Below are 70,702 nucleotides of genomic sequence, written 5' to 3' on the forward strand. Positions count from 1 at the left end.
TCAGATGCCGCACTCCCTCTGATAGAGATGTGAATTTATCACAATGTCTAACAACTAACTGACGAAGAGAAGATAAGCCACACAGCCCATTCATTGGCAGACAATTTAATCTTCCACAACCATTTATGTTTAAAACCTCCAGGGAATTGAGGTTACGAAGACCTTCCTCTGGCAAGCTTTCAAGTTTCCCGCAACCCCAAATACTCAAGCTTTTAAGAGCAGAAAGGTTATCTAATACCCTATTTGACAAAGACTCCAGATCTGGCATCCCCCAAATGTCTAAGCTTTCAAGGAGGGTATGATTTTGCAAAAACCCATCGGGAAGCTCCCTCACATCGTCAATCCCATCAATATGAAGAGAAGTGATAGAAGTGAGATTCCTAACTGACCTCAGTAATGAATCCTTACCTCCCCTAATGTGTACTGATTTGACGGAGGGTATAATTGGTATTTCGTTCAACACAGGGCAATCGATTATCTTCAATTCTTGAAGGCGAGGAAAAGTACACGCAGCCCATTGCTCTAATCCCTCCATCTTCTCAAAAGTCAGCGTCTCCAAAGATGGGAATGGATTTTGCCCATCTCCATACACATTGCTGTCAATACTCTTCACACCATCCATTCCACGCAATATAAGACTCTTGAGGAACTGCAATTTCCCCAATGGTGGAAGTTGTTCACAGTGGTCGCAGGCTGATAGCTCCATCTCTACCAGATTTGGTAGCGTCATGTTCAATTTCATCATCCAATTAGGAAATCTTGAACCTCCATATCCACATATCCTCAACTTCTTCAGATTTGAATGAGGTTGAAGCCCTTCAAGGACCTCCTCGTTATTTGCCTGTATAACACTCTTTCTTTGTTGTGATGGCGGAAATGACCAAGAGCCAAAAAGATAATCTCCATTCTCATGCCAAGATAAAGCCAGTGATAAAAGAGTTGTCTTCAACTTCAAATTGGCACTTTTAGCATCTTCTAAATTCTTAACATTCACAAGATCTGCGATACTTAATTCACCAGCAAGATTATTCAGCCCTTCCAGCTCACTTATGCGACGACCATTCTCCCCACCCACAATGAACAGGGTAAGTTTTCGCAGGCATATCAATTGCCCCATTCCAGCAGGCATAAATCGAAGTGAACGGCAATATGTGATGTCAAGATAGACAAGACTTTTCATGTGCTTCATACCTTTTGGTAATTGGATGAGTTGTCTGCAATATCTCAAATCTAGTGTCTGGAGGTTTTGGAGTGAGGTTATACTTTCAGGCAGTGTTTTGAACCTGGAGCCTGATACATCTAGATACCTTAGATGTTTCAAATCACAAATTGACTTCGGAAAATTCTCCACCCGGACATTTATTAATCTCAAGGCTCGATGTTTTCGACTAGGAAACTTTCCCCATTCATTCCGAAGAGCATCATTCCTCAAAAGAAGTGAGCGAAGTGATAGGACCTTGAGAACTTCAGAAGACGAAGCTCCTGATTTGTTATAAAAAGCTACATGACGGACAGTTTTAGGAATTTCCAACTTCCCATCGCCTTCTGTACTCATATAGCATTCTTGTACTGCAATGGATTGTGCAAGATCATGCATAAGATCATGCATTTTACATGTTATGTTGCCAAATCCATCATCCTCCACCTCTTGCAGAAATGACCTTCCCACTAGTTCATTGAATTTCTCAATACCCATTTCTCCACTGCAAGAAATAAAGCCATTTGCCATCCACAAAGCAATCAGCTCCTCCCTCTCCATCACGTGATCTTTTGGAAATATAGCGCAATACGCAAAGCATTGCTTCAAATGTGGTGATAGATTAGTGTAACTCAACCTCAAAGCAGGTAAAATCTTGCTTGCTTCTTCTCTTAGATCCCAAATCTCACTTTCTTTGACAGCTATCCACTGATCTTCATTATCTTTTAGCCGCATTAGGTTCCCGAGTGCCTTTATAGCTAAAGGAACACCACCACACTTCTTCACTATTGATACTCCAATGGCTTCCAGGTGTGCCCGCTCCTCTTTCCTTCTCATCCCGAATGCAAGCCGTTGAAAGAAATGCCAGGAATCTTCTTCAGACAATATCCCCAAGTGCTTGACAAAAGCTGGTGTCATTCTAAGAGCAACCATCTCAATACGCGTAGTTACTATGACAGCACTACCTTTAGATCCACACCTTAATACCTCCTTCAATTGACTCCACCAATCAGTATAATCTTCCCACACATCATCCAATACAAGCAAAAACTTATTTCCAGTTAACTTCTGTTGGAGGCATCGTTGCAAGGGATCCAATTCTTGAATATCACATGAAGCACCATCAATGGACTCTATGATGGCTCTTGTTAATCTTCTGAGATCGAAATCAGTAGATACACACACCCAGATCCTCAAACTGAATTGCTGTTTAACACTTTCTTCATTGAAGACCAGTTGAACAAGTGTTGTTTTACCCAGCCCCCCCATCCCCCATATAGCATAAATAGGGAGATCACCTGAAGTAGTGAGCAGCATGTTGATTAGTTCCTCTTTCTCCTTGCCTCTTCCATAAATTTCTGATTCATTCACCGAAGACCAAGTCTGACGCTGAACAAAACTATCTGTTTCCATCTCCACAGCCCCCTCTGTTAGGTGGAAATTCTGTCTCTCCTTGGCAATGGCATCTAGTTTTTCTCTAACATTCTTCAATTTATGAGCCATCCTTTGTCGAAAAACAAGTGGATTATGACCAAAAGAAAAGAAGGATCTTACTCGATTTTTGAGATCTCTTCGCTGCAGAAGCCACTGAGCTTCAATTGCAAACTCATCCAGTACATCATCAACAACATAAGCTGCATCCTTGAGGTCGCTGAGCCACACCTTGATAGGCTCACTCTTCCACTGCTTCTCCTCTGCATCTTGCAGCACAGCTTGAATGGTTCTGAACGTGCGCTTGAGATTTTCAAGCTCGGTCGTTAGGCCCCCAGCAAGTCCAAGCTCTTGAAGAATTGGGGAATTCAAGTTCCCCATGATTGTACTCGCGAGAGCAGAAAGAATTGCATCAGCCATAGCTTGTTTTGGAATGGAAAAGAAGAAGTAGAAAAGGTGCAAGGAAAACTAAAAGCAGGGGAGGTGAGAAAGAAATGGCAAGTAAATATTGAGAAGACAGAGCAGTATGAGATGAAAAATGGAAAAGGCAAACAGCAGTCTCTGATTATATTGATTAGGCTCCACACGGTGCAGGCTTGACTTGGCTATGCCTATAATAGTATAATAAAGCAATTGAAGTTTCAGAGAAGGAACATAGCTGTGATTTCAAGCAACTTTTGTCAATTATTGCATGCCTTTTCCTGTTTGAAACCTGGACCTACTGAGAATCCTTCCTATATCTGTAACAGAAACGTGATCAACGCTTTTGGCTGTGAATTCTCAAGGGTATTTTTCTTTTCAATATATTCTCCATTAGCTAGACACAGTGCAAAAAGTTTTTGATAAATGTGTTTTAATCTTAATGACAGTAGAATGACATCATAATCACAAGTAACAGCTAATCTCAAAAACTTATTCAAAACAAACATTAAAAAAAATCATTAAATTTATTTCTCAATTAATCCAATATTAAATAATAAAAGTAAAAAAATAGATCGAGTCAATCCAGGTTAACATGCAAAAACTTAGTTATAAAACTGAAATAACCATATATAAAAAAATTTGAAATAAATTATGAAGCTCAATTCTCAATCAATCCAATTTTAAAAGATGAAATTGAAAAAAATCAATTAAAAAAAGAGCACAAAAAAACCACTCGAGTCAACTTGAGTTACCTACCAAACTTGTTACTTGAGTCATGAGACTGGCATAACTTCATGTAAGCAAACCGAAATAAATTATAAAATCTAATGCTTAATCAACTCAATATTAAAGGATAAAATTAAAAAAAAATAATTAAAAAAAAAACTCGAGGCAATCAGGTAACCCGCGACTTGGGTCATGAAACCATGATAACCCATAGAAAACAAATGAAAATAAATTATAAAGCACAATTCTCAATCAACTCAATGTTGAAGGATTAATTTGAAAAAAAATCAATAAAAAAAAAATCTTGATTCAAACCCGGTTAACCTGTCAAACCTGAATCATGAGACCGGGATAACTCTATAGAAATAAAAAAAAATTATGAAGTCAAATTTTCAATTTGAATAATGAAATTGAAAAAAAATCAATTAAAAAGAACAAAGGACCTAAAAAAATTTGAATCAAATTGGTTAACCCGTAAAACTTGTGATTCAGGTCACGAGATCATGATAATCCTATAGAAAAAAAATCAAAAAAATCAAATTAAATTCCCATTCAACTATGAAGTTGAAATTTTAAAAAATAATAGGATAAAATACAAAAATCATTTTAAATAAAGATATTTTTTTCAGCAATAATATGTATATACACAACTTTTCTAACATGTTTTTATATTTAAAAAAATTATAAATAAAAACATCTTTTAATAGTTCCAGGTAATTTTTTGATGCACAGTGGACGTTAGGTATGTAATAATAGGATCAAATATAAAAATCATTTTAAATAAAGATATTTTTATGCACAGGCACACTGGCCATTCTCTTCAGCCCAGTCGCTCCTATTTTTTTAACATTATATAGTAGGATTTACTTTCAATAAATGTATTCAAGTGATATTTAAATACTTATCCGATAATAACATTGTTTCTAATAACATTCTAGCCTTTATGATAATATTAACTATTATTTTTTAAAATAATTATATATGAACCTAATATGCTTAATTAAAAAAAAAAACTCTTCATGAAGATTTAATGTAGATAAAATATCTATTTAATTATTTTTATTGTTAATTATTTTTTATATTTTTATATTTCATATAGAAATGATTTTTTTAATTTTTTATTAAAATATTTCCTGATTCTCCACGAATACAATTGCTTAACTTTCTGATGTCATAGAAAACCTTCACAAAAATTAACCAAAACACATAACTTAAAAAATTAAAAGAAAGATATTGAAATATGAGAAATAATTTTTTTGAAATCCTAATATAAAAAATTATTGTGCGATGGAATTCATTATTTTTTAGGGCAATCACCCAGATAAAAAAAAAAAGCAGCAAAAGCACTGAGATCAAATTAAAATATAAATTCCATACACGATAATTTTTGTGCTGCTTTTTTTTTTAGAGAGAATAAAAAGGGAATATAAAAGACAAAAGGAAAGTCCTCTTTGAATATAAATTTTGAGAGAGAAAAGAAATAATGCTTGTTATGAGTTTTTTTAATTAAAAAAAATACTTTTTTACCTTTTTTTTTAATAACAAACCATTTAATTTAAAAAAGGTTGGATAGGCTGTAACTAAGGATTCAAATAGATTTTCAAGAGGAAGTTTCAGGTTTAAACTCAAAAAATAAATATTTTCTGAATTAAATCTATAAATTTAATAATTAAAAAAATACCCATTTAATGTCATTGTTTTATTTCTATAAATAATGATATCGGTATTATTGAAAGAAAAGGATTACCGCTATTGCTGAAATAATTTTTTTATATATAAAAAAAAGAGAAAAAGTTAAAAGGGCAATGAGCAATTTAACTATTTCATATAGAATTTTATCAATCAGGTATTTTTGTCAAATCTTCTCAAAACCGATGTCTGTTTTAGAGCATAAAAATACATATTGGATATAAAAAATGTGAATACTCAGAAAAAACAGTTCCTCTATTTTTAAAAGATAAATTAATTAATTTTTTTTAAAAAAATAAAATACCTAGTTCATTGACCAGGTTACTTTTTTTATAATATTTATTCATTCATTTCCTTTCTTCTATTTTTTAAAAAATAAAAAACGTAAATGAACAGAAAGGACTAAATAATTTATTTTTTAAAAAACATAACTAATTAATTCATTTCTCAAAACTAAAAGGACTTAGTTTTATAATTTAGACCACAGGGATGCATTGGAAACCTTGGGTGAGTCATCTCCGCGTGACTATTGAGGATTAGGACGGGATTGAGGATGAGGATGAATATTGAAAGTGACCTTACCTGCAACACGTGGTCCTATGGTCTTTCAATTTCAGTGGACACATGGGTCCCACAAAACCACATCATTTTAATTCATTTTCCCCTGTGCCTTGTGGAAAGAGAGAGAAAACCAACCAAGTCTTCTTCCCCCCCTCTCCAGGACAGGAAGCGGGACCCATTCTCAAATACCCAACCAACATCAGTTGGGCATGATTTCAAGCCCAGCCCGAATATGAAAAAAACCTAGATTCTTTTTAGATATATATTTTTTTATTTTTATGTATATTTTATATATATTTTTTTCTATTCTTTTTTTTATTGTGCAAATATTTTCTATATTTCTATATGCACAATCTCATTAATTCTACTTGTTTTCATGCCAACTCTTTTATTGGTGGAGAAACGTGATGAATCAAGCATATTTTTCTAAACCAACCAAAGTTTACCATAAGAATTTTTTCAGCATAATCGTGTCATATTGCCTTTGATTGTATTTTTGAAAAAACACAACCACTTGTCTTGTCACCTCAGACTATAATCTTGGAAATTGGGAGCCACAGAAATTTTTTATAATAATCAATCATAAAAGACAAGTGAGGCAGAGCTTAAGATATTAAAAACTACTCAAAAGAGAAAGAAAACTTTTTTTTCATGATTTTTACTTGTTTATCCTTAAATAAACAAACATTCAAAATTGACTTAAACACCATGTGCAACGACAACTCCAATTCCAAGAAAAAACATAACAGAATAATATGAAAATAAGTAACACTCACATTTATATATTCTAAAAGAGCTACACCCATTGCTCTTGCATGAGCTGCTACAAATGATCTAGCCACCATCAACCTCCAACATCTCACTCAAGCATTAGAAAAAGAACTAGGCATAAAACAAGCTCCATGACTCATAAAAAATAATTTCATCTTCCATTGCACAGAAACCTCCCTCCCTCCCTCTTTTTTTATGGTTTAATTCTATAATAAACTTGAAGCTGTTAGGACAATATTGAATTTATATTTAAACTATTTTTATATCAATTTCATGTTAGGGATTCCATCTTCCCCATGCATGGACCGGTGGTGTTCTGATAGTTGCCAAAAGAAGACTAAGCATACTGAGACACAATATTTAACATGGTTCGGCAAAATCATCTACATCCACGAGAGAGAGTCTATATTGTTAGAGATTAGAGAAAAGATACAAAACAAATACATGGAGGAGGAAGATCACTTCACTCAAACTCAACTCTCAACTCTCTTTGCTGCACTTGCAGTTGCTGCAATGACAGCAAGGCTGCTGCCATTGCAGCTCTCTATTTCTCTCTACTATCTTCACATTCTCACAGCCCTCTGCTCATTTTACTCTCTAAAATCATGCCTCTTTTATAGACATCCATGGCAGCTCCTCTTGTTCTTTTGTCAACAATGATGGCCATCAACTCAAGCTCATTTTCAACAATGGTTGAAAATACTGAAGGATGAAGTTCAAAGTAAAAAAAACAAAAAAAAGTTGAGGAAATTCATGTTAACTTGTCAGAACTTAGATCATAAGACTAAGATAACTTCATAGAAAATAAATTAAAATAAATTATGAAGTTTAATACCTATTAAACTTAATATTAGAGGATAAAAAAATAAAAAAAATAAAAAACCTTGAGAACCAAATTGTAAAAAATCAAAGCATTTCAACGTTCATTGCAATAGTAAAATGCTAAAACCTTTTAGTAAACCTTGAGGTCCAAATTATAAAAGGGTAAGACATTTCACATTTCAATGTTTATTGCTATAATAAAATATCAAAGTTTTTTAATATATGTTAATAATAATTATTAAATGGGTGTAGCGCAAATTTATCCCTTGTATTTTAAACAAAATTATAACTCAAAGCCTTTATTTTTATAATCAACACTATAATTTATTGGCTTCTTTTATTGTATGATGTTCTTAGTTTACTAACAAATATTAAATGGCTTCTTTTAAAATGTTTTCTAACATGTTTTTATATTTAAAAAAATATAAATAAAAACATCTTTTAATAGTTCCAGGTAATTTTTTGATGCACAGTGGACGTTAGGTATGTAATAATAGGATCAAATATAAAAATCATTTTAAATAAAGATATTTTTATGCACAGTGGACGTCAGGTATGTAAACTGGTAATTTGAACCTATATTTGCCGATGTTAGCTGGTTTTTTTTGTCATTCTAACTGTTGAAACAATTCGTGGACTTTCTCAGGCTTCTTATTGGTTTGATCCATCTTAAGAAATTATTTGAAAGTGTGGTTAAGATTGCATTTTAAATAATTTTTTGTATTAAAATTTTTATATTAAAATATATATTAATAATATTTTTTATTTTTTAAAATTTATTTTTAATATTAGTACATTAAAATAATTTGAAAATACTAAAAATATATTAATTTGAAGTTAAAAAAAAATTTAAAATTTTTTAAAAACACTTTTAAAATGCAGAAACAAACAAGCCCGCATGATCTAATTATACATATTTTATTTGTTAAAAAATCAAACGATGAAATTAAAATTTAAAAATTATATGTATATATAATTTAAAGCATGCTATTATAGGAAAACCCTCATGTTACTCTCCAACTTGTATATCCATTCTCAATTACATTTAAAACCTATGAATTATATCAATTAGGTTCCAAACATTTCAAAATATTCTCAATTAGTGTTTTTTTTTTTTATCAACGTTGTCGGTATTTTTGTCAAATCTTCTCAAAACCGATGTCTGTTTTAGAGCATAAATATACATATTGGATATAAAAAATGTGAATACTCATAAAAAACAGTTCCTCTATTTTTAAAAGATAAATTAATTAATTTTTTTTTAAAATTAAATACCTAGTTCATTGACCAGGTTACTTTTTTTATAATATTTATTTATTCATTTCCTTTCTTCTATTTTTTTTTAAAATAAAAAACGTAAATGAACAGAAAGGACTAAATAATTTATTTTTTAAAAAAAATAACTAATTAATTCATTTCTCAAAACTAAAAAGACTTAGTTTTATAATTTGGACCACAGGGATGCATTGGAAACCTTGGACTCCAAGGGTGAGTCATCTCCACGTGACTATTGAGGATTAGGACAGGATTGAGGATGAGGATGAATATTGAAAGTGACCTTACCTGCAACACGTGGTCGTATGGTCTTTCAATTTCAGTGGACACATGGGTCCCACAAAACCACCATCATTTTATTTCACTTTCCACTGTGCCTTGTGGAGAGAGAAAGAAAACCAACCAAGTCTTCATCCCCCCGCTCTCCAGGACAGGAAGCGGGACCCATTCTCAAATACCCAACCCAATCCTAGCCGTTGATTGTTTGTTTTCTGGATTCCTACTCTATCTATCTAGCTATCTACCAGATGTAGCTGGATTTAGCTGTTACAAACTGTAACAGTCATATTCCACCCGCTTGAGTTGAGCTTGAGCTATCTACCTAGCTAAGCCGTCGAGCAGTAATATTCAAGCCGACTTGAAATATTAGCCGCCATTACGATTTCCGTCACCAGTCTAACATCTAATTAATAACTTTAATAGTCATTCATTTCATATAATAACATCAATAATAATGTACTCAAAACTTAGAAGTTATAAAATAAAGATTTTAAATTTTTAAATCTTATATAAAATAATAATTCTTATTAAACAATTTCCTACAATTATAATTATCATATCAGCCACAATAAAAACTATCGTATTCAGCAATTGAGCATGATCTCGAGCCCAGCCCAATTATGTAAAAAACCTAGATTCTGTTAAATATTTTTTTATTTTTTTTGTATATTTTTTATATATATATATTTATTTTTTTTATTATGCAAATATTTTTCATTACACGATCCCATAAATTCTACTTGTTTTTATTGGTGGAGAAACGTGGTGAATAAGTATATTTTTCTAAACTAACCAAAGCTTGCCATAAGAATTTTTTCAGCATAAACGTGTCTTACTAGTATTTTTGAAAAAACACAGCCACTTGCATTGTCGCCTTAGACTATAATCTTGGAAATTGTAAGCCATATAAAATTTTTATAATAAATAATCATCAGAGACAAGTGAGGCATAGCTCAAGATATTAAAAACCACTCAAAAGAGGAAGAAAACTTCTTTTCATGATTTTTACTTGTTTATCCTTAAATAAACAAACATTCAAAATTGACTTAAACATTAGGATGCAACGAACAATTCCAATTTCAAAAAAAAAAAATTAATATGAAAGCAAGTAACGCTCATATTTATACATTCTAAAAAAGCTATATCAGCTGCTCCAAGTGATCTAGTCACAATCAACCTCCAACATCTCACTCAAGCATTAGAAGAAAAAAACTAGGCATGAGACAAGCTCCATAACTCACATAAAAAAAAAAAAAAAGCTTTCATCGCCGAGAAACCTCCCTCATTTTTTATGGTTTAATTCTATAATAAACTTCAAGCTATTAGGACAATATTGAATTTATATTTAAACTATTTTTATATCAATTTCATTCCTCAACTACTTTAATTATAATCATTTTTAAATTAGAGTCATTAGATCATATGTTGCTACAATGCAATTTTTCTATGGACAAAATTTATTTTATGGTGCCAGTGGGGTGTTTTTTGGAGTGTTTCTGTAGAAATTTGAAGCAGAGTAATAAAAAGACATGAGACAGTGCAGTAGCGAAACAGAATTATTCATTCATACCTCTTTCTTATGATGTACATCTGTATGTATAAAGTGAAAAAAACTTGCAAAAGACAATCTTATGTATATTTTCTCCCATGATTATTGCTAAGATTGTATGCTAATAATAAATACACAATCACATCTAAACTACATAACAAATAAGCTATACTTGATGAGTTGCTGTCAATGGCTAGGTTTCAGAGAAAGACATGGCAGCTCCTTCTTTATGGGTATTGCTTGGAGTATCCGGTTAACCGGAAATAATTTGGTTTTCAATGATATAAAACGAAATATGAAGTCATGCTTCTCTTTAACCCTCCACTGGCTGTCCGCATGGTTACAAAATTACTGTGAAGAGCATTTCAATCGCTGCATTCACCAAGTAATTAATTGATTGATTCTCATTTTTTCCTTTGTAGTGGTAGAAGACATATATAGACGAAGGCAGCCATTTCTCTCCATGGATGCTATATACTTCATCCAACCACCAAAAGAGAAGTAATATATTTTTCTCTGCAGACATATACAGACAAAGTTCTTCGCTGCAGTGAAGCCAATGTATGGGAGACCTATAACCCTGACTTTCTCTTAAAAATTTCTTTTTTTTAAAGTTAATACGGGTTTTTGGATCGGTTTATATATATTTTAATTAATTTTATTTTATAAACTTTAAAGTAAATAATCATATGAATTCAACTCATAATTATTAAAAAAACAAATTTAAAATTTGGTTAAGTTATCACGATATTTCTGATACCCCCGACTCTTGTTTACACAATGCCGGCGGTGGCAGATACATCGTATGTTTTTTTTTTTATAGTAAAGAAGGCCGGTGTTCTTACTATTAGTTTTTTTTATTATTATAAATTAAAGATCATTAATGGAATCTGCTAGTTTTTTTTACAGTAAAGATGGCTCGAATTTTTTAGATTATTTTTATTCCGACAACAATTTTTAATGCTAGCAAAATATATATTTCATTGATACTTTTATAGGTATTAGAAATCATTAACGGGATAAAAAAAAAATTAAATGAGCAACTTTTTAAAGATAATATTTCATTAGTAATTCCATTGATATTTTTATTGGTATTAGAAATCACCAACAGAACAAAAAAAGCCAATGAGCAACTTTCGAAAGATGATTTTCCATTAGCAATTCCATCAATAATTTCTAATAATAACAAAATTCTCTCTAAATACTCTTTTAGCATTCCTTAATTTTCTGCTAGTGTTTAACGTAAATAACTTCCTTTTGTTTTTCAATTAAACAAAGTTCTCTCTATATTTTTTTACTTGCTTTAAAAATTAACTTAAAAACTTATAACAAGAGTTATTGCACCAATGAGAACTAAATACCATTATCTTGTACAAAATAAAATTACAAAAAAATAAAATTATTAAATTTAATTAGATTCATGACTTGGATCGCTAGTTTAGTATGTTAATCATGGTTAGATAGTTCCGATCTGAGATGTCCTCGACTCAATATTAAAAAAAAAAAGATATCATTTTGAAATTTTTATTGAAGTCAAACTAAGTTTTACGGTTGATTGTCTGACCCTCCTTTAATCCCATCAAGTCATCTAAGTTATATCATATCAACCTACACATAATTATATTAGAAATTTTAGATAGATAAAAACTTAGATTAGAAGATTTTTAAATTGAATTGTATGGGCCGAATTTAATAATATTATCAAAGAGTTCTTTGTGAGAATATCTAAACACTGCCTTATTGTTATATTTTTTTAATACATTCGTTTCTAAGTTATCAAAATATTTTTTATATATATATAATTCAAACTTGCTTTTAGAATAATAATAAAGTGTTGCCTAAAAACTAAATATTCTGATAAAGACTTTTATTTTTTTTAAATGAGCGTGTCAGCTAGGCAAAGAGATTCTAATTAGAGATATTTTTTTCTTTATTTTAAATCATTCAAATTCTTTTGGATATGTATTCTAATTTCTTTTAACTTTTATTAAATGAAAGACATGCAACAAAAAGTTAATGTTTTTTTACTGAAATTATAAATATTAATAAAATAAGGAAATATAATAGAAAATTAGTTTGTTTAAACAAAATTTAAATTATTATTTCTTATAATTAAAATATTGTTATATAATTAAATATAAATAATTAAAGAGTTCTTTGTAATGTAAAATCGAATATCTTAATTTGTATTTGTTTCCAGCTTGACAACTTATTTTTTAATATTTATTAGCACTTATAATTTTTAATTTATTTTATTAAATATATACATTAAATTTTAAATTTTCAAATAAATTTTTCTTTCTAACTAAAAAATATATTATCAATCCTTATACAATTTTTTTTAAATATAAATTTTTTAGTATAGCATGTAGGAGCTCGGGTACTATTTCATAAAGCACCGGCCACTAATATTTTTTTATTATCATAAAGACAGTGTATACATACTGTATCGGATCGGTTGCACAATCATTATAGTCTCCTACCACCTTAAAGTCAACCTGTTAAACTACTTGTTGTGCTCCCACAAACTCAGACACACTAACTTCAGTGCTAGCCATGTCATCAACAGTGACGTCTGATAACGACAAGAAATAAGCATCTGGGGTGGTCTTTATCAGTTTGGTTAGCATTGCTCATCTTGTTCTTACCTGTAAAGGAGAGCGCTGAGAGAATCAACAGAAGGTGAGCTCCTGGAGAGATGAGAATTTCAAGGTCCAATATTAAGAATTGTTTCTTGGTATTTTGTGCAAGCCTTCTGGTTGCAAGAAGCTGCCATGGTTCTAAGCATGTTGCCTTATTTATCTTTGGAGATTCATTATATGATGCTGGAAACAATAAGTACATCGAAGATGCTCCTATCTTTTCAGATTTCTGGCCATATGGAGAAACCTTCTTTAAGCATCCCACAGGAAGGCCTTGTGATGGTCGATTAATTCCAGATTTTATTGGTAAGTTCATTACAGTTAAGAGCACCTTAATTCATTCTTTTTTGTTCTTTCTTTTCTTATTTTTATGAAATGTTTTGTGACAGCTCAATCTGCAAATCTACCTTTAATTCCGCCATATCTACAACCTGGTGACCATCAATTTATGGATGGAGAAAACTTTGAGTCAAAAGGGGATCTTGTTCTCGCTGAAAATCTCCAAGGAATGGTATGTCTGTCATCATGTTGTTTTTTTCTTGGTGGGGTCTTCAATGTTATTGATCCCCACCACTTTTCGTCTTTTTATAAATTAATTAAACTCGAGGTCTCTCTTAAATCTTCTAATGGAATAATGAGATTCAATGATTTTTTCAAGGTGATAAACTCTGAAATACGACAACATCTACAATCCAGTAATCATCGATTTATAAATGGAGTGAACTTTGCATCATCTGGAGCTGGTGCTCTTGTTGAAACTCATCATGGATGGGTATGTCAAGAATACAAAGTTATACTGTCTTAGATATGTTCCGTAACTGTTTTTTTTTTTTTTTTTTTTCATTTTTTTTCCCTTTTCTTTGAAGGTGATAAACCTTAGCACTCAACTAAGCTATTTCAAGCATATGAAAAGGCAGTTAAGGCTTCAACTAGGTGAAGCAGAAGCTAAAAAATTGCTGTCCACAGCGGTTTACATTTTCAGCATTGGAGGCAATGACTACTTTGCAGCTCTAACACCAACGCACAGTTTGCTTCAATTCTATTCAAGAGAAGAGTATGTTGGAATGGTTATTGGAAATATAACAACAGTGATCCAAGTAATTTAGCATGCTAAAGAACCATTCTTTCTCTTCTATCCAAGTTGATCATGGATTATGATTGCGTAATTGTACTGTTCCAGGAAATATACAAGATAGGAGGAAGGAGATTTGGATTGTCAACGTTGATTGCTTTGGGTTGTCTACCATCCTTGAGAGCAGCTAAACAGGAAAGAACAGGTGTATCAGGCTGCTTGGATGAAGCTACAATGGTCGCAAAGCTACACAACAGAGCACTCCCTAAAGCACTCAAAGAGCTTGAGGGACAGCTAGAAGGATTTAGATACTCAATTTTTGATGCCTACGTTGCTGGAAGGGAGAGAATTAATAACCCTTCAAAATATGGTAATTCCTGTCTATAAGCATTAAATAATTAAAAATCAAGGTCCCTATATAGATTTCCTATCCTTGTTATGAATTTAAATGTGATTTCTCCATATATGAAGGTTTCAAGGAGGTTCAAGAGGCATGTTGTGGCAGTGGTCCTTACAGAAGCTTCCCTACTTGTGGTCAGAAAGGATATCAATTATGCGACAATGCAAGTGAATATTTCTTCTTTGATTCGGCTCATCCAACTGAGAGTGCCAACAATCAATTTGCGAAGCTAATGTGGAGTGGAAGTCTTGACATCGCGAAGCCTTACAATCTTAAAACACTGTTTGAGGAATAGCCGAAAATAGAGTTTATTTTTAACGAAATGCTACGTTAGTTTTCCTGCTGATCTATCAATTTTCCTTTTGATTTATGGAGAAGTCCAACTAGCTTTGGACTTGTGTTTTTCTGGGACCTGTTTCACGGTTGTAGATCATGCATGGCCAAAATTTCTAAATAAAAAATTTAAAATTCCGAGGAATTTTATGGTATTGTGTGAGTAATATTATTACTTACTTTATTTTAATAATTGAAATATCAAAATGAAGAAAGAGAGAAAATGATGTGGGAAATACCTTGTTTTCCACCTCTCGCAAAGAACCTTCATTGCTGAAACAAACCACTTACTGATTTAGGAAGGGTCCAAGTTGATCCTCGCCAACTGAACACATGCATGATTCCAAATCGTCCAAACTTGCTGGCAGTGTTGTAGTTGATGGTGGAGTGATTCTTCCTCAGTTTGACAGCAGCAACATACATTTTCTACTGGTGTAATTATTCCATGGTGCTGCAAAAAACTCTTTAGTGTTCAGTCTATCAAGAACAGCCAGCCAAGTGAAGAATTCTACCTTTGGGAGAGCGGTAGGTTTCCATACATTGGGGATGTTCATGGTCTGACATGGAAGCAAAAACCCAGCCACAGCTGCGCTACAAGATTTCACAGTATAACCACCCCTACTGTCAAGCATCCATATTAGTTTATCATCCCTATCTTGGTGTAAATATGGTGCTGAAAGCATTGACTGAGGACGAGTTTCATCCTCTTTCTCTCATGGATAAAGCCCTGGTCCGCTCTGAAGCTTGTCAAGCTCCCATTTTCGAAATCATTGCTAGCTGATGCAGAGCTGATTGGTCCAAATTTGGAAAAGCAATCACCCCAAGACCGAAACCTTCTGCGAGAACCCAAACCAGTTCCATCCATCTGTCTTGGCTTTGAAAGAGCATTCCACGCTACCTTGTAGAGTTTTCTTTCATAAGACACTCCAGTTCCACCCCTCTGTTTTGGCTTTAAACCTATGTGATTGGGCTTTATTTGATTTAACAGTTTATAGATGAATTAAAGAAAAATTGTAGTGTTCAATTCTCCTCTTCCCTTCCCTTCTCTCCTCTCCTCTTCTTCTTCCCAGCTTCTTCTTCTTCCCCCTTCTTCCCAGCTTCTTCTTCTTCCCCCTTCTTCCCTAGCTTTTCTTTCTTTTTCTTTTTCTTCTTCTTCTCTTCGTTCTTTCTCTCCCTTCTCGCCTTCTCCTCAAATCTCTCTTTGTCCGGCATCAAGAACTCTCTTAATATATGCAACACAAACAAAGATTTCCTTCAAGCCTTTTAATCTACGATATCATTCAAACAAAAGTTTATCAATTTGCAAGACCGGCGATTTATGAACATAAACTATTAAAAAAAAATTAACAATCCAAATAGTTACAATCACAGACAAAATTAGTGGACTTCATGCTGCCATAAGATTTAGCAGAAAACATCGATATCTAGAGAATTGATTATGTTTGACAGCAGCTCATCCTGTCATAACACCTGTCCAAGTCAAAATAGGGTGCCAATCTTTATCCCTTGCTGTATTTCTCTTCCATTATCAGGGTCTTCATCAATTTTCCCTTTGAGAAATCACAGTCACCGAATCTAACTTCTTTGGAGAAATCACCACTCCATCAGATTCTTGAACCTTCGGAACCCAACTGTTCCCTTGTGCCGTCATCCTGCTAGTCTTCAACCGTTTCATTACAAACTGCTATATATACGAAAATAGTACCGTATGGATAATCCTTCCACTAAGCAAGTTCCCAGGAAAGATTGGAGGGGTCACACTGGTCCCGCTTAAAACCCAATCTCCTAGACAGAACTTCTTAGGCCATATCTATCCATCGTACTGTCTTTCCGTATATACAACCATTTGCTAGCTTTGTTACGGCTTTCCTTTACAAGTGATCTGGAATATACTGGTTTAATACATGATTTCTCAACATCTGGCGAGACTACCAGTTCTTAGATTCGTCAAGATTGATCTTCGTCAATTTTCACTCTTCACCTCAAATTGTCCACATAACCGGGTGTCCACAGTGTCCCAATTTTGCCTTCCCTCAAGGCAATTAAAATTCTCACCACTTAACAGTTCAGCACATGTAATTGGGTAAACATGTGCACATTTTTCTTGTTCATCTCCATCGACCACCATGATGACCTTCAGATGCCTCCTGATCGGGCAATCTCTTTTGTTAATTCACCACCACCACTTTTGGTCTCAAATCTCAACAATCGGACCGGCATCCGGAACGATCAAATTAGCAGGAAACAAGTCTGAAATCGTCCAAATCGCACTTCAGACGGCTAAGATTTGATCAAAACAATTCTGGCCTGATCAACGGCTCAGATTCAATATCAGATCCGGTTGCACATAGGATCAGCCACACTGGATCTTGTCCCTCGGCTCGGCTCGGCTCCAATTCGGCTCGGCTTGGCTCGAGGCTGATGATGTGGTCGGTGGGTCCCACTTTGTTGACGTGTCTGCTGACTGGTCGATGACGTGGTTGCTGACATGGCATGCCTACTGTGCATGATGACGTCACCATCACATCAGGCTGTTGTCATCATGGCCATGCTACTGTACATGATGATGTCACACTTACATCATGCTAATGTCATCCCTGGCATGTCTACTGTGCATGCTGACGTCACTTTTACGTCATGCTGATGTCATCCTTATCCGAGTCAGTCACATGGGTCGGGTCAACTGGTATTCGGGTCGAGTCAACTCATCCGGGTGAAGAAGACGCGTGGGGCGCGTCTGCGCACGTGGGCAGACGCCTTGCCGGAGAGTGATGGAGAGTGCGGCCATGTCCGACGTCCGATTTTGACGCCATTTTCACCAGTGGCTTCGTCTCGGCCTCCTCTACACAGTGGTATGGTCAAAACACCATTTTGAGAACTTTCATTTTTGAGCAAAAATCAAACACCACTTAAACCATCAGCTCTGATACCAGTTGTTGGGGAATTCCGGCAACCCATGCGCGGACCGGTGGTGTACTGATGGTTGCTCATCGGAGGGGTAAGCACACTGAGACACAATATTTTAACGTGGTTCGGCAAATCTACCTACATCCACGGGAGAGGTTCATTTTATTAGATATAGAGATACATGGAGGAGGAGGATTACATCCACTCTAACTCAACTCTCAGCTCACTTTGGTGCTCTTGCAGCTGCTACAATGGCAGCAAGGCTGCTGCCATTGCAGCTCACTCTTCCTCTCTATTCTCACGTTCACTTCACTCTCTCAATCCTCTCATTTTGCTCTCACATAATGCCTCTATTTATAGGCATTTCATGGCAGCTCTTCTTGCTTTGTTGTCATCATTGGTGGCTGCCAAACTCCAGCTCATTCAACAATGGTGGCTGCCAATAGTCAATGGTTGGTGCCAACCATTTGCTGCACATGCAATGGCAACAACCCAACAGTTTTCCAGTTGCCAAAACTTTGTGTTTCGGACGCATTTCCAATCTCCTCCACGTACCTATGCTTCCATAAATCATTGTTCGAACACAGACTCTGCATCTTAGAACTAGCGCATTCCATTCTGGTAATACAGGTGGTAGGAATAAACCGAGTATCAGACCTTGGAGGTATAAGGATCTTTTCATTCTAGTTGAGAGATTTTCATCTCAACCGGTTAATGTATCCTTTGTTCATTTCAAATGGACTTTTGAGATTTCTTGAATGGATTTGGAAGTAGCAGAATGATGAATCCGTTAGGTGGAAGTTAAGGAACAAAATCCAATAATTATGGGAGGGTTTCAATAATTACTCTAACTTATAATTATATCATCAGCTGGTGCGTAAAAAGTTCTTGGATTTATATAAAACCTTGAAATCTGTTTGCAACACAACAATATATTTGTTACAGTTCACGTCTTCGATTTTATGCATGCAAGATGATCTCTCTCTCCCTTTAACATTGTGTTCTGCTGGGAACAAGTGTGTTTTAATAACTTGGTATTTAATCAGGCCTTAAAATTAAATTACAGTAGATCATTTGTGACGTTGAGGTTTAATATTGCAACGTTCTGAAATCTTGGGTTAATTTTGAAAACGAATTAAACGTAAAAGGAAAAAATATAAAACCTGGTGTAACATGGAAAGGAAAGATTAATGTCGGTCATGGAAGAAGTGACTTTTCGAAACATCATTAATTTTCCTAATTAATCAAAGCATCATGTCTCTTCACAATTCACTTTATATATATATAAATACATATCCTCTTAATACCACCACCACCCCCAACCCCACCCGGTGATCATTCACAAACAAGTATGTATGATCTCTCTCTCTCTCTCTCTCTCATTCATGGATTTTCTTTTCTTCGTTTTTTACGTATAATTCAGGTTTAGGCTCCAAGGATAATCGTGTCAAAACTCTAAACATGAACATGGCCCGGTTTTTTGCTTTTTTAAAGGATAAAAAAGGCAGCAGAAGCTTTGTATATGAGAAAAGGAGGGAGGGGTAGCTGGAGAAGAAGTTAAGAAAAGAAATCAAGTGATAGAAGATAAAGAGAGGATCCCTTTTTGCTACTTATGGTTTCTTTCTTTCCATTTGTTTAATCCATCATATAAGTAATTAATTGTAAAAGGAAATTAGAAAAAGAGAAAAAACAAAGAAACGGTTAATTGAAACGGTTATGATTTTAAAGAATTTTCTTAATTTTGACTTAATTTTCTTAAAATAGTTGATATGTTGCTAATTTTAATGGGAAGATGAAACTATGTCCTGTTTTGATTTCCTTAGAATTCTTGAAGTTATCTCATCTTTGATTTATTGGAATATCGTAGAATGTTTTAAGAGACAATTTGACCATTTCTACCTTTTCTTCTCTTTTCTTTTTTTAATCTTCGGAAGTCTCTGTCTCTTTTCTATTTTCTTCTCTTTTAATTTCACTTTCAAACAGTCCTTTTCATGCTAAAAATCATGCCCTTTTCCTTTTCTTGCACTCCAAGTTTCTCCACCTCTTTGTTTATACATAAATATAAGGCTTGTGTGTATGCTCTTTAGCATCGGAAGCATCTGCTAATTTTGTTGAACTGTGTACTGCAGGTTTCAGTCTTCTGGTGGAAGATACAGAAAGTAGAGTAACAAAATCAGGAAGAAAAGAAAATATAATTAATGGCTTCTTATAGTCAGATTTTGTTTCTCGTAATTTTAATCTCACTTACATTAAGATGTCAATCATGGGGTTGGTTCTCTTCTTCAACAGAGACTCTCTCCACTGATAATTCACAGACAAACGGTTTGCCCCGTGGTTCTGTGGTGGAATTTTCTATGAATGGTCTTAGTGATGGGAAGGGGATGAAACTGGTCGAAAAAGCCGAAAGGAAAATGGTTGGCACGAATTCTTGTTGGCAGAATGCTTACCAGAATCTCTTTGCCGGCTGCTCGCAGATTCTCGCCGTCGAGGAGAAGCGGTGGAGATTTGCTTGGCACCTTAGTGATTGCTTTCAAAAGGACTCTGGACGGCCAGCTTTCCCTTATTGTGACACAAAATCTGCCATGGTTAATTGTCTCGAAAGGTTGAATGACAATGAGCACAAGGTTTATCTTGAATTCTCACTGGAAACCAATTCTATCTGCTATCAGTTACAGTTAAGTATAGTTTCTTTCACTGTTCTGACCGTTCTTCTCTTGTTTTATACGATGTGACAGAAACTAACAAGGATTTTTTTATGTGCTATTGCCTACAGGGCCCATGCCTTCAACCATAAAATGGAGAGACTGGTGAATGATCTTAAAAATTCAGCAGAATACACGGAAGAACAGTTAGAAATTATTGAAGGAAAAACACATGTCCTGTTGCAGAGATCGAATCAAATTCAGGATTCATTGATTTCTATTGATATTCAGGTTGAAAATGTAGCTCAAACAACGAAAGATGCAAAGGATCACATGGATGTTTTATCTAAGCACTCTGAAGCTGTTTATAAACATTCCAAGGAAATTGCACATTCTCAATCAGAGCTGCAAGAGGGACAAGCAAAAATGAATGAAAATTTGAAGGAAGGGATGTCGATGCTTCATGATGCTTACACCAATCTGGGCCAAGAAGTAGACAATGTGAGAAACGAAGCTGTGGAAATAGAGAAGCAGATTGGCAGAGTTGGAGACACAATGTCTTCAAAGATGGAAACTTTACAAAACTCAGCTGATGACATTGAGAACATGGCTGGGAAGTCCTTGGATAAACAGAAACAACTTCTAGATGGGCAATCCAATGCACTTAAGGGTCTTCAACTCCTAACTCAATTTCAATCAGAAGCACTAGAAGAGAGCAGGTAAGTAGGAAAACAAAATTACTGTAATTACAAGTAAATAATTAGAGAGCTTAATTGAAATTATTACCGAATTACAGGAGTACGCTGCAACACTTTGCTGAATATGGCCATAAACAGCAGGAAGAGCTTCTTCAGCAACAAGAACAACTTCAAAAGGTCCATGACCATTTGGTAGAAAATTCAAATTCAATATTGGCCACTCAGGTTAGTGTTTTCATTGAGGCTTATGATTTCCATGATAGTTTTTGTTGAGACAAGGATTATATGAGACATGGTTTTCCCATTTTTCAGGAAGCTTTCGAATCAAAGCAAGCAAGCATGTTCATTGCTCTGGAGAAGCTGTTTGCTTTGCAAAACGCTATGTTGCTTGAATCGCGAATAATTAAAGCTTTCATCCTCTACACTGCATCAATCTTTATCGTTTACATGTTCACCAGTACAAAGCAAACATATACCATAAGAGCGAGGCTTTATGTTGGTACGTATGTCTTGTATTTCTCTTATTTTCTATTTTGTCTTCCTGTTTTTTTGGTATTTAAATCAAGTATTGAAGGTTTAAATAGGTCTATAACTAGTTTAAATCTGATTTTGGTTCACAGGTCTTGCTGCCACGTTTCTGGTAGAAGTAGCAATGCTTCGGCTCACAACAAATAGTATAGAACGACAAACATGGCTAATCAATGTGTTCAGGTTACTCTATGGGATTCTTGCCTCTATTCAGTTTCTACATGCCATTTTCACATACAGGTTGGTAAAAGTTAGATTTATATCAATTGGGTTAAACAGCATTTAGATTTCCCACATCTAATAGATTCCTTTACAAATTATGCAGGGATTATGAAGTTTTGAATCATCACTTGATATTAAACCTAATGGATAAGATTAATGTCATGCAAAAAACTAGAGAGTTATCATGGGAAACAGATAGTGATGTTGACTGGTCTTCATGGATTCAAACTGAGTTAGCAGAAGGGGGTGACAATTTGGAAGACCCTGACTTTATGGTTCCAGAAGAAGTTGCAGAGAATTCAATTACTGCTTCCATGACAAGAAAGTATGATCTTCGCTGCCGCCAGCGTCGGTGAAAATTTCTCGATTTCTACTAATAGTTCATGACTAATGTTTTCTTCCCCATCAATTCCTGGTTATTTTTATCCTTTTCTTTACTTGAACACATCTCTGTAAAGATGGTATAATTATGTTTGCAAATGCAACATATTTAACTTTATTTTGTTAACTAAGATGCTTGTTTTTTTAACACAGATTTACATGGCTAACGTTTCTTGAAGTTGTTGGTTAGTATTAGCTCCGATAGTGGTACTTTTTTCTTACTGTGGAGCAAGAAGATGCATAAATGGAATTTTATAGGCATACTCTTGCTCTGCTTGCATCTAAAGAGCAAACTGAAAGTCCGTTTTACATGACATCACCAGAAGTTACTCTTCGAAAATGAATGAATGAATAAAACCAACAGCAGAGGACTCAAAATATTATTATTGCTCTCCTGTGCTTCTGAAGACAAGGAGTGCACTTTTACATGATTCTAAAAATGCAGTTCATTTCTATCTAATTTGCATGGTTCTAAAAGATTCTCATCTAAACTTTCAATGTCTAGCAAGAGAGTTGATCAGTACTCTGATCCAAGCATTTTGAACCTACTGTAAAGTTTCAATATGGCATAAATATAGTCTGGGGCTTGTACTTAAGGGGAGGATAGTTCTTAATAAAATGTAAACCAAAATTACTTGGAGCACTATGCTTAAAGTAATTCTAGAATGGATTTGTAGTATGAATCATGCGATGGACTCATCAAAGAAGAAATAAAGAAAGGTTCAAAGAATTATGCTCTGGTATAATGGTTTCACCAGTAATCATTACAAGAGCATGCACCTTCTTTGAAATGGTGGAAGCGGTTTGTATCTCTCAAAACAATGACCCTCCCTGTCACTCTTGAAACTATCTTGATCCAAGAGTGACAATCTACACAAACACGAAGGTTCTTCGTGATCCTGATTGGCATTCCGGCAGCAGAATGTATGAGAGAAAAAACAGTTGCTAAGCGCTCACTGTGCCCACACACCCACATTGCCTTTGTTTCTTCATTTACATCATGAAGCACCACATCTGTGTTGGGTATATAACCAAATTCTTCCATGGCTTCCCTTAATTTGTTCCATATCTTCTTATATTCATCAGAATTACGAAACTCGAAGCCTCCACCAGCTACAAAAGAGTGGATTTTATTCTTTACCTGTATCCAACTACATCCAGCCTCTTTTCTGATTCTTCTTGTTTGCATCATCTCTCTAACCATATTTACAGAGTCCCACATCCCTGCATTTGCATAAATGTTTGAGAGCATCACATAGTTCCCAGGATTATATGGCTCAAGCTCAAACAACCGGTTTGCAATAGCCTCTGCAAGAGGGACCTCATTATGTAGGCGGCATGAGTTGAGCAATGATCCCCATATGCTACCACTTGTCTTCATGGGCATGTTTTTCACCACCACCAATGCATCATCAATTCTTCCAGCTCTGCCTAACATATCCACCAAACAAGCATAATGCTCTAAACTTGGAGAGACCCCAAAATCCATTTCCATTCTATGAAACAATTTCTGCCCATCTTCTGTTAGCCCAGCATGGCTACAACCTGATAGCAGTGCAATAAATGTGACATCATCCGGCCTTATCCCACATGAAGCCATCTCATTGAAAAAATCCATCGCCACCCTCATATAACCATTGATTGCATATCCAGTCAACATAGTATTCCATGATGTCAAGTCTTTACTTCTCATCCCATCAAACAATCTCCTACCATAATCAACAACTCCACATTTCACATACATATCCACAAGGGAATTTAGCACTAGGACATCTGGCCTTCTCGCTGATTTAACAATTTGCGCATGTATCTCTTTTCCACTGAGAAGAGCTGTCACGCGCGCACAAATTGGCAAAATTGTAGTTAGTGTAACCCAACTAAACCCCATTCCCTCTCTTTGCATCCTTCTAAACACATCAAGTGCCTCGCCCAATTTATCTTCTTTAACAAAACCAGAAATCAAAGAATTCCAAGAAGCAACATTTCTTTCAGGCATTTGATCAAACACCTTCAAAACTTCATCAAAACACTCGCACTGTGTATACAACCTCAGCAGACCGTTATTCACCACTTGATTAGGCCCTTCACTAGACTTTACCACTTGTGCATGAACTCCTCTACCAACCCACAATTCCCTCAAATCCGCACACGCTTTCAACGCTGTGGAGAACGCAAAATTGCCCGGCTCCATACAATTCCACAACATCTCAACATAAACAAGCAAAGCCTCTCTCAAGAACCCCTTTTTTGAATACCCAATTGCCATTGCCACCCAAACTGACTCCGGCACCCCTTCATTTTCAACCGCATTTTCAAAAATTACGCGTGCCTCATCAAGTTCGCCACATACAGAGAAAAGGGTAATTAGCTTGCTTTTTAAGTTATGATTTTCAAGAAATTTTTCGCTGTATTCTTGTTTAAGGAGCTGTTTATATACTCTTTGGCCATGAGGTAACGATTTTTGGGAAATACAAGAATGTAAGAGCTGACTGTAAGTCTCAGGATCAGTAAATTTGGACGGCGAGGATTCTATCAAGCGAATCGCCTCGTCGAGATTGCCAGATTTTGTTAGATATTTGAGGGTTTGATTGAGATTTTGAGGGTTTTTGGAGGGTGGTTTTTGGGATTTAGGGCATGAAATGACAGTTAAGTTGGTTGGGATTGGGGTGTTAGTTAAGACGGAAATGGCGGGAATCATTATCGGAAGGTGGTAGTTGTCGTTTGGCCAGTCTGTGTAGTTTTTAGAGAGAGATCATATAGGGTAGGCTGGGCCATGAGTAGATGGGTTTGAGTTTAGAAATTTGGATAAAAGTGTGATTTCAGGCCGAGCCCAAAAATCTTTTTAACTAAAAAATATAGTTTATGATTAACCTAAGTTAATTATTTAAAGAAAATATATTTATCAAAAAACAATATTATTTGAACAAAAAATTATTTTCAAAAAAGAGTGAATGGGATTTATCTTGGATGACCACGACGTTGAAACTAAATTTTTGACTGATTCAGATCATATTAATTTTTTTAACTCGAATTAATATAAATTTTGGGTCCTCATTTTATAATAGTGATAAAAACCCAAAAATAAAATAAAAATTAATTGAAATATGAAATTTATTTATTATGATGATTTTTTCTTTTGCTCTTTTTTAATAGAACACATTGTCGTTTGAAAATATTTCTTTGGCTTTTCTTAAACCAAAATATACAATTTAACCATTTAAATTCTTAGAGCTAAACCAACATGGTTAGAGGTTAGAGAAAAGCTAATTGATATTTTTAAATGACAGCAATCAACAAGAGTTAAGGGACTAACTCACATACTTTGAAATATAAAGGGCTAAGTTATAACTTCAATCTAAATCTAGGGACTAAAGAATAATTCACCTCTAAACTTGTCGATCGAGAGATAGACCTTAATCTCTTAAAGAATCACCATCCGTAATTTGCTCGGATTAAAATTTCGAGGAATTTATCAATATAAAATATTTTACAATCAGAAAAGATGAACTCAAGCTACTCAAACCAATGGAAAACCAGCATGTTTTCCTGCAAATTTTAGTAACAATTTATTTGATTGTTATAATTGGAGAGTACCATTTCTAGTAAGATGGCTCAAAACTCAACATGCCTCCAAAATTAATCTAAGACTTGAATATGTGATCACAGGTACACAGGTTTGCAATCAAGATCAATAGATTTCTTAATTGCATCCACCACAATTTGAGTCTTTCTGCTGATTTCAGGCCATCTGTTATCCGGTGGGAACCCGCATTTCTTAATGCCCTGCGCTAGCCTAGCAAGCTCTTGAACCATCAAGGCCTCTTGAGGAGTTTCATTATCCACCACCACTTTTTCAGTTTTCACATTCCATCCAGTTTGATCATCCATGAACGTTGCTGGTGATGCCAAGTCAAAAAAAGCAGAACCCTCTTGATAAGGAATGACAAAATCCTTGAGATGCAAGGATCCTTTAGTACCGGTGATCGACAAGTCCATGGATGTATAGGAGAAGAAAGAGCAGTGAATAATTGCGACTGTCTTGTGATCTTGATCATAGTTCAAGCAGGCTGTGCATGATAAAACAATTCCAGTTGAGTTCTTGGTCACACCAGCGGGTAAAGCAGATACAACATTTGGTAATCGGTAATTTTTTGCCCACAAGACTGCTCCGACGCAATACCAGCCCAGATCACCAAGTACACCAAGAGCATCCATATCCTTCTTCACTCTAATATTGTTCTCGAAGAATTCAGGAGGCACTTTAGCTGTTGACGTGCTATGAATCTGATCAGTATCATAAACACAGTTAGAGTCGAATATCTAGTGAACAACTACAAATGGAGTACTTAATTTTTACTTTACACCAAACCCCAAACCTATGTTCAAACTTGTTGGGAAAAGTCACATATCTTATAGCTAAAAAGTGGAATCTCTAAAGCATTTTCTTTAAGAAATTGATGTCCAAGAAAAAAGAAAGAGATGAACACAAGAACAGTACAACTTACAAAGTCCACTTGTCCAACAAGATTGGAATCAAAGAGTAGCTCCTTCATCTTCATAGTTCTTGGATGATGCAACCACATTGAGCCGTCCAAGAATTGCACACCATTCGATACACAAGCTTCCAGAATCTTGTCCAAATCTCCCACGTCAAGTGCAGCTGGCTTCTCTAACAACACATGCTTCTTCTTTTGGGCAGCCAAGACTGCCCACTGAACATGAAGACTAGTTGGCAATGGCAAGTAAACAACTTCGATGGATGGATCATCAAGTAATTCTTCATAGCTACCGTAAATCTTGATTGTCTCTGGCAATCCATGTTGTATGGCAAATTGCTTGGCCTTTTCTAGGGAGCGACTTGCGATAGCATAAAGAATTGAATTGGGTGCTAAGTTTATGGCTCTTGCCAATTTAATTGCTATTTTGGCACATCCTAGGATACCAAAATTTACTGGATTTTCAGCCATATGTGGTTTTATATTTGGATTTGGCTACTGTTCGTGTTCGATAATTTCTTGGAGAGGGATGTTGTGCGAGGAAATGATGTTTGGATGAGAAGAAGTCGTGGCATGCTTTAGACCTTAGGACGTTGATAAGGCTAAAATTCTCCTGGGAAGTGTTTTGACTGTTTGTTCTTTTACTTTTGAAAATTAGGTACAACAAAATACGTGATTAATTTTTATATATATTTTTTATTATTATTTTAATATGATATTATTAAAAATAAAATTTAAAAAATAAAAAAAGTTATTTTAAAATATTTTTATTAAAAATCATTTTAAAAAACAACTATCAGATTCTCATACATCTCCTTATTTTTATGATCCAATTATATTTAAAATTTTTTTTAACATTTTAATATTAATATGTTAAATATCAAAAATAAATTTTTAAATATATATATATTATTTTAATATATTTTCAAGTAAAATCACTATAATATTTATAATAAACAGTGAAAAAAAAGAAAAAGTCAATCTCAAATCTTCCTTTAACAGGACTGTCTCCCACATGAAGCTTGTATCTTGAACAACTAAAATTTCTGATAGAATTCATGAGACTTTACCAAATCATCAGGACAAAAACAAGCCTCAATTCTCTGAGAAGCCCTCTAATTATTCTAATTTTTCTAATTTGACCATCTCATTAACGCAAATGTTTTAGTTTAACCCCTGAAATCACTTTCTGTTAAATACAATAACCAACTAACTAAAACCTGAAAGCCCGCCTTTCCAGTTTCTGTGCTTCCCTTCCTTCTCTCCCTCTCAAAAGATTCACATCACCTCTTCCTCAAGAAACTCTCCGTTTTCAAGAATGGTATCCACTACTTCATCATCACCACCACCGCGTCGAGTTTCAGCTAGGCCACCATCACGCTCCCTTCTGCCTTTGCGCTTCAAGGCCAAACTACTTCCAGGCCGCGGAAACCCGAGTAAATCAAGAAACTGGTCACGGCCATCACCATCAAGACTAGGACCATCATCATTGAGCTCACAGGAGTCACCATTACCCTTAGTTTCTCCACTGTCGCGATCATCCCCGTATTCAACCAGGGATTATCTCAGAAGTAAAGCCATACAAATCCTGGAGTCACCAGATGCTTTACCTCTTACTTTTTTTCTTAATGAACTTAACTTCTCTGAAAACTCCATTGATTTAATGAATGCTCGAAAACTCTTGAATTACCTTAAAAAGAACTACCTTACTTCCTTCTGTCTTTGCCTTGTTTCTTACTTAAAATTTTGCGCCATTGAATTTGTGAATTGCAAGGAATGTGCCTTTGATGTCCTATGCCAGATTCTTACAGAAAATGAGCATGGTCTTTGGCAGAAAACCTCCTTCATGAATAAAGAACTCAAATCTGCACTTCTTGATTGTTTGAATACAGAGAGTTCAATAAAGATCTTGCATAAAATTCTCGATTTTGTCGTCACCATTGCTACTAAAGAAGTAAGACTTGGAAATGAATGGCCTGAGCTTCTTGAGTTTGTTTATGTATCTATTGGTTCTGGTTCTGATTCTGATTCTGATTTTGAAGAGAAATTGAAGTGTGCGATTTCTTTGCTTTATAAGTTGATCCCACAATGTGCTGTCGAAGATTTGGTTATTAGCATTGATTCCTTTTATGATAGTTTAATGGATATATTTGATTCTGAAGAAATGAGTTTAGAGGTACAGGTTCAGGCAGCTCTTGCCTCAAATCGTTTTCTTTGTTACTGGACGAATCGGTCAGACCATGATAGATATAGTACTGTCCTTTTGGTTAAAATAGTGTTGACCATTTCCACTTTGATCGAGCATAGATCAGACAAAGATATACAGGCGGTGGTCAATGAATTGACTGTGTTGGTAAAGGAGAAGCCATGGTCTTTGAGTAGCCAATTTGATTATCTGGTTCTATCTGTGCTTAGGATCGTGGATGGAGTTGAACTTCAAGACAGAACAAAAATTATTGCATTAGAATTTGTGGTTGCTTTATCTGAAAAAAGAGTTGAAGGTCGACGAATGTTGCGAAGATCACAATATATAATCCCAAAGTTACTTGAAAAGATTTTGTTTCTGCTTGCAAATTTAGAAGATGACCCAGAAAGCGGAACTGCAGAGACTGACATCCAGAATCTGCCTGTGGTAAGGTGCTTGGCTAGAATTGCAGCTGCCTTAGGTGGGGAAGTTCTCGTGAATAATTTCCCCAAATTATTTGCAATTCATTTTGGCGCTGAAGATTGGCAGAGCCGCCATGCTGCTGTTCTTTTCCTTGGCATTGTTGCAGAGAAATGTTCAAAGCCAAAGGTCTCTGAACTTTCCCTCTTCTTTCCATTCTATATGTTTTGTTAATTGATTCTAGTTCTTGTGGGTTCATTGGATTTAAAAATCATCCCTAAGGTTCTACAATGCAGGAGTTGAAACATGGTTGGAATCAAATGGCTGGAAGAATTATCTTAAGTGTCAAAGAAGACATACACCCTCATGTGCGTTGGGCAGCTTTATATACAATAAAACAATTTTCCAAGCATTTGAAACCTGAATTTCAAGACAAGTACCATGAAAAGGTGATGCCTGCATTAACCAAAGCCATGGATGATTTCAATAATCCCCGTGTTCAGGTACCTCGATTCCTGAAATAGCAAATCCTGACTTAACCTTGTAACACCAGTAGCCTGTTACCATCTTTCACCCCTAGACGCTTTATATCCTTGATTCTTCTGGTTTTACTAATTATTTCTCCAGGTGCAAGCTTATTTAGCGTTGTTCGACTTCACCTGGAACTGTTCATCAAGTACTCTGAAACCTCACCTGAAGGAAATTGTCAACAAATTGCTCAAACAATTACAGGTATATTACCTGCTGTACAATTCATTCTACCTATGTATGTACTGTGTGCACCCTTGTTTATAATGCATTTAGACACTACTGTTTATAATGCATTTAGACACTACTGTTTATAATGCAGAAAGTAAATCATACGGTCCAGGGCGAAACTTTAAAAGTTTTGTCAGCAGTTGCTCATTCATCACAGGTACTACTTGATTATTGATATTCATTTAATCCAAGTTTTTGTTTTCTTAGCTATATTCTACCTTCTTGTTTGACACTGCAGGATCACTTTGCAGAGTATTATAGTAGTGTCATGCCTTATCTTAAAGTTATAATGACGACTGCAAATGAGGAACTTGATCACAACCATCTTGCCGATTCCGTGGAGTGCATAACTATGGTTTGGTTGGCTGTAGGCAAGGATAAGATCAGATCTGATATTGAAATGGTAATGGTCAATAACAATTTTTATAGAAATTTAAACTGGTTGTGGTTGCTGTCAGAATAGACCTCCTGAAGTCAGTCCATAACTAAAACCAATTGGATTTATTTCTTAGTTGGAATGGCCAAATGATCTATAATTGTGAGATATTGGCTTGCTAACTGTTTATTATCTCATACAAGGTTGTGCAATTGCTCCTCTCTTTACAAGGATCAAAATTAGAGGAAAATGATCCAATGAGAAGTCAACTGTTGCAAGTATGTCATTGTTACTTTTCCAGTTTCATTTCAAACATAAAGGCAGCATTTCCCATTTATACCTGCTTTTTATCTAACACAAATCTATAACCACGTTTCAGGCATGGGCCAGACTCGGGAAATGCTTGGGACATGAATTCAAACCTTATATGAGTGTTGCCATTCCGCGGTTGCTTAAATCTGCTAAAATTGGATCATATGTCATTATACCTGAGAATCCTGACGATGTTGAAGAATCGGATGGCAGGTAGGCTTTTCAGTCGAGGATTTTTCCTAGATTTCTGTAATGAATAATTTACTGTCAATATTTTTTTTTCTGGTTTTTGATACTTGTAGAGACCATGCTAGAATGCAGGAAGCTATGCTCCAAAATTGAGAATGTTTTTCCTTTAGCTTGACACCTTCAGAAGAAATGATTTTGATAATAAGAGAGATTTTTTTGGTGATTCAAGTTATGATAACAGCGAGCCGACATTAGGATTTTTAGCCCTTTTCTTTTGCTGAGGAATCTATGATTTTTACAGTATCAGGGCCCTGATTCTTGGAGATAGAAAGATTTGGATCAAAACTAAGGTCCTGGAGGAGAAACTCACAGCTTGTAAAGGGCTGTATTTACTGGCTGATGAGTTGAAGGAAGGCCTTTCAGTATGGATTGAAAAGGTTGGTTATGTAACACTGCAAATGATTCTCCTTTCTTGAATCTCTTCAAAAAAATTGGAAATAACTTACAATGCAATGATCAATAATATGTGTAGGTTGCTCGGACTTTAGTTCCACGTCTCAAATTTGCACACAGTGAAGAAATCCGAAGAGTTGCTGCTTCAGGTATTTATTACACTTTAATGTTTCTTGACAAAGAAAGCTGAATTCTCCAAGTTAAAACTAATGCTCAGAAGAGATTACAGATTCTCTGATAGCTTGCACAGGAGCATACTCTCTCTTCAACATCGCACAAAATTTTAAGCATCTGAAACAAGACACATGTAGCGTTCTAGTCAGATTGCCTAGGGCTTCTCTCAGAATCAAAACAGTTTTGCCTTTGAACTTGACCTAAAACCTGAGCCTGTTATTAGAATTTTCAGCTATCCTAGACCTTGTTTAGCACCATTTATCTCATTTTCATTTTTCCATGTAAGCTTTTTATTTATCAGGAATGCTCCTGCATCACTGACAAACACAGTTTAATTTTTGGATCTTTGACACTAGCCATGCCAGTGCTATTAAAATCATCTAAAGTAGCAACACAAGAAGGGTATCTTGAGTGGTCTGCTGACGAATCTCCTTTTAAGAAGTTATACTCTTATGTGGTAACGGCTCTGGTTAAAGCTCTAAGTAAGGTAATTTCTACTTGGAAATGAACTTTTTTTCTCCTTTGGGTTCAAAGAAAAAACATTTAATTAAGCTAAGCTACTGTAATTCCTAACTGCTATTGGTATGTAGGAATCATTGCTTGAGATTACGGCAGTAATTTTGGACTCTTTGGATGAATGCATGAAGGTCTGTCTCGCTTTGGACAAATCTTTACTGCTTATATCTGTTTAAGATCCTACTCAAAATGAACATGAACCTCTTTTTATTCTTTATCAATATTTTGTTTTCCTCTATATATGTAACTGTCCAAGGTACTGATTCTGCTAATCGAATTCATGTGTCACAGCAAAATGCTATATATTATGAAACTACCAACATGCATGCTCTTTTATCTTTCAGATGTCTGAACATGTACTAGATGAAGACCAGACTGACCTGTTCTTAAAAGCGATAATGAATGTTCTGCAAAAGATTTCATCTCTTTCAAGAAGCAAAGTTGGGGCTATTGAAGGAATAAATCAGACATTACCAGATGAGGAAAATGGGGAAGAACAGAAAGTTTATGACAAAGTTTGCAGTTTTTGTTATCTTTAATTGGAGATGCCTTGCCACTTATTTCAAATTTAATTATTTGTAGATGATCCTTGAAATGAGTTCTGTTGCTTGCCTTCTGTTCATTTCAATGCAGGCAGCTGCTTGTTTGACCACTTTCATCATAACACACAAGAACTCTTTCTCACCATTCATCGGCAAGCTTGCGCCATGCATAGAACTTATGTGGGTGAGTTTAAACATCCTTTTCTGCTCACATTCTGTGATTCCATGGTCATGATACCACAACCTTATAATTTCCAAACAATGTTAAGTGATCCATAAAACTGTTGCATGATGGCTGCTGCTGGGCTACCCTGATGACTTTCCAATTCCCATCAAATTGTTTTCATTTCCCACTGGTTCGTTGCCTTCAGGTAAAGGATAGAATAGTCGAAGAGCGAAGAATTGCCTTGCATGTATTTTGTGATGTTGCGAAGCAATTCCAAGAAGAAGCATTTAGGTAGACCACTTCTTTTTTTATTGATTGAGCATGCTTTTATAATGTGCTTAATGCAATCTGATAAAACAGGCGGTGCAAGATTAGTCTTCTATTTCTGTTTAAAGCATGCAAGGATGAGAACCCCGAAGTTCAAGAGGTTTATCTCCCACTCATACCTGTGATGTTGGAACACTTCTATGGTGCATTTCTGATTCAGAAGACTATTTTTTCAGGTAGCTGCGCAGGCAATTGGTACAGCGGCAGAGTTTGGTGGGTCTGTATTCAAGTCTTTTCTTAAAGGTTGCTTGCTATTCTGCTTTCTGCAACATGAGCTCGTCCTGTGCAGTCAGTTTCTGCAATAAACCACGTAGTTTTTCTTTTGCAGGGGCTGTTTCTGCTTTGAATGCGGTTATGGGGCATCCTAACGCATTGCAGATGGAATATGTAATGGCCCATGATACTGCTGTTTCTGCTCTAGGAAAAATTTTGCAGTTCCATCGTGAAAAACTCAAAGCGGAAAAGGTATATTTGCTTTTTCTTGTTTCCAGATTAACGTCAAAGGGACCTTTTGTGTTCCACCAAATGCGTGCACGTTTCAGCTTGTATTTCCTTTTAGACTTACCTTTCCGACTGATGTTCGACTGGAGAGTATGTTAGGCAGTAAAACAGTGGCAGAAGCAAAGCTAGGAATTAATTTGCCTTTTAGAAAGCATATTATGGCCATTCTATGAAGTTGCCTTCTCTATTTAATAGGTTTTGAGGATATGGTTAGGCCATTTGCCACTGAAAAATAATCTAGAGGAGGCCAAAGTTGTTCATCGGCAGCTATGTTCATTGGTTGAAGTGTAAGCCAAATTTTCATCACATGGTTGAAGTATAACTAGAACCATTCGATTCCATTTTCCACTGATTTTCCTTGCCCTGGTTATTTTCTTGTTTCATTCCAGGTCAGATGGGGAACTTCTAGGCACCCAAAAGGCTTATCTTTCCGAAATTGTTGCTGTTTACGCCGAGGTTCATTCCATTGTTTGTTTAATTCGGCAAACTGCTTAATTTTCTATGAATTTTACTTATAATAGAACAATCCTTTTTCTTTTTCGAAAGATCCTGTGGGCAGGCAAGAAGTTAGCTACTGAGGAAACTGTAAACCAAATGATCAAGCAATTGAAACTTCACAGTAGAAGGTCAGCCCCTTCTACCTGGAGATCCATCATGCTCTCCCTGGAACCCCATCTGCAGAAGAAGTTGGAATCCATATTGTCATCCTAGATTTCTATGTACAATGGGCAATGTTGTCTGTCCCTCTTTAAAACGTTTGTGCTAATCAACAAGTTTGCTCATTGCTGCATGTATATGAACTATTCTTATGTGCATTCATCCTGTCACCCCTAACAGTTCCTGGAATACATAAATCGAAGGAATGAATCGCTCATTCAATCACTTGTTGGAGAGAATGAACAAATACAAAAAAGAAAAAAACGTGTGTGTTTAGTTGGAGAGACAAACATAAAACAAATTAGTAAACAAGATGGTTTTTAAGTGAATAAAAAGGATAGGAAAACATGGTGAATAAAAAGGATAGGAAAACATGTCCTTTCTGTCTTGATTATCTTCATTTTTTCTGTTCCGATACAGTAATCAAATGCTATCATATACTCATTCTGATATTGAACATCTGCCAGAAAGAAAAGATGTGTTAGATCCCAGATGAGGAAGGTAACTGATTATATATACATATCTTTGTACGGGATCAACTTGTATGTATGTTCTACCACCACCAAACTAAATAGCATCAAATTTGATGATCACTCCAAAATCATTCATTTCCCAGTTTGTTCAATATCAAAACCTATGTATCCTTTAACATAGTGACTAGATGGTATAATTGAATCAACTTTGGTATACTTTTCTTGTTTTAAAAATGGAAAGCGGAGTAGGCTGTTGCAAATTCCTGGCAAGTCACATTGCTCAAAATTTACAACACTCTTTCAACAATGGCCTAGCCAATAGATATACAGAGAAGAAAATATAAATTTTCTAATATGACCACCTCACTAACGCAAATGCCAAAATCAGCGATTGTCCAAGAAGTAAAGCCAAAATCATTTTTTTCACTTGAATGTTTCTTTTGCTTTTGTTTCCAATTTCAGATCCGATGTGGAGCTTCTAGGCCCAAACAAGGCTAATTTTTGCAGAGTCGTTGGTGTTTATGCCGAGGTACATCCTCCTCCTTTACTGTGAAGTTACAATTGCTTTCATAGTCCATTTTAGAATCTGTATAAACTATTCATAATACCTATTTTCTGTGAATTTTACTTTACATGGGAGATCTTCATATCTTCCAGATCCTGTGGACGGGTAAGAAGTTACTATAAACCAAATGAAGCACTGTCTCAGAGTGGAAGGATCTAACAACGCAATGCTGTTCGTGACTTTGGTGCAGATCACAAGAGGATCTGGATTCCCCAAGCCAACAGCAACTCTTGGAGGCAAGCAGATTAAATCCTCACGGCAAATTGGAGAGATTTCAACCGAGAAAGTATATTTGTAATTGTAGCTGTTGCTCTTAGTATCATAGGAAACAAGTTGCTTGTCATTGCGACTCCTTACTGGAGCTACTTTACCCACAAACTCAACAAATTTAACACCATGGCTACGATTTCCAAAGAAAAAATCAATACCATGATCCATTTGCTTGATTTTAATAGCACGGACAGCAGCATCATGCTTCAAAATCAGCTGCCCGAAGTAAAAGAAAGTTCTTCTATGAGCGACATGCTGCCAGAGCTGGACAGCAGCAACCCATTGATCAGGATTGGCATGAAACTCTTGTGCAAGAATCACACGTGTTCCTGCTGAACATACTAAACAACATATTCTTGTTCAAGTATTGCACCATTAAGGACCTCCTTCTGAACTCTCACCCGGAGCTTGATCTGAGGTTCAGTCCAAATAAATTCCGCATTTACCAAATTAACCCCTTCCGACTTCAACTTCAACTTCTTCAGACAAAATGCCATCAACTCCCTTGATTCTAATTGAGCCCTAATCCGCGTAGTTGGTGGATCCAAGCAGGTATCACACTCGGGGCAATGTACAAGGATCACATGCTTCTTTAACCTTCAGTAATGTCAACTTCCGAGCGCAAACACTTAACACGCATATTAGCAGCATTTGGTTGCATCAGAATACCACATTTGCAACACAAAACACTTCCAATTGTCTGATGAACCATAAACATGCCTGCTTCTTCGGCCATATCTGGCAAATAACACAAAGAATAAGAAAAACAACAATAGTATGCATTATTTATCATAACTGTCTTAATTGATTTCCACCAAATTACTCTGGATTAATATTCTACATTGTTTAAAAAACTCGAGTTTGTTTGAATTAATATCCTACATGGTTTAAAAAGAAACCCAACTTAAACTAGATTCTAGATCAATAAATCACCAAATCGAGTTTAATAGCATTGATTGATTTATATTAATTTTTAATTATTTTCTTAATTTAATAATTTAACTAGTAGTTATGTTTTTTTTTTTTTTTTTTTTTTTGATTATCGTGGGTGTCCGGGCCAGCTTGCGCGCACCTCGACTAATCCCACGGGTCCTGAAGTTAACGACCATGTAAGCCTCCAGTGGCCATCATATGAGCAGCCATAGGGTTTGAACCTGAGACCTAAGAGGGAGCAAACCCCTTAGTCCCAAGCTCTTACCACTAGGCCACCACCTAGATGGTTACTAGTAGTTATGTTGTTTGTTCATAGTTGAGGGATGAGGGGGTAAAATTTGATAGTATACTTTTCTTTCAGCCAGTGTGTGTACAGTAAGTATATGCAGAGTACGACGGCCTTATTGAATAGAGGCCCATAAAGCCTTTCCAAAAGAACCTGCAAAAGGCCCATTAAGCCTTTCCAAAAGAACCGGCAAAAGGCCCATCTCTTGAACTTACGCACAAATGTAAAGCCCATTGAAATGCATATTCCAAGACATGGGCTCTTAAGGACCAGGGCCACAGTTTTTTATAGGGAGGTTTACACATTCTTTTATTAGGGCTTCACAATTTCCTTTCAAATCTTAAAATCTTATCTATATATATTTAATATTTCAATCTTGATAGAACACTTACATTAGTCTTCCCCCTTGGAGACCAAAGGTTTAATGAGAAAAAAAAAAAACCTAGAGTACATTCTCCAATTTTTCCTCAGAGATGTGATGTGGGTCTTGGCTCCAAAGTTACTCCCAAGCCATAAACTTTATGATTTTGATTGAATTAAGGCTCTAATAATATTAAAATTATCTAGAAAAACATCACCAAGCACATACAAACTAGTGTGACTTGAGGGCAGATTTGTACCACAATGTTACTTAGGGGTGAGTAAAAAAAACAAAAAAAAATAATAATTGAAAAAAACCGAGAAAAATAAAAAAAACCGATTATAATATTTAAAAAAATATTTGATTCGGTTTGATTTCATAAGCCTGAAATCAAAAAACCAAACCGAACTGAAAATATATAAAAAAAGGGAAATGAAAAAAAAACAGAACCAAACTGAAACCAAGCCCATTAAAAAAGTTAAAAAAAACCCAAAAAATAATATAGATTTTAGTTTTTAATATAATCGAACTGAACATAACAAAATCAAAACCGATCGGTTGAGTTTCAATTTTTAATATAAAATAATCGAATCGAACTGAAATCGATCAGTTTGAACCTGATTCAGTTAAGTTTTAATTTTTGTATATTTTATTAAATTTTAATTTAATTATTTTCATATATAAAAACAAAACTAAACTACACTGAAAATGATGACTCCAGGGGTTGCCATTGCAGGAAGGCATGAATTGTCATGGACAATGTCTTCTCAATTCTTATCCAAATAGGCCTAGAAAATGTGGCGTGGGAATTGACAAAGACAATACTTTCGATGTATCGTCTCATGATAACTCAACAAATTAATAAGATGATGTATACACCAATAGAGTGGTGGTATAAATACAAGTATACGTACGGTATATATGCCAAGACACAACAGCCCGCTTTAAATGCGGGGCAGACAATAGGGGTTAGAGACTTTCGTGAAGGACAATGTCAGCCTCCCTCCTCAGGGCCCCTTAACCAGGCCTTGATGTGAAAGCTCTGTCACACACACACACATACCCCAATACAAAAATAACCCTCCCCTCTCTCTCGAACGACGGAGTGTACTAACTTCCTTGCATTTTTGACTGCCTTTGCCAGCACAGTGAATTTCTTCAAAGACTGTAAAGAAAGAAAAAAGTGAAAACTATATATATATATATAGTGCTAGGCTGGTAGCTATGAAGAGCTAGGAGGCAAGTAGGGTTAATAAGACATGCATGCATGCACAATTGCACATGCATATATTATCATAAACTCATCATAGACTCATGATGGCTTACTTTTCTTCACTTTTGTTTTGCTGTCAGCAAGAAAAGAGGGAAAGTTAAATAAAAAAGAAAAAAGAAAAAAAAAAGAAAGCTTTGAGAGAAGGGAAGTACAGGGAGTCTTTTTCTTACTCTACTTTAATTCGCGTGTTTCTCCCTCTCTCTCTTACTGGAGGGACGTGTCTTTATGAAAAAATTTGATTTTTTTTTTAATTTTTTAAATTGTTTTAATTTACATATATAAAAAATAATTTTTAAAAAAATATATAAATAATTTTAATATATTTTTTTGAAAAAAAACACTTTTACGTGATATTGGCAATGCAGATCTCACCTGATAGAGTGGAGGTAGTACTTTTTTTTTTAAAAAAAAAAAAGGGGAATTTTTTCGTCAATCATAAAGCAATCGATTACAAAATCATTTTCTCACCTCTCACATCAGACCATCTTTTCTGTTTCTGCCAAGAAAGTCCTGTATCCTTCTGCCTCCTTTGCATTTATTACTCTCTTCTCGAGGAATGGGCCATCCATCTAGGGTTTACCCCTCCAGCCCCCGGTTCTCTCTCCCTCCCCCCGAACAAATTCATATTCATATGTCAACTTCAGACGGACAGCTTTGTTGCAAGTGTCAACGTGTAATAAAATTAGTTCAATGACAATTTTGCTATGATTTCCTTACATGGATTAATGAGATTTTGACTATACAACAACAAGAGCACTTCAGACATTATTGATTTGAACCACATTTGATTTTGAACCACTCAAATGACAGCATATAACTTTGAAATCTTAGCTAAATAACACAGCCATAATTAATGGCTATCTTTGCCTTTTGTTAAATTGACTGTGTTTTAATGGGATCATCCCTATCTTTTTTTTTTTTAAAAAAAAAAGAATATTAGTAACTTATAAAATTCTTTAGTTATTAGAGGTTGACGTGTTTGATCTGTTTTTATAAAAAAACAAATGAGATTTATTGTTTGTATACATCAATTCTCAAACAATTGTTGAGCAGTATAATTAAGCAACATTTTAATTATGCATTTATAATGTAAAAAGATAAAGGGATGAAAGATTAGATCAGGATTTGATACAAGACCTCTGTCATACCACAAACACATAAATAATTCCTATTTGCAAATTATAAATACTAAAATTATCCAATAAATTTAAAAAATTATTCAGTTCAATTAATTTTGGATATTAATATATATAAATAATTCAGCTAATTTCCTCTTCCCTACTCTCACCCTCAAAATATTCGTTTGTCAAAAGGGTATGAATTATTGGAACAAAGCTTCTCAATTCTCTCCCACCTCAAAATATTATAGTTTGACATCTCTCTCTTCTCACTTTTTTCTTTAATGAATGAACTATTTGTTGCCCCACATCCTACCCTACTGGGGTTGAAACTAGTTCATTGAAGCTATTGTATCACAGCAAAGAATGGGACATACACAATTAGCGATAGCTAGTACAGTTAATACACCAATTAACCCAAACTAATTAATCCATATCTTAAATTATTCTTAGAGGTTAGTTTGAGCAACTTTGCAAATCAGAATCTTAATTTTAAAGAGGTGTGCATGATGAGAATTATAAATTAAGACGATTGTGTTTAATGCTTTGTGAATGTTATTATATATATATATATATATATTGGATTTTTTATTTATTTCTTTTCTTTTATACCTTAACTTTAATAAAGATGTCCTTACATATTAGAGATAGATGTTGTCTTTTTGTTTTTATTTTTTTAGCATTATTTGTAATTTATATACAATGCTATTCAAATTCAAAGTTACTATTTTATTATATAATTATAAATTTTTTGGTCTAGTCATTTGTATTTTTATAATTAATTAAAGTTATTAAACTCAGTTTAATGTATGGTTTGAGTCATGAATTATATAAGTAATTAACTCAAATAAATTAAAATAATATCATTTTATTTTTTTAAAATTAAAATAATATTATTCTGAATTTTTATTTTAAAAAAATTAAACTAGATATTAATTATTGAATTACTAGCCTTTTTTTTTTTAACTCGGGTCAAAATGAGTTTAATAACAGCGAAATTAACCCTTTATAATCTATAATTAAATGCACCAACCACCAACATTTTATGGATGGGAGCCCGTCTTGTTTTTGAAGTCACTGTATTTTATTCTAGGAGAGTTGATCAGTTAGGTAAATGGGAGCTGATCTGTATCCCAGCATACAATTAGAATAAAAGAATCACCGTATGGATTTCACTGCTGCAATTCAATGCAAACTTCCAAATAATTAATATATTTTTTCTAAAGCTTAAATTGTATAATAATTAATTAATCAATAGCTGTTCTCAGGTCTCCTCGAAAGAAATGAACATTTAGTAGGATTAGCGATGCAAATTATCCTTGCATCCATGTAATTTGAAACACTTACACGCACCCAAGTAATGTTGATATCAATCTATGGAACCCGGATTAAGGGAATAAATGTTGCTAGACTTTTTCCTGATATTGAATCTCTTTTTTTTCCTCTTTTTTTTTTTATGAAATGCCAAAATTAAAAAATAAAAGGAGAAGGAAGAATAATAGGAGGATATCATCCTCTGAATGGAAGATGCCATTGTTATTAAAATGAACTATCAACACAAATTGTGATCATAAATGAGATTTCTTTTTAAATAACTCCAAAATACAGTAAGAGATATGCTAACTTGCAATCACTTGAAGGTATTTGACTTTGATCATGTTCAGATCTCTTTTTACCTGGATTTTGGAGATTTGTGCATTTTACCATAAAGGATGACGGAGAAGCGGAGAAGAAAGGAAGGGAAAATACAAAATAATATGGGGAGTGGGAACACGTACGTGCATTACTGCAATATATATATAGGATGGCACGTGAAAACAAACACTAATTAAGGTCACGGGTTATACAGACATTTCTGCCCTGTTTTCTCTGATTTCTCTGATATATCCTTTCATATTCTGTCTAAAATGAGAGAGTTCAAATCTTCAAATTCCTCAGATGGTCCATTGGGAATTACTAGCAAGACAATCAGCTGATACCAAACAAAAAGATAAAGCTATTTATATATATATATATTAAATAAAAAACCTAGAAGAAGAAGAAGTACTGTTCATTATTTTCTAAATATATATAACAACAATTTTTTTTTTTGATTTGAGGAAACCTCACTTCCCGGAAAACGTACTTTGTGGGTTCAGGTGAGCGAGTAAAACCCCGGAAAGCGCAATTTGTATACCAAACAACAAGCATACTCATATGACATATAAAATTATATCCCCTTGGTATCTAATAATCTATGTAGTTTCTGGCTTATATATAAAAAAAAAAAACACCCAGCAACAGGCATAGAAAAAGATATCCCAACCAAGCTATTGTACCCAAAGAACAATAATTGGATAGTGTATGTACCTAAAAAATCCAGTCCAAGTCTGAAGGGTTATTGGTTAAGAATTATAAAGGTATTAAAAGGTATGCATGGTTATAATTTATTATTTATATATACAAATTAATATTGTTTAATAAATCTTGTTTTATTATTAATTAGGTTGGACGTCCAGGACAGAAATTGACAAATTAACTAATGAAGGGATTGATGAAGGATGCTAACACGTTGGCCTGGTAATTACTCTAATTAAATAATGATCAATTCCTGCGTATATATGGTGCTTAAAATGCCCTTTAATTTGAAAATTAGGAGGATGGAATTGCAATAATCAAAGCTATAGGCACTTAGTTGGAAACTTAAACTATTTTAAACTACTGGGTACGTACTAGATTGCGATTTACTCTTTGATGTTAGAATCCCTCTTACATGAGAATCACTCACCTTTAACTTATGAAACATTGAAAAAGACACATAGAAATCATAAAAAAAATCAGGGTCTAATTAAAAAAAGTTCAAATATAGGGACTAATATGTAAATAATGTTTCCAAGATTGAATTTGATATAAATGAATGAAATCAAATTCCTCTAATCTTTCATCAATGCTTTTTTATAGCATTCATGTAACTTTTTATATATATATCCCTTTTGTCCAATATAACCATATTAAATTAATTTGTAGTCAAAACGGACATGAAGATGTAGAGGCATCCACCTAGATGTGGACTTAAATATCTCTCTCATATGACAAACATACACAGTTGTAAGAACAACCATCCAAAACTTTGAGACATGGGTAGTAGCTAGATGAAGAATTTGAATACTATGATGGTAGATGTTTATATATACACTGAAAAAGGAGACAATAGCTTGTTAACTTTTAATGTCCCGTTCAAATAAGGTGGGTCCATGTTTTACTAAAAATGAAAGTAAGGTAGGGTTACACACTTCTTATGATATAAGGGTATGTTTGGCCTCGCTTTATCCCACGGGAAAAGACAGATTGAAAATATTCCTCCGTGTAAGGGAGAGCGGGAAAGACAGTGAGAGAGGGAGACATGAATAAACTTTAGGTAAAGGTGTCATCTTTGCTTTTTACATGCATATTGGGGTCACACTTTGATGAAAATGAAGGCATTACGGGCAAGTAAGCTTCAGCAAAAGGAAAAGGAAACACATTCAGAGAGACACGGACCTTCCCTGAAAGCTCTCATGGTCATGGGGTTTGGCGAATCATGAAAGTTGATTTGATTATTGATGATCATATCATCTCTTTCCAACAATTTCCACAGTTGTTTTCCCTTACAGGACACAAGTACTGGGACCAAACCAAAAGCTTAAATATTCAGGTATATTTTAGAGCTTTTACAGCTGGTCTCGTCGTATAATGTTGGGTTAGACTCTCTTCTCCATATCTATCACTGTTGTTCAGTGCAATTCCATTCATTGTTGCGTGGTTGGTTTCCTTTTGGTATTGCTATTATTGGCACATATCTATTCAATGTTTGCTTCAAAGTTATTAAATCCAAAGGTTACGTGTGTTGGATATGTTAATCCGAATATATTTTTTTAAATTTATTTGGGTTTTAAATGGATTAATTTATCAAGTTTGAGTTATATAGGTCAGTTCTTATCTATTTTTTTTAAAACCCCAAGGTAAATTAAGTTGAAAAACACTGGTTTGCTACTATTTATTGATGTCATTTGTGAGAAATAGTAAAAAAAAAAAAAAGTGGAGGGGGGATTGATAATATTTTTTTTTCGTGAATATATCACAATGATATGAAGTGAAAATATTCTCATTGAATATGATCTAATTCTAGTATTTATCATACTAGCTAGTACTTTGATGATATCTTAATTATTAGAAAAAGAATTGGTATATATGTGCACGAGGAGTAGATTTAGAGAGAGGAGTCAAAGGAGGATATTTGGGCAGAATCAACGGAGACTTTCATTCTCTAATATATTCTTTGCATTATTTCTTAGAAGGATTAGAATGATCATATTTATTGGATTTGCCCACACATGTGGGTATTTTCTAATGAATGTCTATAGGCGGATGAAAATATTTATCTGATTAATTGTTTTATTTAGCTTGTTGTCGGTTGGATATGGTTGTGTGCTTATTGTAAGAAAAATTATTTTTTTATTATTAAAATTTCAACTTTCAACTCCATCTGTAAAATATAAAAAATAGAAGATGTTTATATATAATTTCTAAAAAAAGCCTATAAATATTTAAATTTAGTAATTTAAACTCGTATTGACTGACCTAGGTTCATTTAAAAAATTAATTCATATTAAGTTTAATAAAAAAAAGGTAAAAATTGACTCGATCAAATCTAAACAAACTGATAAATTAATTTGTAATTTGGTCAATTCCGTCATAATCTAGATAAAACTTGATTTGATTTTTTTTAATATAATATAATTTTAATTCTTTAAAAAAAAATCTTAAAACATCAACATTTTAAATTAATCATAATAAATTTGCCCAATCCAAGAATCCAAGACTCGGGTCTAAGGCAGGTCATCTGCTGCGTCATAGCCTGAATAACTTTGCTTTGAACAATCAAATGCTCTTCAAAATGGCTTCTGTGGTGATAGATGGAGGTTATCATTTTTTTTTTATAGAAAAAATTCCAAGTAATTTTCTTACAAACCAATTATAAGAATCCTAACAATCAATCACATTTATTGTTGATAAATATAAATGACTCCAAATTCCAACCCCCTTTGTAGTTACACAGCCCTTCGTACCAAGCACCACCTCGATTTATTGTCTAGCGATTAGCCACAAATGCAGCTAACGGCATTAATTGTCACATGCCAAATAGATAAGTGGTAATAACATATATTTTTGGGATTATCCCAACGTAGAATTTGATGATCATATCTTTGATCTCACATGGTCTCCGGGAATCTAGCCTCTCAATCTTAGCTTCAAACTCTTACATATACAAGCAAAAACCAAAAACAACAAAGAAAACAACCACACGAGACAGGGTCAAGTCCTTGCCCTATCATTATTCAACTCCCTTTTCCCCTCACATTCCTTTCTTGCAGCTAAAACCTCTTCCCCTAGGGCAAAAAAAAAAAACAAAAAATCATATCGCAAGGATGTTTTCCATTTTATCTTAATTTCTTTTGACTCTCAACACTAGCATTACTTCAATTATTTCCTTAAAGTTCAAGAACCCACAATGGGAACAAACGTGGCAAGCAGGCATTAGGCACTCTCTGTTTGTTTTCTTTTCTCTTGCAAACTCACTGTCATGCCCAGCGATGAAGTGCCCTTTTGCTTGCTTTGATTCTATCTTTCGTACCCCTTTTGCCATTTCCTATGCTTTCTATGAGCCCTTTTCTTTAACACTGTTTGTAACACTCGTGGTTCCCAGCTCCCCATGTGCTCCATAGTAAAACGTCTCCTTTCTTTGTTTTGTGCAATTAAAATTTAATTTCTTCTACTTTTGATGTCTAACATGAGTGGATTAATATGATAAATTCATCCATTTTACAATTACTATTTTGAAGCGAGCAATTATATATCATGATATACTAGGGGCTAATTTAGAAAAGTAGTAGCTTTTAGCTGTGGCCTTTACAAAGTTATAAATTATAGCTTCTGAAAATAACATATGAAGATGACAGTAATATTAACTTTAACAGTATTATCAAACCCTTAAAAACCATAACCACAGCTGAAAATTAAAGTCACAGTTAAAATAATGATTCCCAAATGAGCACATATTCTATCATAATCCACTTTATTACTTAGACTTGATTGAATAGATCAAGCCTCTCTCTCTATATATATATAGTAGTAATAAATTCATTAATCTATGAAATTAATTGGTTTGATTTATATAAGTGATCAGTAGATCAAGTATATTCAAAAAAATTTCCTCCTAAGCATAAGCTTATGTACTCGTAAACAAATATTTTAATATTTTTTTATAATTGATTTTACATGCAGATTTAATTTGTTGAGATGGATTTAGAGAAATTTTGAAGTGTTTGATTTATGCTTTCAACGTCTAAGAGATGGATCAATTGCCTGCACGCGAGGTTTGGGATTGTTCTTTGATGCAAATATTGTAGGCTCCTTCACTCTTTTGTACCAGAAAGGAAGGACTGTTTCATTTAAGTAGTGCAACAAAAAAAGATGAAGTTCATTGCAGCTTTTATCAATCACTGCTTTTTAGTTTCCATATTTGCATTTATTTTTGCTATCTTGAAATAGGACCACATCCACACTTGATAGTACTAAACAATTTAAATCATGCACCCAAACATTCTGTTTTCTTTTTCAAAAGATAAATGTTCAATATTTTGTTTCTTTTTTCTTGGACCAACTTTAGTTCACTGAAACTAAATTTATTACTGAAAATACTTTAAATAGATAATTCATAACTAAATGATGCATTTTATAGTTATAAGATTTAACATAACATTTGATTGGATTCAAGATGCAAATCGTGAGGTGGACAAGTAAACTCATGGGTTAATGAATTAACTTGAATTTTGATTTATTTTTTTTTCAAAATTGAAAAAGATATCATTTTAAGATTAAAAATATAAAAATTTAAAATAATATTATTTTAGTAAAATAAAAGACTGGTTCATCATGAAACCTTGCTTGAGTAAGTTGGGTTGTTAATAAGTTCATCTATTAGATCAGATTAAGTTTTATAATTATGATTAACTCAAGAAAAATCTTTTAAAACTACATCAAATTGTTTAGTTTTATCTTGTCAAAATGAAAATTGTTTAAATTGAACTTCCTACTTTGCTTAATCTTATCTACACATCCGTACATCACCTCTGCAGCTCTGATTATGGGCAATTTCTTCTGCATCAATCTCTTAAAACTACATCAATTTCTTCTGCATCAGATAAACGTTCAAGGCTCGGTCCATGGGAAATGCTGCAAGAGTTTCTCCCTTGGGGCCTGCAATGATGAATTAGCATTCTGGGGATATTGCAAGATAGCTCAAATAAAAAAGATCTTCGAAGTTATGGTCTAAAAAATGCAATTGAATTGGATTCCATGTCATCGCACAAGGCTGGCTTTAAATTATATGATTGGATTTGACATTTGTCTATCATGGAGCAAGAATGACCTGACATACATGATACATCAATGTCTGTGTACGTTATGGAGAATGGCATGTTGTCAAGAATTTGGGATCATCCACAGCTCTCTCTCTCTATAGTTGACCCTAAACAAGCTTTTGATAAAAGGACTACACCGTCCGTTTCTTTAGCCTGCAGATGCAGTAATATCACATGAATTTTACTTCCGAGAAATCAACCCAGCAATAGGGCCCCTTTCAAGGCTTGGAAGTCCCCCCCCAAAACATTAATTCCACTCTTCAATGCGACATAAATCAGAGTCAAAACTACCTCCATTGCTACTTAAACATTATAGATGTAATTGGAACGATCTAAACTCTGTTTTGTATATTATTTCATACTGTTATATACATAGAGAGAGAAGGATGACAACAGATAAATTACTTTTATACTAAAAAAAACTTGGGAATTATTATGTAGCTTTACCGTTTTTATCTTCTTTTTTTTTTTTTTTTCAGTTCAGCTCCTTTTTTTATCCCTGATTTTTTTTCTTATTTCAATTCAATTCTTTTTTTTTTTAATATCAATCTCTTCCTCATGTTTTTTTTAACAATTATCTAGGTTGTATTTAGACCGTTCAAGTTAATTAAAATACATCGAGGTAACTCCCACACAATTTGATTTTCAACTCATGCTAAATAAGGAGTTGGGTCGAGAGGTTTTTTTTTCCTATTAATTTCATTCTTAGATTTTTTTTTATCGATCAGCCAAGGCAACTCCAACGCTATTTAATTTTAAACTCGGGTTAGTTAAGAAGTTAGGTTGAAAGGTTTTTTAATTATGTTAATTTCATTAGTTTTTTTTCTCAATTTCATCCTTAGATTCCTTTTTTTTTGTCAGCCAAGATATTTTTGGACCGACCAAGTTAATTAAGTCATGTCAATAAAACTTCATACGATTTAAATTTAAATCTAAGTTAAATAGGAAGTCAAATTAAAAAGTTTTAAAATTAATCCGTTGAGTTGAGATAATAAAAATATAAAATAATTTTTACAATGAAAACACCTAAAAAGCTAGGTCATTTGCTAGCTAGTATATCCTTTCAAGTTCTATCTCATGGGTGTAAAGATCGAACTTGTCTTTGTCAAGTAGCTCTTTATGATTTCATCACTTTTCTTTGCTAGCTAGTACTGCTAAAGTTTTACGTGGTGAAACTAATCAAAAGGAGCATGCACATTCAAATTGCACGATGCTTCAACATCAAATGCCATGTTGCTTTGCGCGCATCGATCTACGGCGTGCTATTTGAGGATCTTCATAAATATAGCTTTTTCCAAACATTCAAGATGAAATTGGACTAAACCTTGCTCCCATAAAGATCATATAGTGAATGTCTTGAATGTGAAATATCTCTCTCTCCCCACATGAAAACCTAACCAAAGCATGTTCTCCTAGAGACAAAAAAGTGGCTAAAAGATAAAAGTCATGAATAGAACCATTCATCCCTATTAGCAATGAAAGTAGCATAAATGGTGGTTGAGATGTGTCACTCTCAAATCTAGAAATGAGAAGGGAAATTAATACCTTTCTTTTAAGCCTAGATGTATGAATATATCTTTAGAGATGCATGCAACTTCAAATGGAAACAACTTTCTTAGAGTCAGCATATTAATTCATGAATTCAAATTTGTAGGTCATTAATATTCAAAATTCATTAAGCTAAATTATTAATAAAAAAAACATCATTGGATTCTCTTGTCTGAAAGTTGAATGTCTACTTTTAATCAGATCGAAGTGGTAGATTTCATCATAATGTGCAAACTAATCCAAAAATATATCCCATTAAATATATTTATATTTATCTCATTGTCTTGACTAGATTTGATCTTCGTTTTTCAACACAGGGTTGTTGGAAAAGTCCAATTAATTCCTCCCCAAATTCATATAAAGATTTTCTAGAAGAAATAAATTGACTAGAATTGCAGTACACACCGACAACTTAAAATGACAGCCCACATTACTGTGGAAAATAATATTGATCAAGCCCATGTAAGTATAGTCGGCAGGGATGGTTGAAAATTAGCCACAAAAATTCATTTTTGATTGAGTAGGATGGAAAATTATTGATCAACCCGTTTATAATTAAGTATAGTCGGCAAGGATGGTTGAAAATTAGCCACTCAAATTTCTTTTTGACGAGGAGGATTAAAATTAATTTCGATATTCTCTCTCCTTTGGTACATATATATAAACCAAATCCGTATAATAACTTTCTGAGAGAGTCAGCACACATGAATATCTATAAACGTTACAGGGTAGAGTGCAACTATTTAACATGTGAGTGAGGAAAAAAAAAGAAAATTGTGAGAGAGGACTATTTTAAAAACGCATTAATTACGTTGTGTTGGTGTAGCTAGCTAACTTGTATATTTTACCGTGCTTTACCGCGGGTTCAACTAATTTTTCGTTAGCTTATACCCTGACGAGTTTTTCTACTTGACTTGTACAGTCCATCATTCAATTTGTAACCGTGTTAAATGTGCATGATATGTATATTTTTACAAGTTGTTTAAATTATAAAAAAAATATTAAAAGCACGTATAATTTTATAATTATGTTATTAAACCTAACTAAGTTGACTAATTTTAAAATTTTTCAACATAACTCTTTATCTAACTCAAGTCTTTAATTAAACCGTGTGAGAGTTGGTTTAATTTATATCAATCAATTTTATAAGTTCAAATACAATATTGATAATCGATAAAAACATTACTTAACTCTTAAAAACTTCAAGATGACAATTGTTTTAAAATATTAAGACAGTGATATTTTTAGATCGATTGACCTCAGTCCTCCGCGACCTAGGTCATAGACTATGTTGGGTTTAATAAATTTTTATTTAATTTTTTTATTTAATTATATGATAAAAATAGATACTCATAACATTGAATATCAACCTAAAAATACACATTTATTTAAGACAATTATCCCTATAAAAAGTAAACAAAAATCCATAATACAGTCTATTTCCCATCCAATTTAATATTACAGAATGAAATCGAAAAAGAATAAATTAAAAACAATTAAAAGATCAAAAACAAAAAAAAAAACATATCTTATCGGTGGATAAACTCGTTAAACCTGTGAATCGAGTAAGTTAAGCTAGTACGCTAAACCTGTGAATCATATTATGGACTTCACAAGGATTGTAATTTGTTTTTTTTTTCAAAATTATTTTTTATTTAATTATATGATAATAAAAATAAAAGATTGAAAAATCAAACACCGATTCAATATAATAATTTTTTTAAAATCGTGATAACCTTATAAAAAGTGAAATAAAACTAATTATAAAATTGAATTTCAAATTAACCCAATATCCAAAAATAAAATAAAAAAACTATTTTTTTAAAAAAATAATTTAAAAAAAAAACTAATTTTTTTTTATTTTATTAACTTGTCAACCCAAATCAATTTACATCGAAATCACTTTGTGTACAGGCTCTCTCAATAGTACATGTCTCTTTTCATGAATGACATCGTGAACTTATACATGCATCAAAATCAATTTACATCGAAATCACTTATACATTAATTCTCCAGTAAAAAGCAATGAAAAAAAATATTTTGTGTGTCTTATACATTAATTCTCCAGTAAAAAGCAATGGAAAAAATATTTTGTGTGTCCTGAATATTGTTAGATGGCCAAAAGCTTGCCATTTAAGTACTTTACTCATATTTCTTCGTATCCTCTATCTATATTTAATTTCTAGTGATAAATGAGGACCACAATCCATGGCTTCTACCACTGGTGTTAAATATTATTTTAGTTTTCTTGATGATTATTCAAAGTTTGTCTGGTTATTTCTAATAAAAATAAAATTCAAAGTTGAATAAATTTCTCTTCAGTTTCAATTTTTCTGTGTTGCAAATCACTTCGAACAAAAAATAATATCTTTTCCAGTCTGGCTGAAGTGGAGAATACGAACGAACAGGTTAATTTCCTCTAAAAAAGATGCATATTCATTGGCTATAGTATTTTTCTCTCATGTGCGGTAACTATTACCATTCTCCTTAATATTTCATTAAACTCAAAACACGAGAAGCATTTTTGCTTAAAAATGAAAAACAAGCTCTTTATCCTAATTAAAAGCATATGAAAATTAAAATCTGAAAATATATACAACTCTACAATTAAATTAACTTGAATTACTCAAGTTGTTCCTCTTTTCTTTCAATTTTCAATTTTTCTTCTTAGATTTGCTTGCTCAAATCTCACAGAACCAGGTTGTTTGATTCTTCTTTTAGTTAAACACAGCCGTAAACATAAAGATAATAATGATTAATTTCCATCACTTTCAATACAGTCCATAAAGTCAGCAAGCTTATGTATAATCCTATTAAATCACACTGGCAAGCCGTAAAGCGAATACTTCACTATCTTAAACATTCAGTTTTATTAGGCTTGTTTTTTTTTATAATCATTTTATTAGGCTTGTTAATCTCTAAAGTTGTAGACTTCAACCTTCATGCATTCTCATACTTGGATTGGGCAGCAGAAAGGGATGATATATGATCTGTGGGTGTTTATTGTATATATTAGAGCTAACTTGGTCTCCTGAAGTTGTGAACTGCAACCAACAGTGGCTCATAGCAGCACTGAGGCTAAATACAAGACACTGACAAACACAGTAGCCAAGCTAATATGGATCAGGTTAATTCTAACTAAACTTGGATTTTCTATTCGACAACCACCTGTTCTTTGGTGCGACAAAACTGGCGCTACTTTTCTCACATCCAATCTTGTGTTTCATGCAAGAAAAAAACATATAAAGATAGAATTTCATCTTATTTAAGATTAAGTCTACTGTTCACTTTATCTCTAGTCATAATCAATTAGCAGATGTACTAACAAAACCATTACCACTAAAGAAGTTTTGAGATGTTCAATCCAATCTGAGTGTTCATGATCTCCCCTTCAGATTAAGGTGGCATGTAGAAGATCAAGTGATTTCAACTGAAATCACTGCTGAAGATCAGGAGAATTGATCCTCATGAGTTAAGACTTTGATTTGCTTTTGTGAGGGGGGGGGGACTTTGGTATATGTTTTGTTTCGCTAATACAATCACTAACTTTGTTCGTACCATTAAACATATTTCGGTGAGGACTAATTTTAATCTGATTATAGAGGTTATGGGAGTCATAGACCAATAGGTAATTCTGTCAGTATTTATGACATGTCATTGTATAAATAATTCAATTTAAATTTAATTATAATTTCATCGATAAAACTATTCCTAAAAACTTACACGTAATCTCATTATTTATAAATAGAATTTGTTAAAATTCCACTATTCAATATCTTTTCTTCTTCCATATTATAGAGTAGGAACGGATTATTAATTAAAATCTTGATAGAATATTGCAAATCTAAAGCACCAGAATGTTGGCATGTGTATGCCTAATCAGCACCAGTAATTGTAAGTGTCGGTTGATGTCACGTTTTCATGAATTGAAGCTCATTAAAAATTAAAATTCTTACTTTAATTCCTTTCTCTTTTGAAAGAGAATGTTATTGCATTAGCTAATTTGAAGCAATCAGAAATTCATCCTTCCATTCCAACAAGCAAGATGTCTTGCCAATCGATGGTGACATATTATGTATACGATCCTTGTGCTTTTGGCACGCTAAACGCTTAATGACTTTTGATTGAAAAATTATTGGGCATCAGCTCAATGATTTTGTCGACAATGTTGCAAATACACACACATAAACATGATCCAATCTAGACGAACTATTACGTAATTAAAGTTTTTATTTTGAAAAAAACAATGTTCTTCTCTAAATCTGTTGGTACATAATGATAAAAATATTTTTACGGTATTTACATAAAGAATTAGAATGAAAAAAAAAAACAAAAAATGCAAACAATACGATAACATGTAAATTTTACAAATACAGTTACCAATGAAAGTAACCCAACGATAAAATTCATCCGTGAATATACCAATAAAAAATTTTCATCAGTATATATCAACAACATTACAGAGGGTATTACAGTGAAATTCAGGAAAACAAATCGTACGGTGACGTGATATTTTTACTGACAGAATAGCCAACAATATTACTATCAAAATAATTTTGTTGATCAAACTACTGGTGATATTTATAGAACTATAAGAAATTGTTAAATAAATTAAATTTCAATTGTTAAATATGTGGACCGATTAAATATTACAGCAATATCCAGCTTGATGGGAGATATGATCTTATTAATATATTCATTATATAGCATTACTTGTTTTGTCAATATTATTCTGCAATTATTATTCATTATTCTATACAATAAAAAAATTATATACAACATAAAATAAATATAAAAACTATATTAAATAAACACTATATATGCACTCTTTTGTTAAGGGTTAATTTGTTCGGATTTTCAAATTTCTATATAGTTGCACCTTTTTTATGGTTAAAATATCTCCATCAATGGCTAAAACCTTCAAAAATACAAAAAAGATTTAAGAAACTGAAAATCATACGAAGCACAAATCCTCCATTACTTTTAATTAAAGGATTCAAATGACCAGATTCAAAGAGTATATATAGTAGCTTGAACAGAAAAGCCAAACAAGGTCTAACCAATGGGGATCATTTAACTTTAATTGGTGTCTCTTACCTTTCTCTTTTGAAAAAATAAATAAGAGGAGCTGCAAAAGTGGGACCTAAGTTATAAAATGCCTGTCCATTGATGGTGAATGAACATCATTTTGTATGGCATAGAGCTGTACCGAAAACCAAATATTAAGTGTAATGTCACACACAGGCTATTCCATATTCTCCACCATACATTCTTGTCAAGACTGACTACCCATTAATGAGATACATGTGGGATATATATATATATATATATATATATATATATATATATATATATTTCTGCTCAGATAATGATATATCCCCATGATAATTTGTATTTTATATTTGTGGGATTTCTTAACAAGTATTGTAGTGTTGTCAGAATTCAAGTCTTAACAGTATCCTAAGGTCCCTCGGGGTCCATTTCCAACCATTTCCATGAAGACATGGGGGTTAATATCAACTTCCATAACAATGGTAGAGTATGTTTCAGGTTTTGTGTGAAGAAATGGCCCGTTTCGTCCCTTTGATTTCCTCTGTTTGTCTTTTTTATTCCATTTGTGTTTGTAGGGAATGAAAAAGAGAGAAAGAGTTTGATGTCACATTAGTCCTTGTACTTGCGTTTTCATGTCATTTCGGTCCATTGCTCTTATTTGTCCATTTAGAATAGAAGAACCTGCACATGTATCATCAACTCAACAAAAGACTTGTTCCTTTGCTTTAAACTTTCTCATAAGATTCTGATGGTTCTCAAGAAGGGTTAAATTGATTCACATGCAAAGGCCAATAATAGCTAGAAAGGAAGGAAGGTTACTTGTATTATTCAAAAGATTTGGGATGGAAGAATTCGTGGGTGTGATCAAAATGTAGCTGGGATTGGGAATGAGCCAGAGTACCCAATTTTTGGTGTGATTTTCCTGTCACCATTTTCACATCAATGGAATGGTAATTGGATAATTAAATATCTCACTAGAGTTCCAATCCATTTTGGGCTAGCTTCCATTTAATAAAAACAATATACAAACAATTTTCGTGTTTTGGATCAGTACTAATAATATATAATTTAGCTAGCAAATCTTACAAATAATTCTCTATTGAACTCGTTCAACATTCTTTACAAGGTAAGGTTTCTTTTTTAGTTTTTTATTATTAGAAAATAATATAAATTATATATTTGAATCTCACTTCACAATTTAAGTTTTTGAATTGAGTTAATTTTTTGACAAAGTAATCAAAATTTTGTTGAACTGATGATTACAAGTTCAAACCTTACTATTCTCATTTTATTTGATGAAATTAATATCACAAGGTAGTGTGCGTTCATACAAGTTTAAAATTTAAGGGTTTTTATTTGAGAGGTATATTAAAAAGTAATATAAATTATATTTTAGAGTTCATATGACTTTAACTTGAAAGAAAGTATTAGAAAATAATATAAATTATATTTGAGAATTCAAAAAGTTTTTACTTAAAAAAGTATATTGTAAAATAATATAAATTATATCTTGAAATCTCATTTGATAACTTATCCTTTTACGGTGAAATATTTCTTTGACATATCAACCACCTGTTAACATTTTTCCAAACTTAACAATAAAAGAAGATTTGAGTTTGAATTCACATTTAATTATTTTTGGGAAAATAGTCTGGTAATAAAAATTGCTTTATAATAAGCGATGTATAATAAGCGATGTGTATGGCCATACCTATCAATTTGGTTGTTAAAAAAAAGCTAATTCCTTATTTGCTCCTAGAATTTGTGGAAATATTTTTTCCACAATATTCTTTTTGGTTCATTTCCTGCACAATTAAGAAATTATGGGTTAAATGATTAGGAAATTTGAAAGAGGTGGCCAATTTCCTTCAATTTTCTACAAATGATTGTAATTTACACGATCTATATAAGGGAAATTGACTTTGTGTGACATTTATAGCATCAAATTAATTAAGGATCCTGACGACCGTTATCAATCATGGAGGTAATTGACAAACAAATGAACATAGGGAATAAATTGATTTTTTTTCTGCAATAAATAGAGAAGGCAAAATAAGGATTATCTCTTTATAAACGAAACCAAATTTATTTTTAAAATAGGACACATAAAGATCAATATTTGTTTTTTCCTCTCGGCATATTTCTCTGGAAGGTAGCATAAATAACTCGCCCACACATATAAATAATGGATCAAGAATTAAAAAAAAAAAGGATTTAAAGGGCTATAATGAAACTTATTTTCTTTGAGGATCATTGTGTAAGAAAGTTCCATTCCTAAAAAATCAAGAATTTTTATATCTTTACAGGATGTAGCCACGGCCTCGCCAGTCGCTTGGCTCAGCCAATTTTGAAATAACATGCATTATATTAGCAAGCTGCCTATAGAAGGAAAAACATAGACCGCATGGGTCTGCAAGAGACGTTAAAAGAAAAGCAACAGAAACCCAACGCACAAAAGACCCTGAAAAGCTCAAAAGATCAAACAAAACAATCAAAGACTCAACCACTGCCTCTGTATTTTCCTGGAAAACAGCATCGATCAATCAAATTCTTAGAGAGTTCTATCAATATCTTCCTCAGCAGCATCAATGTATTGTGCATTTCCATCACCAAAATCAATGTCACACCACAAATTCACAATTTCGATCTAGAGACACCTTGTTCAGCAAGTCAATCAACAATGTGCTTGATTAGCATCCCTCAAGGTACGAGAGAAAGACACTAAATCCATGAATGAAGAGAAACGAGCACCCATTAGAATGAAGAGATCATGGAATCGTCATGAACTGATGAATGGTTTATTCATCTAGATAACCACATTAGAATAGTCGAATTCAATTAACCAAACAAGTCTACTCTAGGTGAAGATAATTGTGAAGTTTTAATCACTGCTAACAACTCAGCTTCATTAGAGTCTTTGATCCTGACTGTAATAAAGAAAGACTCAAGTCTATTCTATTTTAACACAGAAGATTAAGGGGGGATCAGAACATGTGAATCTCAAGTATTTTATTTTAAATATTTACTAAAACAATTATGTAATATTTTGATTATTTTTTTAACTTATTTTATTATCATATTTGTGTATTTTTCAACAAAAAAAAATCATTTCTTAAGCAATTCATTTATTTTTTGAAAATAATATTTCATTCATTAAAGAAGATTTTTAATATAAATTATATCCTTGATGATAATTTGAATTTAAGTAATCTCATCAGTAGCACAATATTATAACAGTTCATTATCAAATAGTTTACCATATTTAATCTCATATCACAGCACAACAGACATCAAATATAACAAGGCCAAAAAGGCTCCTAATCTCTTTGTAATCAAGTTGTAAGGAGATCTCGAGGTTAATTGAGGGAGCTTATGAAAAACAAAATCTCTCATATAAGATTTTCCAGACCCATCAGTGCATTAATCTGTGCATCATAAAAATAAATTACCCCAAATAAAGAAAATTAGTATTTATTTAACCACGTAAATCCAAGTTTGTAGTTTTGATTCGAGTTGATGGATGAAGGGATTAGCATGGCAATAATTAATCTCGAAGTGATCAGGTCATTAATAAATAGAAGCTCACTGCATATGCACACAGAGGTGGAAATTCCTAAATCATCACAATACAAAATATATGTGTTTCCTAGAAGTTAAAAAAAATCAAACAGCCTTTACTATTTACCCAAATACGCATTCAATGCAGCTAGCATCCATACAACACCAATGAATTAGTGTTTTTGTCCTCGGTAATATTGGAGAAAGTGGCAAACAGTAGAACTACCACTTCACACCTAATTAAGAAGGGGCTGCCTCCCCAGACCAAGTTTTTTTTTGTATCTCCAGCAAACACACTTGAGCATTTAAAGAAAGAAAATAAACAAATAGGGTTACTAGCTAGTGCTTCCCATGATAATTAATATCAAGAGAGTTAACAATCCCATAATTATAAATTACGCCTTGATTTAGCCTAGGGTTTTGTGAGACATTAGCAAAATATATCTATATAGTCAATGAGCTAGCTAGCTAGCTAGAGGAGTTTATATTATATATAATTGTACGTATATAGTTCATGTGGATGACATAATAATAAGAACCCCCGAACGATGCCTGGAGACAAGGTTGGTGAAGGATTATTATTAGAAGGGGAATATTTGGGAGAATGAAAGGGAATTAGAAGGTAATGTAGAGTTAGGGTTTACGATGTATCCACATGAAAGCAAACAAACAACCCTTTATGTGGGTCTCTTACTGCATATATAAAAAGGTCAATGGGTCTACCCATATAATACAAAAAAAATACATGTATTATGTGGTTTAATAATGATCTCAACACTTGAATTTCAAATAAATAAATAAAAATAAATCTTCTTGAGTATATAATGTACATATTATTATTATTAATATTATTCAATTCTTGCTAAAAAGATTCTTCAAAATAACAATTGCCAACCAAGCAATTTAAGCATAGAAATAATACCCTAAAATATCTTTAAATTCAAGCCAAAAAAAAAAAGTTCTGGAAATTAATATACATGTTGCATGGAGAGAGAGGGAGGGAGGGGGAGAGGCGAAGAGCGTGGGGGAGAAGGAATCCTACAAGGAAGAGTCTTTCTCTTTCTAGCATTTGGTATCCCGTTCTCGACGGGGAAGGAAAAACATAGTGTTGAAAAGTTTTTTTTATTTTTTTTTAGGGTTATCTATTTTTCTTTTTTCTTTTTTAGTGATTGAGTTTTGACTAGATAGAGAAAGACCTCGTCTTCTTCTTCTTCTCTCTAGTGTCATTTTCCAAGATATACTCTCGAGGTATGCAAACCAAAACCCAAATCCTCTCTCTCTCTCTCTCTCTCTCTCTCTCTCTGGCTAGCTATCCTTCCTTTCCTTTCATTGCACTTTCAAGATTTCAATTTTTTTTATATATAAATTTAATATATATAGTAGTTGTTAATTATTTTTATTTTCCTTCATCTTCTTCTTTGCGTAACAACACACATCCTTCTCTCTCTCTTTTTCATCTACTTTCACACACACCCTCTCTCTCTTTCTTGAGCATGTTGGTTTGTTGATGAAGATTTAAAGAGTCTTCTCTTTGCTTCTCTTCCAACTCTTTCTCCCTTTAAGCCTTTAAAGTATGAATCAATGGTGTGTTCTTTCCAAGCTTTTTATATCTATTCTTTTGTGAAAGGTAGCTAGTTAGCCATATCTATCTCTCTTTAGCTAGCTCTCAAATATATTTTCAAGGAGAAGGAATTAAAGAGGGAAAAAAGGGTTAAAGACCCACCTGGCTGCTTCATTATACTTGCACTTTTTTATTAGCTTAGTTTAGCCAGAGAAAAGGTCAGTAAGCTGTAAAGAAAATGCCCTTGGAAGGAGTTTTCATTGAACCCTCTTCAAACCCAGTTCCTGATCTTTCTTTACACATTAGTCCTCCCAATATTTCCTCTCCGTCTTCCATATGTAACAACAACAGCAACATTAGGGATAAAATTGATGCAAGCTTCAATCTTTTGGGCAGACAAGAAGCCATCCGTAAGTCTAACACTGCTAGCTCCATGAGAAGTGATTCTCAAGCTTGTATCGAGCTCTCTCTAGCACATCCAACTACTGGACTTAATGAAGAAAGTATAAGAAGCAGAAGAAATCTATCAAGTGCTAGAGTTGAAGAGCTACCTCACAATAACCCTTATCGTCAACAAAGTCACCACCATCAACATCTTCACCGTTCTAATGGTAATACTCATCACTTGAATCATATCAATCATGGGGTTTCTTTACTTGAAGTATCAGATGGTTTGAGGCCAATAAAAGGGATTCCAGTTTATCACAACCGTTCATTTCCTTTTATGCCTATAGAACATTCATCTAGAGAGAATAAAGATCCCAAGATGTGCTTCTACCAAATGCCTTATCCTTCTTCCTCTTTGTGCTCTCCTTCTGTTAATCCTCACTCTTCTTCATCCACCTCTTCACCTTATAGCATTGGAGGAGGAGGCTTAGATCCCATGTCCATGTTAAACTCATCAGGGCCTAATCAAGCTTTGCCAGGTCCTTACAATAGATTAGCACCAACAACAAGATTTAATGGGCTATCAATGGATGCTTTCAAATCCCACCAATTGCACCACCACCATAATCAATATGGAGTTGGATCTACCGACGGTTCTCCCCATGGGTTGATTAGATCAAGATTCTTGCCAAAACTTCCAACAAAGAGGAGCATGAGGGCACCAAGAATGAGATGGACCAGCACTCTTCATGCTAGATTTGTTCACGCTGTTGAGCTTCTTGGAGGCCATGAAAGTAAAGAAATCATTTTTTTTCCTGTGCTCCTCCTTTTCTTTTCTTCTTTTTCCTTATTTTTTTCCCACAATAATTTGTGTGTGAACGATTGGTTTTTGAGTTTTGGACAAATCCTTTGAATTTTAGACATTTCTTAATGTTTTGGCATGTTTTGTTTTGACTTTTAGCACTTTTTTTTTTGTTTCACTGATTGGCTTGTTGTTAATAGGAGCTACTCCCAAGTCAGTTCTTGAACTCATGGATGTCAAAGATCTCACATTAGCTCATGTCAAGAGCCATTTACAGGTGATTAAACCACAAAACAAACAAATGAATCAACAATCTCTCTTCTTCTCTCACTCTCCTTTTCCCTCTCTCCCTCCTAGATTCTTCAATGTGAGGATAGATGTGCGGAAGGTGTATCCCACAGGCACAGTAGCCAAAGAAGGCAGTGAATGGGCGAAGTAAAGAATACTAGAGAAAGGAAATGAGCCTGAGAAACTTCTGAAAGGTCTCAGGCAGACAAGTTTCTGCTTTCAATGAAAAAAGAAAACAGAGAGAGAGAGAGAGAATGATAACAGACAAAAGTAGTCATCATTTCTCAATAATACACTCTCTCATTACTATACAACCTAATCAAACATCAACCTCGTGATTAATGAATCAATCCAAGACAAGCACAGAAGCCCACATAGAGAGAGAGAGAAAAGTAGCTAGAGATTCATCATCTATATATATATATATATATATATATATATGAATTTTGAAAAGTGTTTTTCATTTCTAAATTTTTTCATTTTCTTTTTTGCTCTTATATTTTGTTTATCTCTTTAATTCTTTGAATGGTCTTCGTTTTAATTACTACCTATGGATTCCCGTTGGACTTTGCAGATGTATAGAACTGTTAAGACCACTGACAAGCCTGCAGCCTCTTCAGGTAATTCGTATTGCTTAGTCTTCAATTTTTCAACTTTTTCTTTGTTTGAGGCGTTATATAGTCCTTCTCTGTTATTAGGTGTTATTTTTAGCTTTTCACTGCCCCAATTTTGATAGCTTTGTAACCCGATTGATTAATTAATTAGTAAATCATGTTAACCACTAAACCCTATTAATCAAAGATCTTGCTATCCCTTAAGCACAAGTACCATACATATATACACACAGTGCATGCATGCATGTACACACACATCCAACACATGTATATGTACATTCAAGAACATTGTGTCTTTTTTTCTGTGTGTGTATAAAAATGTATGTGCATGTTTTTGAATTTTACTTGAGTGTTTTGGAGGGTATGTATATTGATTTGTCGGAGGGCCATATCAGATGGATCTGGAGAAGAAGACATGGCTCCAATTGCCAGTTTTAGGACTGCAAATGAGCAAGGTGGACTGCAAAGAGCAGTACAAGCAGATGGGTCAACAGCACAACAAGACATGGACTACCCTTCAACTACTACTTCTGCTGCTACCACTCTCTGGAGTAATTCTTCAAGGTACCTCTTTCTCTCTTTTGTGCGACTCTCTTTAATGTTTTTTTGGTACACAATTGGCATGCTCGACATCAGAAAGGGTTACACACACACACACACACACACACACACACATATGCTTTGCATGCCCTACACTTTTTTTAAAGGAGAGTATAATAGACTAATGAAATAGAATGCTTTTCTTCTTCTTCTTCTTCTTTTATTTTCTTTTTGCGTTGTACTTGATCAACTTAGAAATCCAAACCAAAACCCACTCACGTTCACGCCAGTTTTTTGAGGAATAAAAAGAGTTCTTCTCTTGCATGCAGGCAGGCAGCTTTTGCTTTCTATATTATAGTGTATTATATAATGTTCTTCTTTTTCTTTCTTTTCTTTTTCGATCTTTTATGTTTTGGAAGATTTTCTTGCTGACATGAGATTTGTAGCTTTAATGTGTTACCCCATTATATATATAAAAAAAGTTCCCAAAATGCAATCAAACGCTAATTAGGATAAGAAAGAAAGCAATTCCCACAGCTACGTACACTTTTTCTTTTTCTTTTTAGAATAACAATATATTATCATGTTACTGTTAAACTCAGCCGGTTCTTATTCCCATCACGAGGACACATTGCATATAACAACAAAAAGATCGGTTCCCATCTTGACTTATTTTGTGCCGTCCTTTTCTCAAAGTTCAAATTAAAAATGCCAATGTTGTTCATTGTAATTCATCAATTAGTATTTAATTATAATTTGTACCTGCTTCCACTAAATAGCATGTAGATTAATTCAGATTTTTGCTTTCTTTCTTGGGTTTTATCAGCAAGGGTGTTCTTCGGCTAGAAAGGTTTCTTTAAATAGAGATGTAAACCAGCTGGGACCTTCACTTTGACATGACTCCCCGCTGGAGCTTTAGGTTTTGGGTGCAATCACTGCATAAATAAATGATTTCCAGCTGCCATTAAAGATAGACAGAAATAGAGTAACAGGACTAGTGACTAAAATTCTGCCTATAATGGAGTTTTAGTACACTAAGTGTAAATGTAAAGGTACTGGTAGCTAGATTATCACAAGCAAGCAAAAGCTTTGATCTTAGATACTGCCCTATCTAAAATAGAATATTGTATGACTTTTAGGGCCAGTACTTAATTAGAATGGAAGCAACTAATTAACACTTTCTGTGTTGATATTTCCTCAAATGTCATAGCACTTAAGAACATTTCCATCACACACATCTTTCTCCCTGCTGCCTGCAACATCCTTTTCAGGCTGTTCTTAAGCACTTAATAGCATTCATTGAAATGACGCCTTGTATAGGTACAAGGGCTTGGCCTCTGTCTCCATGCATATATTTAGCTCATGATCCCTTCCTCTATAGCCTTTGTGCACGTATCAAATGTGACTTATATTGGACTTTTTTATTAGGGAAAATGACAGAAATTGACCCTTGTAGGTTAGTGAAAATGAAAGTTGAGCTGTTCTTAATTAGCTTTGAAATAAGAGACAATGTCACCATTCCAATTAATTGATTAAGCTCCATCTGAATCTGTGGCATTCAACTATAAAAGATGGTCTATCAACTTTACTCATCTAAATAATTATGTGCATTGGTTTACAAATTTTGATATTGCTGCACCATGGCAATATAAATTCAAGCTAATTAAAATTTATGTTACTATTTCAGTGGTAGAGAGGCATGGCCCCAGACAAACTCCAACGACATAGATGGGCACAGGCAAGGAACATTCCAGTCACAACAAAGATCTGGACATCAAATGGAGGTACCATCCAAAGTCTAAAATTTTTAAAATTTGAGTAGATCAAAATTTGCCAGAAATCTAGCAGAAGGGATAAGAATTTTATTCACTTTTAGGAGGTAACATGAAAATGTCTTAATTAATACTGCAGGAATGTAATTCGACTCAGCTGAAAAGCTACTTGGGATCTTCTAATATGGATTGCAAGAACCCCAGCTTGGAGTTCACATTAGGTAGACCAGACTGGCAAGGGAAAGAACATTGCTGATCATGCATAAACTTTTTTTCTATATACCATGTTTTTCTTGTCAATTTTTTTTTCCTTTTTATTTAGTTCCATGAGTATTGTTTCATAGTCTTCATGAATGAGAGGGGAGGCATAGATATATATATATATATAAAAAATGTTGTTGACTTGGAAGGAGAAAAAAAAGGGTCAGTTAGTTCTTCAGTGTCATTTTAAGTCTTTTTTGCTCGAAGAAAATGTGTGTATTTTGTGGGGGAAAAAACAAGAAACAAGAAACCAGGAGGAGAAGAAATGAGAAAAAAAAAAGGGAAGTCGGAGTGCTTACCGCTAATTAATTCATTTCATTATGTTGATCATATATGTGTAATGTGTTCTTGAGCCTATGCTTTATTCTAGTTCTGGTTGTAATCTTAGTGACATACAATGAAGCCTGAAACTATCGTTGTCAATGCACAATGTTAGGCAATATATAGCTAACCATGCAGGCAGGCATTATTTCTTTGTGCACGATTGCTTCTGGAGCTGAAATTTGCTAATGAAACCAGCAATCATTTTGATTTTGGAGAAAGTCCTTTTTACTTTACTGGCATTGATGTCTGACTTCAATCTGAAACAGGCAAGGCAATAATGCCATCTCAAGAAGACAAAAACTTATCAATCACATACAGTTCTTGCCTCTGCAGATTACTTATTTAATTAGAAATGGGCCTTATGATGTCCAGATTAGGGTTTGATCATATGCATATAAGAAGGAAATTCTCCAATTCTGAACCGTTTCAATTTTAAGAGACTAAACTTATTCTAATTTGGATATCAGTAATTTAAAGATCATCATGAGCTAAGTGCACTATCCTTTTCACCCATCTGTGCCATTTGTAATTTAGCCCCTGCAAAGCAAAGGAAGGGGAAATACATGTGCCTTTCTCTTGTCATGTTAACTAGAAAGAAGCTATCTCAAGTCTCCACCAGAATTATTCTTTATATATGCTCATGGAAATGCTATGAATGAAGCTCACCTGTCAAAAAGCTCAATTCCACAGAAAAAACGGTTTGTCAAAATCACTTCTGGTTTGGGAGATCACAAGCATTGAATTTGTGCAATCCACTAGCACAGGACCCCTTCATTGAAGATTGGAAAGAACTAGATCTGCACGACCTCCAACTCCTTGAGCCCAAGATTGGAGACTTTGGGGTCCAAGCACGGGGCGGTTTAGGGCTTTGAGAAAACATTGGGCTAGGGTTGGCCTAAAATAATTCATGGCTGAGGGGCTTATGTTAAGTTTGCTTTAAAATAAAACAAAACGAAATTCCTCGTCGATTGATGTGCTAGGTGGGCCTCGCCTTCCGTACCGAACCTCACGCTTTACTTTGAACTTCTTGGCCTAACTCAACTATAAGTGAGCATTTTATATATATATATATATATATATATATAGCAAGTGATTATATTTTAAAATATTATTTTATTTAAAAATGAATTAAAATAATATTTTTATAATTTTTTTAAAAATATTTTTAATATTAGCATATCAAAAACAATTTACAAACACAAAAAAAATTAATTTGAAATAAAAAAAATAATGTTTTTTTCAAAAAAGTTTTTGAAATGTAAAAACAAAAATGCTATTAATCTTCTGACATTAGCCTCTGGTTCTCTTATTCTATTTTTCTTTGTTCAAGGCTCAGCTACGTTGCTAGAATCATCTGTGAATTTATGAATTATATGATGTTAAAGTTTCCCTGGTCAGATTATGTTCCTTAAATTGTATTTAAAAGCTTATTGATGGTAATGTTACTAATGGTAAAGTGGTATATTTTCATAAGAAGTCCTCGTAAAAGTACCTATTTTATTGATAGTTCGAAACTAAATCCATTTTATCATCTTATGCAATGTCTTGCAAAAGGAAACTTACTGTACTTCCATGGAAATATATCTTGATCTTTCTCACGATGAAAGAGGGTGACTCGCTTGTTTCTTGTATAATATATGGGATTTATATTAAAAAAATATTTTAATTTAAAAGTTTATGTTGTTAGGTAAAGTTTTAAGATGTGATTTATATTATTTTTAATATATTTTTTTCTTACAACTTGCATGAATTTATAATATTTTATATAAATAATTAATTTTTATAATATTTTATATAAATAATTAATTTTAATTAGAATAGAGAATAAAAATAATAAGATTAAAACTTATGAATATTTAATCATTAAAATTTTAATATTATATTAAAAAAAAATTTAAATTAAAAAATTTAAACTATTATTAAATAATATAATTCAAAATATTATTTATATTATATTCTAACACTTTACAGCAGCACGATCAAAAGCTCGCAGTAGGGACAACCTGTAATAAAAAGAATGGCTCCAGATTCTTGTCTTTGGATGGAAGTGGAGATAAAGCAATTCTGCCAGAGGTAAGATGTGTATTTACCAAACTCTAGCTCTTGTTACAGTGCTTCCTTTTGTTTTGTTTTTTGTGAGTAAGATCAAAACTCTCATGTGGAAGGAGACAGTAGCTGCATGTTAACGACTATAGCATGATTGAATCGTAGTTAAATCCCAAACAAAAATGAAGAAATTGTTGGTTTGATCCATGATAACAGAGGGAAACAATGCTTTGAACTTGCTTTATGTTCCAACTATTTTACGATTTGCTTTTCATAAAAAGGTAAAATGCCAGAAACAATATTATAAGGCTCTGAATTATCCTCATTTGATTCTTTCTTCCTTTTGTTTTCTTACAGGGTGAAATTCCGGAGTGCTGCCTTTAGCTTTGAGAAGTCATTGTTTAAAGGAAAAGATCACAAGATAAGAATCTTTTGCCTTGTCAAACTCCAAATGCTGTACAGCTAGAATTTTAAAGAGAATGGGCAAGGAACAAATTCTTGCCTTCTCTGTTCAAACGCATATTATGTTCTTTTCTTCTTTTTAATGTTCTTCTCTTCAAGCCCAAGTTAGATTAATATTCTGTATTCCAAAGAGTGAGAAATTGTTTGGTCCTTCTGTATTTCTATTTTCCATAACCAATCTTGTGTTTCCATAAAAATTTCAGCTCGCTTTCAAAGTCCTCTGCAATTCTCTTTTCCATAACCAGTCTCGTGTTTCCTTTAAAATATCCTGATCATATTTAAAGCCCTTCTGCACTACTCTTTTCCATTAACAATCTTGTGTTTCCGTTAAAATTTCAATTCTCATCTCCATAACCAATCTTGCGATTTCAGTTGTTACCAAGACCCAGATTTTCCAAAGTAAAACAGGCCATGGCTGATGCAGTTGTTTCTGCTCTTGTGAGTCCAATCCTGGAGAACTTGAGCTTGCAGGCTCTCAAAGAGGCTGGGCTTGCTTGGGGCCTTGACACCGAGCTTGAGAATCTCGAAAGCACCTTCGCAATTGTTCAAGCTGTGCTCCAGGATGCAGAGGAGAAGCAATGGAAGAACAAGGCTTTAGAGATTTGGTTAAGACGCCTCAAGGATGCAGCTTATGATGTTGATGATGTGCTGGATGACTTTGCAATTGAAGCTCGAAGGCATCGGCTGCAAAAAGATCTAAAAAATCGACTACGATCCTTCTTTTCTCTTGATCATAATCCACTTATTTTTCGATTGAAAATGGCGCATAAGTTGAAAAATGTGAGAGAGAAACTGGATGTCATTGCCAATGAGAACAAAAAGTTCGAGCTAACAACACGAGTTGGGGACATAGCAGCAGATTGGCGGCTTACAAGCTCAGTCGTGAATGAATCAGAAATTTATGGAAGAGGCAAGGAGAAAGAGGAACTAATCAACATGCTGCTCACTACTTCAGGTGATCTCCCTATTCATGCTATAAGGGGGATGGGGGGGCTGGGTAAAACAACACTTGTTCAACTGGTCTTCAATGAAGAAAGTGTTAAACAGCAATTCGGTTTGAGGATCTGGGTGTGTGTATCTACTGATTTCGATCTAATAAGATTAACAAGAGCCATCATAGAGTCCATTGATGGTGCCCCTTGTGGTCTTCAAGAACTGGATCCCTTGCAACGATGCCTCCAACAGAAGTTGACTGGAAAGAAGTTTTTGCTTGTACTGGATGATGTGTGGGAAGATTATACTGATAGGTGGAGTAAATTGAAGGAGGTATTAAGGTGTGGAGCTAAAGGTAGTGCTGTCATAGTAACTACGCGTATTGAGATGGTTGCTCATAGAATGGCAACAGCTTCTGTCAGGCACATGGGGAGATTGTCTGAAGAAGATTCTTGGCAGTTGTTTCAACAGCTTGCATTCGGGATGAGAAGGAAAGAGGAGCGGGCGCAACTGGAAGCCATTGGAGTATCAATAGTGAAGAAGTGTGGTGGTGTTCCTTTAGCTATAAAGGCACTAGGGAACCTAATGCGGTTAAAAGAAAGTGAAGATCAGTGGATAGCTGTCAAAGAAAGTGAGATTTGGGATCTAAGAGAAGACGCAAGCGAGATCTTACCTGCTTTGAGGTTGAGTTACACTAATCTATCACCACATTTGAAGCAATGCTTTGCGTATTGCGCAATATTTCCAAAAGATCACGTGATGAGGAGGGAGGAGCTGATTGCTTTGTGGATGGCAAATGGTTTTATTTCTTGCAGAAGAGAAATGGATTTGCACGGCATTGAGATATTCGATGAACTAGTGGGAAGGTCATTTCTGCAAGAGGTCGAGGATGATGGATTTGGCAACATAACATGTAAAATGCATGATCTTATGCATGATCTTGCACAATCCATTGCAGCACAAGAATGCTATACGACAGAAGGCAATGAGGAGTTAGAAATTCCTAAAACTGCCCGTCATGTAGCTTTTTATTCCCAACCAGTAGCTTCGTCTTATGAAGTTCTCAAGGTCCTTTCACTTCGCTCACTTCTTGTGAGGAATGGTGCTCTTTGGAATGGATGGGGAAAGATTCCTGGTCGAAAACATCGAGCCTTGAGATTAACAAATGTCCAGGTGGAGAAATTGCCAAAGTCAATTTGTGATTTGAAACATCTGAGGTATCTAGATGTGTCAGGCTCCATGATCAGAACACTGCCTGAATGTACAACCTCTCTCCAAAACCTACAGACACTAGATCTGAGTTCTTGCGGAAAACTCATCCAATTACCAAAAGGTATGAAGCACATGAGAAGTCTTGTCTATCTTGACATCACGGATTGTGATTCACTTCGATTTATGCCTGTTGGAATGGGGCAATTGATATTCCTGCGAAAACTTACCCTGTTCATTGTGGGTGGAGAGAATGGTCGTCGCATAAATGAGCTGGAAGGGCTGAATAATCTTGCTGGTGAATTGAGTATCACAGATCTTGTGAATGTTAAGAATTTAAAAGATGCGACAAGTGCCAATTTGAAGTTTAAGACAGATCTTTCATCACTGAATTTATCTTGGCATGAGAATGGGAATGGGAATGGAACAAGTGTTATTCAGGAAAATAGCGAGGAGGTCCTTGATGGGCTTCAACCTCCTTCAAAATTGAAGAGTTTGAGGATATTGGGATACAGAGGTTCAAAATTTCCAAATTGGATGATGAACTTGAACATGACGCTACCAAATCTGGTAGATATGAAGCTATCAGCATGTGACCACTGTGAACAACTTCCACCATTGGGGAAACTACAGTTCCTCAAGAGTCTTGTATTGCGTGGAATGGATGGTGTGAAGAGTATTGACAGCAATGTGTATGGAGATGGGCAAAATCCATTCCCATCTTTGGAGACGCTGGCTTTTCAGCACATGGAGGGATTAGAGCAATGGGCTGCGTGTAGTTTTCCTCGCCTTCGAGAATTGAAGATAGACGGTTGCCCTCTGTTGAACGAAATGCCAATTATACCCTCTGTCAAAACAGTACAAATCTTTGGAGTGAATACTTCGTTGCTGATGTCAGTTAGGAATTTCACTTCAATCACCTCCCTTCATATAGGAAACATTCCAAATGTGAGGGAGCTTCCCGACGGGTTTTTGCAAAATCATTCCCTCCTTGAAAGCTTAGAAATTAGATGGATGTCAGATCTGGAGTCTTTGTCAAATAGGGTATTAGATAACCTTTCTGCTCTTAAAAGCTTGAGTATTTGGGGTTGCGGGAAACTTGAAAGCTTGCCAGAGGAAGGTCTTCGTAACCTCAATTCCTTGGAGGTTTTAGAGATATGGTTTTGTGGAAGATTAAATTGTTTGCCAATGAATGGGTTGTGTGGCTTATCTTCTCTTCGCAAGTTATCTGTTGGAAATTGTGATAAATTCACATCCCTAACTGAGGGAGTGCGGCATCTGATTGCGCTTGAGGATTTGGAGCTTGTTAAGTGTCCAGAGCTGAATTCATTGCCAGAGAGTATCCAACATCTCACTTCTCTCCAATATCTATCCATTTGGGATTGTCCAAATTTGAAGAAAAGGTGTGAGAAAGATTTAGGAGAGGACTGGCATAAGATAGCTCACATCCCTGACATTAGAATCGATTTCATTAGAATCAATTAAATTGAAATGCAAAATTTGAAATGAGAATAAAATATATTTGTTCGTAGTTTTAATTTGTTGTAATTGTTTAAATAATTTTCTCAAATTGAATGTTGTTGTATTCTTCATATAAATGTGTAAAAATGAATGGTTCATTATTTGTTTTTAATTGAGACTTGTTTTACTTAGTACTGTAATAAGTTTTTTTCCTTAAGACTACTGTAATACTTGTCATAAAAAAGAGAGCATAAAATTAAGAAAATTAGAGAGACGTAATTTTCAAAACTTCTCATAAAACAGCCAATTAAGTATTTTTTGTTACTTCAAAACAAAAACTTGTATAAGAAAATCAACTGTTGAGGTTCTCAACTAAAATATCAACATCCTTTTAGCCTTTATGAAGACGTTATTAATTGAAACTAATAATATTTGGCGTGCTTTGACATAAACAAATAAGTATTTATCAGCAAACAAAAAAAAAACTCAACAGATTTCAAATTCAAAATAATATTACAATCCAATTAACAAAATCCCTTAA

The 70,702-nt window shown here is 34.0% G+C and overlaps 9 protein-coding genes and 1 pseudogene across 9 annotated transcripts in view; 6 read left to right on the plus strand and 4 right to left on the minus strand.

Annotated features, from left to right (window-relative positions):
• LOC133670681 (putative disease resistance protein RGA1) overlaps positions 1–3,414 on the minus strand; it is a 3,803-nt gene extending 389 nt beyond the window's left edge. Inside the window, exon 1 of the mRNA XM_062091251.1 lies at positions 1–3,414. This exon is cut by the window's left edge and continues 389 nt beyond it. Within this exon, the coding sequence (XP_061947235.1) occupies positions 1–3,049 (3,049 nt within the window). The 5' untranslated portion in view covers positions 3,050–3,414.
• Positions 3,415–13,252: 9,838 nt separating this feature from the next.
• On the plus strand, positions 13,253–15,326 carry LOC133670954 (GDSL esterase/lipase 1-like). The gene is made up of 6 exons (XM_062091553.1): positions 13,253–13,672; positions 13,756–13,877; positions 14,025–14,138; positions 14,233–14,463; positions 14,547–14,808; positions 14,910–15,326. Exons 1-6 carry the CDS (start codon positions 13,423–13,425, stop codon positions 15,131–15,133), a joined length of 1,203 nt encoding a protein of 400 aa, XP_061947537.1. The 5' UTR covers positions 13,253–13,422; the 3' UTR covers positions 15,134–15,326.
• A 4,859-nt stretch (positions 15,327–20,185) lies between these two features.
• Positions 20,186–22,667, plus strand: LOC133670444 (protein GAMETE EXPRESSED 1-like). Its single transcript, XM_062090941.1, has 6 exons — positions 20,186–20,752; positions 20,852–21,439; positions 21,517–21,643; positions 21,731–21,917; positions 22,039–22,186; positions 22,272–22,667. The coding sequence occupies exons 1-6, from the start codon at positions 20,277–20,279 to the stop codon at positions 22,522–22,524; spliced, it is 1,779 nt and encodes a 592-aa protein (XP_061946925.1). The 5' UTR covers positions 20,186–20,276; the 3' UTR covers positions 22,525–22,667.
• Positions 22,668–23,219: 552 nt separating this feature from the next.
• LOC133671077 (pentatricopeptide repeat-containing protein At3g14330-like) lies at positions 23,220–25,295 on the minus strand. The gene has a single exon (XM_062091706.1). The coding sequence runs from the start codon at positions 25,245–25,247 to the stop codon at positions 23,301–23,303; it is 1,947 nt and encodes a 648-aa protein (XP_061947690.1). The 5' UTR covers positions 25,248–25,295; the 3' UTR covers positions 23,220–23,300.
• Positions 25,296–25,970: 675 nt separating this feature from the next.
• On the minus strand, positions 25,971–27,650 carry LOC133670951 (uncharacterized oxidoreductase At4g09670-like). Its single transcript, XM_062091549.1, has 2 exons — positions 27,055–27,650; positions 25,971–26,833 (listed from the first exon to the last, which is right to left on the minus strand). The coding sequence occupies exons 1-2, from the start codon at positions 27,514–27,516 to the stop codon at positions 26,210–26,212; spliced, it is 1,086 nt and encodes a 361-aa protein (XP_061947533.1). The 5' UTR covers positions 27,517–27,650; the 3' UTR covers positions 25,971–26,209.
• Positions 27,651–28,210: 560 nt separating this feature from the next.
• LOC133670846 (importin subunit beta-3-like) lies at positions 28,211–30,945 on the plus strand. The gene is made up of 6 exons (XM_062091442.1): positions 28,211–29,839; positions 29,947–30,153; positions 30,278–30,382; positions 30,501–30,566; positions 30,648–30,812; positions 30,922–30,945. The coding sequence occupies exons 1-6, from the start codon at positions 28,364–28,366 to the stop codon at positions 30,943–30,945; spliced, it is 2,043 nt and encodes a 680-aa protein (XP_061947426.1). The 5' UTR covers positions 28,211–28,363.
• Positions 30,946–30,980: 35 nt separating this feature from the next.
• LOC133670506 (uncharacterized) lies at positions 30,981–34,837 on the plus strand. The gene is made up of 15 exons (XM_062091009.1): positions 30,981–31,063; positions 31,165–31,310; positions 31,588–31,723; positions 31,819–31,888; positions 32,270–32,400; positions 32,504–32,560; positions 32,774–32,944; positions 33,063–33,155; positions 33,343–33,428; positions 33,498–33,564; positions 33,641–33,707; positions 33,793–33,929; positions 34,161–34,252; positions 34,355–34,421; positions 34,512–34,837. Exons 1-15 carry the CDS (start codon positions 31,043–31,045, stop codon positions 34,674–34,676), a joined length of 1,506 nt encoding a protein of 501 aa, XP_061946993.1. The 5' UTR covers positions 30,981–31,042; the 3' UTR covers positions 34,677–34,837.
• Positions 34,838–35,690: 853 nt separating this feature from the next.
• On the minus strand, positions 35,691–36,698 carry LOC133670847 (uncharacterized; annotated as a pseudogene).
• A 22,062-nt stretch (positions 36,699–58,760) lies between these two features.
• On the plus strand, positions 58,761–64,268 carry LOC133670727 (transcription repressor KAN1-like). The gene is made up of 6 exons (XM_062091309.1): positions 58,761–60,243; positions 60,452–60,528; positions 61,114–61,159; positions 61,549–61,717; positions 63,381–63,477; positions 63,605–64,268. Exons 1-6 carry the CDS (start codon positions 59,301–59,303, stop codon positions 63,719–63,721), a joined length of 1,449 nt encoding a protein of 482 aa, XP_061947293.1. The 5' UTR covers positions 58,761–59,300; the 3' UTR covers positions 63,722–64,268.
• A 1,919-nt stretch (positions 64,269–66,187) lies between these two features.
• Positions 66,188–70,333, plus strand: LOC133670501 (putative disease resistance protein RGA1). The gene is made up of 2 exons (XM_062091004.1): positions 66,188–66,377; positions 66,454–70,333. Exon 2 carries the CDS (start codon positions 66,970–66,972, stop codon positions 70,183–70,185), a length of 3,216 nt encoding a protein of 1,071 aa, XP_061946988.1. The 5' UTR covers positions 66,188–66,377; positions 66,454–66,969; the 3' UTR covers positions 70,186–70,333.
• The last annotated feature ends 369 nt before the right edge of the window (positions 70,334–70,702 follow it).

This window comes from Populus nigra, chromosome 13 (assembly GCF_951802175.1).
Source record: "Populus nigra chromosome 13, ddPopNigr1.1, whole genome shotgun sequence".
Lineage (NCBI taxonomy): Eukaryota > Viridiplantae > Streptophyta > Magnoliopsida > Malpighiales > Salicaceae > Populus > Populus nigra.

Coding starts and splice junctions, on each gene's coding strand:
- LOC133670506 (XM_062091009.1), top strand. CDS start 31,043: ATGAGAAGTCAACTGTTGCAA. Junction 34,253..34,354: donor CTATGTTCATTGGTTGAAGT/GTAAGCCAAATT, acceptor GTTTCATTCCAG/GTCAGATGGGGAACTTCTAG. Junction 34,422..34,511: donor TTGTTGCTGTTTACGCCGAG/GTTCATTCCATT, acceptor CTTTTTCGAAAG/ATCCTGTGGGCAGGCAAGAA.
- LOC133670954 (XM_062091553.1), top strand. CDS start 13,423: ATGAGAATTTCAAGGTCCAATATTAAGAATTGTTTCTTGGTATTTTGT. Junction 14,139..14,232: donor TTGAAACTCATCATGGATGG/GTATGTCAAGAA, acceptor TTTTCTTTGAAG/GTGATAAACCTTAGCACTCA. Junction 14,464..14,546: donor ATATAACAACAGTGATCCAA/GTAATTTAGCAT, acceptor GTACTGTTCCAG/GAAATATACAAGATAGGAGG.
- LOC133671077 (XM_062091706.1), bottom strand. CDS start 25,247: ATGATTCCCGCCATTTCCGTCTTAACTAACACCCCAATCCCAACCAAC.
- LOC133670501 (XM_062091004.1), top strand. CDS start 66,970: ATGGCTGATGCAGTTGTTTCTGCTCTTGTGAGTCCAATCCTGGAGAAC.
- LOC133670846 (XM_062091442.1), top strand. CDS start 28,364: ATGGTATCCACTACTTCATCATCACCACCACCGCGTCGAGTTTCAGCT. Junction 29,840..29,946: donor AGAAATGTTCAAAGCCAAAG/GTCTCTGAACTT, acceptor TCTACAATGCAG/GAGTTGAAACATGGTTGGAA. Junction 30,383..30,500: donor AATTGCTCAAACAATTACAG/GTATATTACCTG, acceptor TTTATAATGCAG/AAAGTAAATCATACGGTCCA.
- LOC133670951 (XM_062091549.1), bottom strand. CDS start 27,516: ATGGCTGAAAATCCAGTAAATTTTGGTATCCTAGGATGTGCCAAAATA. Junction 26,834..27,054: donor TTGTTGGACAAGTGGACTTT/GTAAGTTGTACT, acceptor GATACTGATCAG/ATTCATAGCACGTCAACAGC.
- LOC133670444 (XM_062090941.1), top strand. CDS start 20,277: ATGGCTTCTTATAGTCAGATTTTGTTTCTCGTAATTTTAATCTCACTT. Junction 21,918..22,038: donor AAGAGCGAGGCTTTATGTTG/GTACGTATGTCT, acceptor TTTGGTTCACAG/GTCTTGCTGCCACGTTTCTG. Junction 22,187..22,271: donor CATGCCATTTTCACATACAG/GTTGGTAAAAGT, acceptor CAAATTATGCAG/GGATTATGAAGTTTTGAATC.
- LOC133670727 (XM_062091309.1), top strand. CDS start 59,301: ATGCCCTTGGAAGGAGTTTTCATTGAACCCTCTTCAAACCCAGTTCCT. Junction 60,529..61,113: donor ATGTCAAGAGCCATTTACAG/GTGATTAAACCA, acceptor TGGACTTTGCAG/ATGTATAGAACTGTTAAGAC. Junction 61,718..63,380: donor CTCTGGAGTAATTCTTCAAG/GTACCTCTTTCT, acceptor TTACTATTTCAG/TGGTAGAGAGGCATGGCCCC.